General features: G+C 38.2%; 3 protein-coding genes and 1 pseudogene across 3 annotated transcripts; 3 read left to right on the top strand and 1 right to left on the bottom strand.

Annotated features, from left to right (window-relative positions):
* Nucleotides 1–16,648: 16,648 nt before the first annotated feature.
* Nucleotides 16,649–17,856, bottom strand: LOC18445696 (protein S40-4). The gene has a single exon (XM_006855829.4). The coding sequence runs from the start codon at nt 17,449–17,451 to the stop codon at nt 16,894–16,896; it is 558 nt and encodes a 185-aa protein (XP_006855891.2). The 5' UTR covers nt 17,452–17,856; the 3' UTR covers nt 16,649–16,893.
* A 10,923-nt stretch (nt 17,857–28,779) lies between these two features.
* Nucleotides 28,780–30,607, top strand: LOC148783145 (protein FAR1-RELATED SEQUENCE 5 pseudogene; annotated as a pseudogene).
* A 7,125-nt stretch (nt 30,608–37,732) lies between these two features.
* LOC18445697 (putative beta-1,3-galactosyltransferase 2) lies at nt 37,733–62,465 on the top strand. The gene is made up of 11 exons (XM_006855830.4): nt 37,733–38,093; nt 41,597–41,693; nt 41,866–41,930; nt 42,087–42,298; nt 42,418–42,481; nt 59,352–59,424; nt 59,810–59,930; nt 60,543–60,630; nt 60,711–60,836; nt 60,932–61,041; nt 61,962–62,465. Exons 1-11 carry the CDS (start codon nt 37,981–37,983, stop codon nt 62,108–62,110), a joined length of 1,218 nt encoding a protein of 405 aa, XP_006855892.2. The 5' UTR covers nt 37,733–37,980; the 3' UTR covers nt 62,111–62,465.
* Nucleotides 62,466–64,202: 1,737 nt separating this feature from the next.
* Nucleotides 64,203–66,614, top strand: LOC18445698 (CASP-like protein 2D1). The gene is made up of 3 exons (XM_011629299.3): nt 64,203–65,047; nt 65,149–65,257; nt 66,194–66,614. The coding sequence occupies exons 1-3, from the start codon at nt 64,860–64,862 to the stop codon at nt 66,485–66,487; spliced, it is 591 nt and encodes a 196-aa protein (XP_011627601.1). The 5' UTR covers nt 64,203–64,859; the 3' UTR covers nt 66,488–66,614.
* Nucleotides 66,615–67,097: the final 483 nt, after the last annotated feature.

Here is a 67,097-nt window from a genome sequence, read left to right as displayed (position 1 = left end):
TCCCTACCAGCGTTGGATAGGCTCAGTTATGCCTCATCGGTAAACCGGATGAGTCCACTTAATCCCTACCGGTGTCTCGAATATGTCCAATTGTATACTTAAATTATCTCTGAAATTCTTGTAAGCATCAGAAAGAAGTAATTTTATGTACTCAAAATTTCACTGAATTAACTTGAAGTAGCAATAGCTTTCATTGAAAAATCTATAAGCAATCAATCAAACATTTTGGCTAGTAATTTCAGAAAGATAACAGTTTTAAGAGGCATTCTTGAAATGGCATATGATAAACAATCTATTATTAATAGATGAACTCTTATGGAAATCCATAAGTGAATACATAATTCTCAACTGTTTATAGAAACATGTAAACTTTATAGCACATAATTCCAAATTTTTAACCAACTCTTTTTAAGGAAAAGTAAGGCCACTTGTACATAATACTTTCAGTATCAAAATTCACATTGATAGACAGAAATATAGTAATAAAAGTTTTTTTAAATAACTATTTTACAAGAAATTGTGATTGCTTACACATAAAACTTATAAAATAAAGATGATGGACGGAAATAACACAATTGTATCAAAACCGATTATTTTCCAGGAGAAAGTGGTCACTTACTTTTATATGTCACAAGATTTCTAAGTTGTTAATACTGCCAGAGCAAAACTGAGATTACTGACCTTCAGCTAAAGTATGAGAAAAGAGGCTAAATGAGTTTATATGGGATGAATGATTAATACAAATATGTTCATATAAGAGAAAGATAAATATTATTATCATTATGAGAAAATAATACTTCATGAAATTATTAATTATATTATTTCTATAAAAATATTATCATTTTAGAATAATGAGACTATCATAATATCATCATAAAAGTATGATAGTGAAAATATTAATAATCATCATTTATCATAAAAATTTTATAAGAGAGTGAGAGAGAGAGAGAGAGCATAATATTATTATAATAAGATAATAATAGTAACATCATTAATAAGATATTTTGAGGAAAAGAGAGATATGATTAAAAATAAGAGAGGTAGAAGACTTACGTAGGGACAGAGAAGAAGAAACCCACTTTGAATGAAGAGAGAGAAACCAATTTGGGGATTAGTTAAAGGCCAAGGATAGGTATTTATAAATGGGGAGAGTTAGTTCCCATTTGAGACATGTCCTTCATATGTCCCTTTTTATTTTATTTTATTTTTCTAAGCCACCCCATATCTTTTTGTGCTACCTCATTTTTTTTTTGTGCCACCTCTAATTTCATTCATTTTTTTTATGGCCACTTAATACCATTTGGTGCCACCTTGCACTAATGAATGTGTAATGATGGACACCTTACTCTTGTATTATTTTATTATTTATTTTAATTTCTTTTGATGCAAAATCGTATTAAATAAAAAATGTGGTCCCATGGTGTACTTTAACAGTATTAAATAAAAAATGTTGTCCCATGGTGTACTTTAACACATCATCATCATCATCATCATCATCATCATCATCATCATCATCATCATCATCATCATCATCATCATCATCATCATCATCATCATCATCAGTATTATTATTATTATTATTATTATTATTATTATTATTATTATTATTATTATTATTGGGTCATCACAAGGGCCAGTGGTGGACCAGGGCACTGAAGGAGCCTTGGTTGTTTTGGCTTTGGGGCTAACGGAATGCTCTTCCTTCCCAACCTTAGGTTCATCTGGTCGATCTTTGGCATTTCATCAGTAGTTGATACCATATGGCATTCCTGATGAGAAGAAGAGGTAGCCTCTCCTCTTGTGCCCTTCCACTGTTGCTCCAAATTAGGTTCGGGGAGCCATCAAGATTTTTTGGGCTTCGGGTTTTGGAAGTGCTCCAGTAACTCCTCAAAAGTGGGAGGGGGTTTCTTTTTCGGAGCGGCGTAGGCTAAAGCATCTCCGACACTCAAGAAATTGGCGGACTGTTCCAATGTCTTTCTCAACCGCTTTTGGTCCTTCTTACTGATGTTATAATCTTTGAGCTCGTTATTAAGAGTGTCAAAGTCTGGGCACTCAAGAGAGAGTTATGTGAGGGAGGGGATGAGAGAAGAAGGGTATGAAGAATCAGGGATAGAGGAAGAAGAATTAGAGTTTTTAGGGTCATCGTTCAAATTGGATTAAACCAGGTAGCTTTTGGGGTCATCCCCTGTATTGGACTCGAAGAGGCTTTTAACGTCTTCACTCTCATTGGACGTAATCATGGATCTTTTAACGTCATAACCCTTAGTGGACTTTTGCAATGGATCTTTAAGGTCATCTCCCTACATGAACCATTGAGGGGTTCTTTTAAAGTCGGCATCCTTATCAGACGGGGGAGGCGTAGCATGTGAGGATGTTGTTTCAAAGTGGATCTCTTGGCTTGCCTTTGAGTTCACCACCTGGCTACCTTCAAGTGACAGGACATGTTGGAGGAGGAAATCATGTAGAGTTGGGAGAGGTGGAACTGGAGGAAGGAACTCTGGTTTGACCGAGGATTGAGGTACCCTCCTTCTTCAACATGCGGACCTCGGAGCTCGCTTGCCTTTCCCCTTCTTGTTAACGGGGACGGGCTTATGTGGCCATGTGGTATTGGTGCCATATTAGCTTGGCAACCCACTTCTCTTTTGAGCACTTTCATCCTTCCCCACCCTTGATAGATTTGTCATGGCTGGGACGTCAAGGGCTCGTCTGAATCATCTGGATCGGACAATTCATGAGAGCATCCACCGCACGGTGACTTGGCTTTGCTAACTTCTTGAGTTTCTGGTTCCGAGATTGGGTCGAGCTCATCATCGGAGAGTGATGGTAAAGATAGGAAGAACTCGCTTTTGGTAATGAGATTCGTTGCTATGGTCATAAATGCATGACATTCGAAGATGTCGTGTCCTCTATGCTAGTGTTATATGCACTAGAGATCTTTGCATCCTAGGATAATGCACCTTGGTTCCTCAGGGGGAGGGGGTAGATCATCTCTTTCATCATCATGACTTCGCACAAGACTAATATACCTACGGGGGATGGATCTCTCAAGTGGAGACTTTGGGATTGGTCGTCCTCAATTATAATTGTGTGAGATGCTTTAGCTACCTCGAATACCTTCTTGAGTGCATTCATGTGGATCTGACCCTTCTAGATCAGAGTCTCAATGTGATCCTTAAGGATGAAGCACTCCTTGATTGGGTGACTCACCATGCGGTGGTAGCCACATTACTTCTTGTTGTTGGTAAGGCTAACTTCATCTGGCCTCCTTGCCACGGGGAGGGTGATCATACCCTATTTTAATAGCATATCAACGATGGTCGGGAACCACTCCTTGTTGAAGCTATACTTCTTGCTCTTCCTTTCTTCAAAAATGTCATTTTGATAAAGATCGGGGGCAGGGGCACCTGGCTGTACGCTTGAGGCTACTGGGGTGCTTGTTAAGGTTCTCTTGGGGGCTTGGATTACAATATGCCGCGGGACATATCCAGGGTTTGGAGGGGAGCCAGCTTAGTAGGCGGCCTTGGATTGTTTGGTGCAGCAATGACTGAAGCGCTAACCACATATATATCTACAGATTGCCCAGAGGCCCAGGGCGGCTATTGCCAGAGTTCTGGTTTGTTCCTCCATTCGAAGGATGTGCATCACCATGATGTTTGAAAAAACTTTCAATGCGTACAGTCTTTGAGATCATCTCGGAGAAGGTACGTGGGTTCGAGGCTTCAACATGTAGAGAGATTTCCAGTCGTATGTTGTGAACACAGGTCTTAATTACATCTAACTCGAGCATGGGGTTACTTTGATACACAACCAAATCCCTCCATCTTTGAATGAACTTGTCCACTGGTTCATTCGTCCCTTGATTCATGATAAGGAGCACTATGGCCTACACCTCTCGCTCAACCTCATAGAAGCATTGTAGAACTGGTGCTCCATTTTGTCCCAGGAGTGGACAGAGTTTGGTGGCAATCGGACATACCATTTGAAGGCTGGTCCATCCAAGGTTTCTACGAAATGCCGGAGTAGCAGCCTACTATATGATACTGACTCTTGACATACAGACATGAAGTGTGCCACATGTTGTTGAGGGGAGCCAATACCATTGAAGACAAGCAATCTGCCCTTTTGATAAGTGGCTGGGCCGGGTATGGCTTATGATACGAAGCCATTTAGGATGCCCTAGGGATCTGCAGGCTCCGGATGGTGTGGTTGACCATGGCCTGTATATCTTGTTGGGTGAACGTGGGGGAAATGGTATGGTGAATAGGATTGGTCAAGAGAGGACGGGTTTGTGTTGCTGGAGGAGGTGGCAGCCTATGCTCCTCGACCATAGAAGGGGGTGCTAGAGGTGAGGTGATCATAAGGTGACATGAATTCACCTTGAGTCTGTCACTCTCAATCTCTTTGAGCTGATCTATGATGGATCGGAGGGTCTCATTGATTTGGGCGATTAGATCTTTGGGCAAGGGGTCTTAGGGAGGATCCTCAGTTTGATCGACCACCACAAAATCAGCTCTCTCTTCAGGGAGGGGTGCCTTAGGGATGGTGTGGGTTCGATATCGCTTAATGGGCCGGTCAAGGAGGCTAGTCGAAAGAGTCTGAGGATGTCTCGACTGATTATGCGTCTATCTGAGGGCAAGTGTCACCATTGGTTTGCGACGTGCTCGGGGGGTGAGGCTCATCTTCAGTGACCTCAATGACCATGCATTGGACCACCTCCTTCCTTTTGGCACCAGCGCCACTCGCAGCGGATAGAAGGGGTTTTTCTTTAAGAGGTCAGGAATCTTGGCTGTAGGAGGCGTTTCAACCTTCTTCTTTGGGTGAATCCACACACTCTTCTTGTGTCGGATTCGTAAGTTCCAGTAGACCCTCTCCTAGAATTGGAACTGAGAGGGGACTTGAGGCTGTTTGCCTTCCTTAAGCAAGTCAAGGCCACCTCCATGAGCTGAGGGAGAGTGTGGTGACCTGGGGGAGGAGGTTTCAAGGCCGCCTTGGAGGGTCCTTGATTGATAGGGAGAGATTGAGTATGGCCCGGCTTTCTTGAGCAAAGGGAACTTACCTCGAGCTCATCCTTTAGGGTGAGCAGGTGCATGAGAGTTCTGGGGAGTGGTGAGAAGGGTACTCGCTGCGAAGGTTTGTATACCAGGTTGTTAAGGGTTTTGGAGGGGGAGGACGGATGTGAGCAGGAGAGGGTTCGTACCATTAGCCCTTCTGTCAGGAGCTCGGTGCAGTGGTTGTCTTTCTTGCATGTGTATGGTCAGAAGGGGTGCTTCGGGTGGATTTGGAGCCGATCCGGCTTGAAGATGAGGGTCCAGCCTTAGTGGTGTTGGCCTTACCTTACAGTGTGTATGGAGAGGTGGCTTTGTGACCTCCACCCATAGTGTGCATATGTATGTGCGGTCGTGACTGATGAGGGGCCCATCGGTCTTCTGTTTTTCAAGTTTTGGCTTTTGAGCCACCCGAGCAAAGTGATTATGCAATATGGTGGGTGGGGTGACCTATGGGCCAACCTTCAGTGTAGGAAGAGGCTCGGTGCATGGGGGTGAGTCAGGGTCACCTTAAGGTTGCCCTGAGAAGAGGGACCGACTGGTGGGCTGCTAGTGAGTGTGTGCGAGGGAGAGCCCTATGGCCTCCCCTTTGTGTTGAACCGGCAATCGGGTTGCCAGCTTGTGGTGAGTGAGTGGGTGGGGTCGCCTTGCGGCGCCCCACTTGTGAAGGCCCGGTGGACAAACCGTCAATATGATGTGTGAGTGGGGCGATGGCACACAAGGTGCCAACACACTCATGTGGGATATGGGGGTAAGCCTTTTGGCTGCCCACAGAGGCAATGGTAGGCCAACTGCTGATTGCGAGAGGGACTAGGGTGGCATTGTGGCTGCCCCGAGCAGTAGGGCTGGTGGGCTTGCCACCAATCACAAGGTGAGTGTTAGAGGGGGTGGCCTTTGTGCCACCAATGCAAGCAACACTAGAGGCAGGGCCACTGGTGTGAGAAGGGCGGGAGTGAGGGACTTTCGGGTCCCTCCTCACCTAGGTCTGGGATGGAGCTCAGGAGCGTGCAGTTTGGTTTGCATGGGAAAGGAAAACTAGAAGAGAGGTCTTGCGAACCCTATTCCCAAAGGGCAGGTTTCCAGGTATGGGGATCATGAAATCCCCAACCTGAAAGTAGGAGTTAGATAACTCCGATTCCATCTCAGAAAGTGTGGGACTAAGTGCACAATGTGTGGTCAAGATAACCAGTTCGACTTTGGGGTGAATGGGGATTTATTAACTCCGGCCTATCCTTGAAAAGTGGTCGCGGTGGGTATGGAAGGAGGGATGAGAGTCGTGGTAATGATTGGTTGAGAGAGAGAGAGAGGGGATTAAGAAAGACAGATTAAAGAAGAGAGAGAGAGATAGAAAAAGAGAAGAGATAAAAAAAATAAGAAAAAGAAGGGCAGTTGTGAAGAAGGTTAAAACGGGTCATTCGGTAATTCGACAGGCGCACCGCGCTCCCCCCCCCCAATCGCAACCTCCCCTAGGAGGCATCGATGGTGACCTAGGGAGGGCATCAAACTGAAGCTCGTGTGCCTCAGAGGATGCTTTGAGGATTGAATACCGTGGTGCACTCCCAAGAAAGATGACCCTCAGTAGAGCCCCTAATGATTAGACGCATGCAAGAGAAGAGTAATAAGAAGAAGGGAGGTGAACTCCTCCGAAAGCCCCTCTTTTGGTGATTACCCTGAAGGGACCTTAACCAAGAGTGACCCTCAAGAGAAATGACAAAATGGAAGATGAGAAGAAAAAAAGATAAGAAAACTCCTCCGAGAGCTTCTCTTTTGGTAATTACCCCGAAGAGACCTTAACCAGGAGTGACCCCCATGAGAAGTGATGAAATGAAAGAGGGGAAGAAAAGAAGAGAAGAAAAGAGAAGAAAAGGGAAAGAGGGAGGAGAGTAAAGAAACCAAGAATAAAGAAAGTTTAAGAATTTAGAGGGGGAGTTGAGAGTTTAAGAGAGGATTTAAGATTAAAGAGATTGAAAAGGGGTTGAAAGATAGGAAGTTCAAGAGAATTTAAGAGAGTGTCTGGAGCTTGGAGGTGAGAGAGAGAGCTTAAAGAGTTTAAGAGCTTTTGAGAGTTTGATTTTAGATAGTTAAGGAATTTGAAATAGAGAGAGATTTGGGGTTTAGAGGAATTTGGGGTTTTAGAGAACTTGAGGTTTAAAGAGAGCTTAGAAAGTTTAGTGAGTTAAGAGAGTTTAAAAGAGCTTGAAAGATAAAGGAGGAGTTTAGAGTACAAAATTTTGAGAGAGAAAGAGAGAGAGCGAGAGAGAGAATTTGCAAGGGAGGAATTTTTGAGAGATTGGAGGGTTGAGAACTGGAGCGATTTTGAGTGTCTGGAGAGCTTTAGAAATTTGACAGTAAAAGTTTGAAGTATTCAAAAGTTTAGAGGATTAAAACTTAAAGGATTTGAGATTGTTGAGAGAATTTGAGAGATTTTTTATTGCTTAGAGAATTTATAGTTTGAGAAAATTGAGGAAGTTGAAGGTTTGAAAGAGATTAGAGAGAGTTTGAGAGTGTTGAGGGTTAAAAAAAAGGGGTTCGAGAGAGTTCAAGGGAGTTTTGGGGTGAGAGTGCTCGTAAAGAGGGTTTGAGAGAGTCGAGGGAATTGAGATAAGATTGGACCTTGGTCGGCGGCCTTTGTCCTTAATATTTAAGGAGAGAGGGAGATAGAGGATAGGAAAGGGAGAGACGGACTGCGGTTACTATCGGTCTGGATGAGACAAGAAAAGGGGGGACGAAAGAGAGAGAGAAGAGATGGACCGGCAATGACTGCCTGTCCAGACGAGGGGGCGGAAGGGGAATGAGAGAGAGAGAGAGAGAGAGAGAGACAAGAGACAGACTGACGATTGCTGCCGGTCCAGACAAGAAGGAGGAGGAGCATGAGAGAGAGAAAGAGGGAGAAAGAGAAGAGACAGATCAGCAGAGACTGTCGATCCAAAAAAGAGGAGAGAAGAGGGGAAGAAGAAGGGAGACAAGACAGAGAGAGATGGACTAGTTGTCAATCCAGTCAAGAAGAAGGAGGGGAACGAGAGAGAGAAAAGGCAGACCGACGATTGCTGCTAGTCCAGACAAGAAGAAGGAAGTGGACAAGAGAGAGAGAGAGAGAGAAGAGAGTGATGGACCGGCAATGACTATCGATATAAAAGAGAGAAGGAGAGAAGAGGGGAAGAAGAAGAGAGACGAGAGAGAGGAGACGGACCGACAGTGACTGCCATTCCAGACAAGAAGAAGGAGGGGAACGAGAGCGAGAGAGAGAGAAGAGGCACACCGATAGTTGCTGTTGGTTTAGGCGAGAAGAAGGAGCGAGGGAGAGAGAGGGAGTGAGGGAGAAAGGAGAAATAAAAGAAGGGGAGAAAAAGAGTGGGGCAGCGGCTAGCTCGCTGCCCTTTGAGGTGGAGAGAGATGAGAGAGGGGGTGAGAGAGAGAAAGAGAGTGGGGCAGCGGCTAGCCCGCTGCCCTTTGGGGGGATGAGAGATGATATAGTAGGAGGGACGAAAAGAAGAAAGAAAGAAGGTATGGGGTAGCAGCTAAGCCGTGTCTCAACTAGATAGTGGGGCATCAGCTAGCCCATTGTCCTAACTAAAGAGGGAGGGTGAGAATATGAGAGAGAGAGAGAGAGAGATAAAAGAGAGTGGGGCAGCGGCTACCTCACTATCGTGACTCGAAAGAGAGAGAGACATAAGAGAGAGAGGCGTGAGAGAGAGAAGGGAAAGAGAAAGAAAAAGAAAAAGAGAAGGACAAGAAGAAAGAAGGAGGAGGAGAAGAAAGAAAAAGAAGGAAGAAGGAAGAAGAAGAAGAAGGAGAAAGAAGAAAAAAGTATGTTGGACCGGTTACCGAAGTGGCTGAGGTGAAGGCTCGAATCCACCCGTTGGGTGTGCTTCCCCCGGGTCCCTTGAAGGTGAAGGTGCTTGAGAAAAGGACTAGCACCCTTGGGTGAAGGCTAAGTTTAAGGTTGGGTTGGGACCTTGGGTTCGAACGAGTATGGGTTGTGATGGACCTAGGCTAAGTGTATGGTTAGGCTAAGTTGGGGTTGATGGGCTAGGGTATATGGTTAGCTTGGATTAGGTGGGTTAGGGTGGTCTAAGGACTATAGCTTGAGTAGTCTGTGAACTAGTGAAAACTAGGTGGTAAGGTGGTATGGAGTATGGGTAGAAAGGACTATGGTTTAAGAAATGATAAGTGGTAGAGTGTATAGAGGATAGGTAGGTATGGTGTATGGATTATGAATGAGTATAGTGTAGAGACTAAGGATACGTGTGAACTATGGGTGGTGTAAGCTATGGTCTAAGTATGAACTATGGTCTAGGTGTGGACTAGGGATTAAGATTGGGAAGGTGTGGACTATGGTCTAAGTTTGGGTAGGGTGATCCAAGGGTATTCTTGGGTAAAATATTTCTCTCTCCTCTCTCTTGGGGTAGGAAAGAAGGCACATACACAAAGAAAGAGCTAGCACAAAGCTTTTCTTAATGAAATTTTACTCTCTTTGCACCTTAAGTTATAAATGGAATGTAAAGAACTTCTATAGTAATTGCCCCAAATATGGGTGGATGAAGAAAACTAACCAAAATAGCTAGAAAATACATATTTTTGTAATAAAAAGTGAATTTCGTTTTTGGGAAAAAATGATCTTTTTGCCCCTCACAACTTCCATCGAAATGATTAAATAGTCCCCAAAAAGGGGTCTCATGGTTTGCTTGTCATTCGGGGCTTTTTTGGGCGCTATCTGGCGAGCTTTCGAGTGATCAAGCATCGGAAAAATGGTTTTCATGCCAAGGGGATCGTTTTGGTATGCATTATTAAGATTGAGTCGGAGTTTTGAGGGTGTTCTCGAAATCCGGCCAAACCCATAAACTTGCGATCTTGAACCTTCCATCTTGCTTGTTCTTCATCATTTCAGGCTATTTTCTTCATCATAAATCGAAGGGAAGTTCATTGCAGTCATTTTGCAATAAAAATCTCATCATTTGGATGCTAAACGATCACTTTCAAAATTGGGGAGGTGGCCGAAAATGTCCCTTCTTGTAAGCCTCAATATAACACCTTCTCAACTTCCATTTTGAGTAAATAAGTACTCAAATCGAAGCTCTCTGAGCTACAATCGTAACAGACTCAGCTTTTAGGCTGTAGGAATCTGAAATCTCAAGATATAAGCCTTGGAGCGAGGAGATATGCGGCTGCAAATTTCCGCATTTTCATGGTTTTTGGTAACTTTTTCTCTAGGATTTCTACCAAACATGGAGGAAAATGGAGCGTGCCACCTGCCGAATCGTAGAGCTCGGTGAGGGGAACAACATGCTCAAATTTGTTATCGATTCGGTTTAAGACATGGGAGATCCAAGCTTCCAAAATATCCTGTTTTTAGAAAAACGCAGTTGATCTCTAAAGTAGAGTTCCATCTATGGTGTGACCGTATCATGTTAGAAACTTGCCCTTTTTAGCAAGTACGACTTAGGAAGGTCAGACTGGGATGAAACATGGCACAGTGATTGTTCCCGAGCTTTTGAATGTATTAGCGATGGTCCCATAGTCATTGGAGATCTCCAGGATAGAGTTCCAGTTATGGTACACCGTAGCATAATAGAAGTACAGGCTGAAAATAGACTTTGTACCTGTTTCTTCCATTTATATCTAAATTGACCAAAACTTGGAGGGGATCCTTAGATCATCATGGGGACCCATATGCTCAATTTGGGAGTGAAATAGTGTATCTATCATGGCTTTCAAGACTAATGCTTATTTGGTCAAGGTTTCTGTAGTCCACAAGCATTTTTGATACCTATGAGTCTAGGTTACCACCGGCTTCTCCATTATTCGTACTAGAGATACAAGCATGTCAAAAATACCCTACAACATCCATAATTTCATAATAATATAAACAAGTTAGAAATAAATAAAATGTAATAAAAAATGAAAAAAAATAAGACAAGTATCATACACGAGCCATTTTGGCTAGTTTTTAAACTAGGTCATAGTGAAGCTTTGCGATTTTTTTAATATAAAGATATTAAAACTAGGTCATAGTTTTCAAAGGGATTGTATACAATGAGACCGTTTATCTTTGGTACGAAGAAGTCACAATTACTTATTGTCATAAAGTAATTCAATGTGAAATTTGATAGCTTTGGTGTGTCATAAAGTTTAAGAAAATTTCTTTTGAACTTTGAGCTTGTTCAATAAAATAAATGCAGTCATCCAATTTCATATCCAATAACCATTGATTGTGACCACCTTATTCAAATATATTTAATCTCATTGTATACTTGTCCCTTTCGAAATAACAACCCAAGCATGGAAGAGATAAAAAGATAAAACACCCGTCATTTGTACAAATATTAAACCCAAGAGCACCCATTACTCTGTTCCAAACCATATGTTGAAGAAAGGTTTTAGAAAACAAATAGGTGACCCATAACGTCCTTCTGAAAGACCGAGTTGGATGGGCTGATCATGGTTCAGGTCGGAGAATTGGCCGGATCGGCCAATTGGGCCTTAAAAAAATTTCAAACACTCACTAAAATTTCTTTAAAATCTAATATTTTAAGTTCTTTTTCAAAAAATAATAATATTGAATTATAGTTTTTCATTACGTTTACAAAAAAATATATATAAATACTAAGAGCCTGTGTCTCTTGTTTGAGTGTTTGTTGTCCATTAATTTCACTTCACAATCAATAATTCATGTTCTGTCTCAGTTATCTAAATGGCTAAATATATATGTGACAATAAAAACCCAATTTGACATTGTAATTATTTTTCGTGTCATTTGAATCAACTCAAAAGATATAAAATATATGGATTCTTGTGACTTTAGATTTAGCCATGTATATTGTGCTCCCTTGGGAATAGTTTAGTTCTACTCCCACAGTCAGACAACCTCTTTGGGATGATTTTTCAATCTGAAATTTCGAAAATCACATAAAAATCAATAGATGATTATTCTAAAGAAAGAATGAAATTTGAATTTTCTAATGCTTAGATCTCATGTTTTAAAAACTAGATGGTTTCTATTAATCTTGAGATATTATCATTTTCAAGTGTGAATTAGGAAATTTTTTTATGATTATAATCTATGAGTTGAGGCTATATCGCAAGAATTTGAGATTTTAAAAGTAGCCCTAAGTGGGATTCACTTGAGTGAGTAAATGGACAATATGCTTCAAAGGGCGTATGATATCTTTTGGCTTCAAAAGTGAAATGAAAAATAAATCATGATTTTTATACACTAAAGTGAACTTAATAGCAATTAATGCCCCTTCTCTCCCTCTTTACGATGCCCCAACTCTCTCTCTCTCTCTCTCTCTCTCTCTCTCTCTCGTATTATCCATTTCTCTTCCCCTCTGTCCTATTGCCGTCATTTTAGTCCCACATCAGACCTTTTACAAAGGCTCAAGTGAGTAAGGACTATAAAAAAGCACGCAAAGAGTGAGAGGTTGGTTCTCAGGACACGTCGACCAGCGCTTCCTCTATAAGAGAGGTGTGGGCCTTCCCAAAAGGCTGCCTTTACATCCACAAAAATTAAATGAAGAGTCAAAAATTAATGCCGGGTGATGGTCCACCACTTCTCATTAACAAAATGCAAAATTAATTAATTAAATTAAATTTTATTCTGAAAAATGGCCAATTGTAGTAACATCCACTTTCCTAACCATTAGCTAAATGAGTGCAATATCGTGAAACACACCTGCAACTTGTTTGATATCATCTGCATACTGAATAATTGCACGTTACCAAGCATCCAGTTATTTTCAGTAGATCTCTCACTTCCGACAACTCCTTCAAAAGTTTTAATTTCAGATATGTGGGCTCCAAGCTACACTTCACACGTAATGGATGGGTGAGCTTTTGGGCGCTAGGTCTGGTCTATTGAGCTTTAGAAGATGAGGCCATGAGCCCACTTGGCTTGGAGAAGGTGAAGTCGATTAGCCATCTTTCCTTGCTGTACTGTGGCCTTTTGTGCCCAACCTTTCCAATTTTGGTGGACATGGCCGGAATCTGTCCAAGTGCTGGTGATTCAAATCTTGCCTCACTCCCCCTACCTGGCCCATCTTATGCAAGACTTCAGTACTGTCAACCTGTCGCTCATCTGAATCAAGATGACCGATTGCACCTTCTACAAGAGCAAATCAGACTTGACCCTGATCTTAGGTATTGAGAGTACTGATCACACCTTCCATAAGAGCAATTCAGACTTAAATGTGATCTTAGGTAAATTGAAAACCACGATCATTTCAGGGGTGAAATACAGAAAAGAATTATATGTATTTTGAGTAGCAGATCTTGAATCCAAAGTCATGGAGATGGCCCTCTCTCAATCCCCACATTCGGCTCTGTAAGTTCTACTTTAATTGTAGATCTTGAATTAACCCAGGTAAGGCTGGTATGGGGGTCTCCTTAAGAATGCCCACAGAGGACAGATATCTTGCTCCGACCCTATTGGAATCTAAATAGACATGGAGGCCAAGGCTAGGGTGCCCCTCAAAGAAGCACATATAATCCTAAGAAGAACTAGTGGATTCCACATCAAAGACATGAATCCAAGAATCATAATAGAGAGATCCCCAGAAATTCCTTGGCTGGTGCTCCTAATGACGAGCTTTAGTGCTCTAAGTGACAAGCTTGCCATTAGAAGCTATGCTGCACTATTGAGAAATTGGGGATTTCCTGAACTTGGCTGAACACTCTCGAAGTTGTAGCGAGACACCCTGGGAGGGAGAAGAACTATCGGCACTGACAATCATGATGGACAAGAAACATAGAGATTAGAGGATGTCTTCCCCTAATTCTCAGTCTTGCACAGGAAAGCACAGTTGCAGAATGTACAGAATGTACATAAACATTGCAATAGAAATGGGTAGATCAGTTCTAACCACAAAAAATAATACAAAGCTAACCATAGTGCAAAAGATAAAAAAATGCCAGCCACTTTTCACACTCTATCTAGTAGGATTACCCCACACCATGGAAACTTGGTTTATACTTTCAAAGATGCCGTTTTAATCAGTATTTGAAAATTGCAATATCACATGAGTCAGCCAGAGACATAGGGTCCCCATGAGGTCTCCAAACCAGGTAACCAACCTGAGTTAAAATGAACAGGAGGGCCCACTAGAGTGAACCTGAGTCACCAGGGAATCAGGGATCAAGGAACCCCAGGTGCGGAGGGCTCCGAACGGTGGAATCACCCCAAGTTAAAGTGAACTGGCTGGTGCTTGCACTGGACTAAAGGCGATTCCCAAGTCCCGTGGAATTGCCAAGTTGATTTTCCCCCTCCTAGAAACTTCTTCAACTTGAGCCTCATTTCATCAAATTGGGCTCATTTGGGGGCTATTTCAGTCCCAAATTTGAGCCAATAGAAGATCTTCCAAAATTTCGCATCTCTCTAATTTGTTCATTTAGGAGGGACTCGCAGACAGACTCATGAGGGCGATTCACCCCAAGCCAAAACCAGGTCGGTGCCCAGATTCTGGGTTTTCAAACACTGGTTCTAGTTCACAACAGAGACCAAACTGCATTTATCTGCATTGGTGTATAAAAAACCTGGCCACCCACCAAGTCCCAGTGAAACTGGTGAACTACAGATCGGTTTGACCAGTTGGGCCATGCTGAGCTCGCAAAAAAGATTGAAAAAATATTCAGAAAATTTTGGAACAAAAAAATATGAGTTGATTTGTGAAAAAAAGGAAGAAAAACTAATTAATTTGTTACATATTTTGACTAAATTGTCCATAGAGGTGAGAATACTGAGAATCACATTCATGTCTGAGTACACCATCCAGTCATTTCACATTCTAAAATGCAATCTGAAAAAAAAGGAAGGCAAAAACACCAAAACCTACACTCTACTTAAAAAATATACAATAACAATAGAATCTTAACCCTAGTCAAAAAAGAAATTAACATAATATTTTAAAATTTTTTGGATTTTCTCATAATTATTCAGGAAAACCTTAAACGGAGACCAAAAAACTAAAACAAATACCAATATTATCAAAAGAACAACTAAACCCTACCTAAGAGAGGCTAGGGAAAAAAATGTATCATAATATTCATATAAATTCAGATTTTCTCAAACATTTTCAAGGAAGCCATAAGCTGACACAAAAATTTAAATAAATACAAAAATTATTTAAACACTATCTAAAACCCCATCCAATAAAACCTAGAACATTAATAATAATAATAATAATAATCTAAATTTGTAGTTTACAAAAAGTTCTAATTTTCTGATTTTTAGGGAATAAAATGAATGCAAATATTATTAAAGATTATCCGAAGCCTACTTAAGATAACCTATAACCGAAAACCAAAAAAACATGTTTCTGAAAATTTTTGATTTCCTTAAAATTTTTGAGGCCCTATATTGAAGCATAAATTAAATTATTAAAATTTATCTAAATACTAGCTAAGACAACCAAAAAAAAATTCTTCAAAAAAAATAATTTTTGAGAAACAAAAAAGTAAAAAATAGAAAATACATAAGAACAAGTATTCAGATAAGAAAAATAATTTCCAATTCTATGATGTATGAGTCAAAATTAAAATCAAAATAACCATTGCAAAGATAAATGACGGAAAAAAAAGGCAAAAAGATACCAACAATTGATTTCGATATTTTTGGTATTTTATAAATTGATATGAAAAATCTGTTAGGAATTGTCTATATCGATATGGTGGAAAATATTGGGATTAATTTTGAATGAGTTTGATGAAAAAGAGAGAGAGATATCAAAGATTATCTATTTCAGATTAAAAAAATGACGAAATTTGGGACCTTAATTTCTTTAATTTTGCATTTGAATGAAACAAATTGGGGATCGATAGAGTGCTCAAAGACGAACAAAGTCATATATGTTTCAACAAAATTAGTTAATAATTTGTGAAGGACTTTGTAGATTGGCCGATTAGGGTTTTTGGGTAAAAAAATGATGATCATCAAATAAATCTCTCTCAAAGCAAAAATCAAACAAATATTATTTTCATATATGCACAAAGCAATTGATTGATGCTAAAATTAATCGAAAAAGGGCTTAGATGCATAATCAAGAAAAAAATTTCTAAAATGGGGCCAAAAAAAAAAAGAATTTTTCAAAATTATGTTCCTTGAATGAGGGGTACAGTGGAACTCACCCGACTCCGGGTCTCGGACTCGTATCCCTCAGGTTACAGTTACAGATCTTAATCAAACCGGTAATTTCCTAAACACTGATTTGCATAAACTCCAACACGCATGCTAACAAAGCACAACAAAGAGATCCAATCCCACAAAACCGAGTTTCAAATATGCGATTCTAATCCATATCCCAGAAGGTGTTAATCAAAGGTATAAACTCAAATGCACATGGTAAAATAAACTAAAAAATTCACAAGGATTTGATAGGAGATTCAGGCTTCATAAAAAAGAGAGTCAATTGAATTTCAGAATAAAAAATATAATCCTCTTACAAACCCCACGAGCATTTTCTTCTCCCTCACAGCCACAGAAGAAACAGAGTATATTTCAGAGAGAGAAAAACAAAAAACACAAGCTCAAATCCATGTACACGACTGATAGAAACAGAGTATAACTCAGAGAGAGAAAAACAAGAACACAAACTCAAATACAGCTACACGACTGAGAAGCAACGAAGTTTAGTTAATTCTATTGAGAAGGAACCAATGTTCTCCAAATAATACACATTCTCTGTTTCTCTCTCCACCCTGGTGATCAAAATCTCGGGCTTCAAAAGCCAGAATTCAGCAAAAAACAAAACCACATTGCCATTACAAAAAAAGAAGAGGAAGAAACCATGAAGAGATACTGCTAAACCATATCCATGGATAATCAGTACTATTGATAAAAAAATATAAAGCTCAGTAGCTACTCAAGGAAACCAGTTCGAGTGAGAACCGCATTCCTAACCTTGCTGAGATCCCTACCTTTTAGCGTTCTTCCAAACCCTTCACAAACAGAGAAAGAAGAGATCTGGTTTCTTGCCAGCTTCTTGGCTATGATCTCATGAGGGGGTATCCTGTCATCATCGTCATCATCTTCGTCTTCGTGGCCATGGCCATCTTGGGCTCGCTCATCGTCGTCATCCTCCCCATCATCGCCATTATTGTCATCCATGCGATTGCACTTGAATCCCCTGTTCCTGTAAATCTTCGACCAGTCAGGTATGTTTACAGGCGCCGATTGTTGTTGCACCACGATTCTTTGTTCTAAGGCAACGCCACTGCTGCTTCTCGGTATCATTCTAAAAGCAGAGGAAATGCGCCTTGAAGGAGGAACAGGTGACTTTTTCTGTGTAAATTGGGGACTGCCATTACTATTCTCCTTGAAAACAGCCCACATATCCTCTTCCTCAAAATCCTCACCTGTAATTGATTTCATACCTCTTGTATCGGCAACATACATGTACCCATTCGCCATGATCATCGACCAGAAAACCCTAATTCACTCGCTAAGGAACACCCTGAAACTAATACCCCTGATATATATATATATATATATATATATATATATATATATATATATATATAGATATAGATATATATATATATGCAGAGAGCACCTGCAAACAAGGAAAGAACGAAACGCTATATGTTAACCCTAGATGAAACTTATCCAGAGAGACAGAGAGAGGGGGTTTGCCCTGGTTTGGTGCTTAAATTCGAGGGTTTGATGGAGTTAATGAGTGCCTCAGTGACCGGTGATTGGATGGGGCCGGAGCATGAGAGAAATGAAAGACTGCTCTGACCTCTGTGGTTTAGGAAGAGAGAGATTGTGTTGAAAAGACCTGGACTCGTCCGTACTTTCCTGTGCGATTGTGTGTCCTTTACATGGGTGGGTTTTCTATGAGTCGGCCGACCCATATGTGCACTTGCGGCTTCCCTCTAAAGTTTGTCTATCGGTCGGGGTTATGGTGAGTGAGCCGACTTATCTATTAACAAGCGAGCCCTCTTTTATCGAACGTTCATCTCTAAGATAGATGTCAAAAAAAACGTATATTCATAGGACGCGGTTATGGTGAGTCATCGGATTCAATTATTAATATGTGGTCCATTTTCTATCTAATGTCATGTCAAAAAATGTTATATTTACTAAATGTTAAGATGGACAGTGAAGAAAGGAATTCAAAAAACAAAATTTATAATTTTTAGATAAGAAAATTTTCAAATTTAGATAATTTTTATGGTTGAGATTATCGAACCTTAAAATATTGAATAAAAGATACCTCTTTAAAATATATTTTGTAAGATGACCGCCTAGAAATAGTACGAGCCGAATCATTAAACACTTTTTTTTTATGTGAAAGATAGATTTTTATCCGAAATTTTAGGTATGGATGGAGGTTTCATGAGTCCGCCGACTCATATGTACACATGTTGCCCCCTCTAAAACGTATCGATTTTTTTATTCAAAATTTTTAAGGGTTGATCATCTAACGCAAGTAAACATAAATAAATTAACTTTAAAAATGTGTTTTTTTTTGAGATATTACTTGCAGCGTCCATACTTGATTTGACATTGTACGTTTACACAGCGTCCATCTTTAGAATAGGCGTTGCGGAGTCAGCAGGCTCTTGCACCCACTGGACTCCTGGAACAATTGTTTTTAAAAGATTCATCATTTGTCAAGCTGATCAGAAATATAAAAAATACAATTAAATTTTAAAATATACCTATTTAAGATGTATTTGACAGTATTGATTTGACCCTGTATACTTTTCACAACATCCGTATTAAAAGATGGACGTTTTATGTGTGCTTTACGCTTATAAAAACACCTTTCCTTCCGATATTCTTCAGCTATTTTCCACCCGATCGTGCGGTAGAAAGGAGTCTCCCCTCTCGCTCTCTCTCTCTCTCTATCTCTATCAAGAATAAGAGTGTCACGGTAAAGATTTGCATGAATGGGGACTGAGATACGTGCTTCCGCTTCGTTTACCCGTGTTCCTGTCTCTCTCACTGATATCTACAAAGGGATTGAATATAGGGAGGGCTTTCTATGTGACGCCCCCCTGTGTATGTGTATGTGTATGTGATTCTTAGTCTTAGTCATCATATCTAAGTAGATGGTGAGATGGCTTGAGTTATGATTTCACATGCTAACACTTAATGATAAGATATTGATCGATGGCTCATAACTTCTGTTTTTTTTATTTATTATACAAATACTTTTGAAACTAAATTTGGGACATGCATAGATCTAACAAGGGTGCACATGATAAAAATATTAATAAAAAATTACTAAAATATTTTTGAAAAATTTTAAGGGTATTTTTGTCATTTATTTTTACATAAAATATTTAGTTTTTATTTTTTCCAAGTTTACCCTAATTTTTTGATGGGATGCCCAAAATTTTATCAAAAATATTTTGTAGAAAAAAATAAAACAGTGTTTGACACTACATCTCAATATTCATTTATTTTTACAAACTAATGAGAGTACCTAATGCATCACTCTTAATTTCTTTTAAAAACTAAAAAAACACTAGTTTTAAATATTTATAATGATTTTTTGAAAAATATTTGAGACAAAACTTGTCGATTCAACCAATTCTCCTATCTGACACACCAATCCACCGATCTGATACGGGTATGGGTGATGACGATTCATGTCACCAATCCGCTTTTTTAAACCTTGATATAAAGCCATCCCAAATAAAAATCAAAATTACAGACACCACAAGCACTATCTCTCTATTATTTGCCGCTCGTCTTATTTCTCTCTCTCATGCACTCTCTCCCCTAAACCTCTTTCTCATTTGATTGAGATGAGAACAGTCAATAGTTAGAGAGAAAGAAGAGAGAGATAGATTTAGAGAGAGAGTGGCAAAGTTAATATTGGTTTTCATTGCATCCCCATATTCCTATTACAGAAAGAGAGAAAGGAAAGAAGTTTAGAGAGAGTGTGTGCTTTAGAGAGAGAAGAGAGATTTTTTTTCTCTCGAAAACATTGAATTGATTTATAGCTAAAGTGGCATTCCCCTAAGAACTCTCAAAGCTCCCTTTAATTTTAGCAAAAGCTCCGTATCCCTCTGATTTTGTATTCAAGCGAACTCTCTCATGTTATATTTGCTTAAGAGGGTGAAATTTAGAAAAATACTTCAATCGTCAATTAAGCCTGAATAATATGGTGAAGGAGTAAGCAGTAAAGAAAGTGTTTATTTGTTCATTTATCCATGTGTTTTGAGAGAGAATGTAAAGGCCCCATATTTTGCCCTGTAAAGAGAGAAACAAAGGTTTTGCCCTCTCGAGAGAGATGATGATAGCTACTTTTTTGGCATAGGGCATTGCATATATGGTTTTGGGCCCAAGAAGTTATCCCATTAAACCTATTTTTGAAAAACCCTAGAATATATCTCTTCGTACTCTAAATTTGGTGACCTATGTCGCAGATTTTTCCAAAAGGCTTTGTATAAAGGGCTTAAATGGTTTGAGTCTCTGTATCTCCTGGTTCTTTGAGAATTGGGGCTTCTAGGGTTGAAGTTTGGGTTGTGTGGACGATCATCAAGCTTGGGCAAAGCCTAAAGGAGTAGGGGTTGGCCCTTTGAATCCTCATCGTCAAGCCATTGGGCTTGATCGTCAGAGAGGAGCAAAGAATGGGACATAATGAAATCATCAGCAAGAATCAACCCACCATTGTTTCATAATAGAGAAGAACGCCATTGGGAGGGCATGAGAGAGAGAGATAATTAGTGGAGAGGGCGCGAAAGAGACTGGGTTGAAGAGAGACAGCGGGGGAAATGAGACGAATGTTAAATATGGGAGAGAAAGAGGACCGTGGTGTCTGTAATTTGTTTGGGACCTCTTTGTGTCATGAAAAAGGATTAAATTGGTTTAAGGGGTTATGATAAAACTTTTTAGAAAATTTTATACTACAAGATACATTTCAAATGTAAGGGGTTACTAGGAAACTATACATCAAATTAAGGTGTAAGGAGATATTTTTTCATAATAATAATAATAATAATAACAGCAACAACAATAATAATAATAAGGGATTTGTGCATAGGTGGAAGTAGGGTACAATTTATTTTCTTTTGCCATCTCAATAGGAGAGACATGTTGTTAAATCCAAGATTAGCATTATTTGATGACTTATTTACAGAATTTCATTTCTCTTTTTTTTTTCTAAAAAATAAAAAATTAACAGGAATGATGAAATTCGCCCTCAAGTGCTTGTCGATTTCCTTTCTGGTTTTGGATTCCACATGGGTTTTCAATCTCTACACCCTTTGGCTAATCGGCATGGCCCTTTCACAAACATTAAGGTGATGCTCGACTAGAGCAGGGTCCAATCCAGGCATGTCATTGTATGACCACGTAAAGATATCATGGTACTTCTTAAGAAAAGTTATCATATCTTCATGTTCCTCGGGTGAAAAGGAAGTCCCAATCTTTGTTATCTTTGGGTCCTCCTTTGTGCCCAGGTTAACATCCATCGTCTCTTCGACAATAGCTACTGAGTTTCCATCGAATCTTTGCTCGAATAGCTCAACTTGGGCTTTGAGCTCTTTCGACTCAAGATCACTTTCGGCTTCTACCCCCTACCGACCTGCGAAGGAATGGTTCGACTCATTATTATTGATTAGGTGTTCTCTTGTCGGGTTCTCTTGGTTTGTTCAACCTTTTATGTTTTCAATTATCTCTTCTTCAATGAAATCCAGGTTTTTATTGGATTCATTAAAGTTTTTAACAGTTTTGGAGATGATGCCACGTGCAAGGCCGGATGGAGGAGCACAAGTGCAGGGCATCATCTCCAACAAATGTCGATGCCGCCTACTTGTTTTTTGGCACTGAAATTTGGTGGTGTTGTTTGAAGCCTTCCAGCAAGTTGGCTAATAGATGAGCAAAAGGCCAATTCTACCCCTGGCCTTCTTTTGGGGCTATGGGTGTGTGGCCATGATTAGGGCCACATACTGCCCAGGTCTAGCCAAGGAAATGGTCTTCAATTCGAGGGTGATCATACACTCGTGTGCGATCTTCAAAATGCATATCTTCCGAAAAACATGTGGAGTCTTGAGAATCATGCGGGAGTGTGGAATTTGATGGGCCTTGATACGAAAGCTGTGAGGCTTCACAAGGCGAGGGAGTAGCATCCTCCATTTGTATTTCTAGACGAGAGGGGCCAGGAGAGTCGAGGTGCTGAACAGCTCCAGAGACAAATCTTTGTGGGCATGGAGGACCATGATCGCTCTCGAGGTGGGCATATGAGCACCCTAATCCCCTCGGTCATTCTTCTCCAGTTTGGAGTCTGACACCTTTGCTATAGCAGCTACTATACCTTCTTGGAGCAAGAGAATGTGCCATGTCCGATATGGAACCCCTAGAGCAAGAGAATGTGACAGGCCTCGGGTAACATGTATCCATAATGTTCCTAGCAAACGCGTAGTTGCCTGAAGAATGGTGTATCTCAGAATGTTTTGAGAGCAGCGATGCCATCCTAGAGGTTTATTGTAACCTATTGAGCTCCATCATATGAGAAGAGAGGGACCTCACGGGACCCACCCTAGTCGATTGCCCAGGAATGATTTATCTCCAAGAGATTAATAGTAGGGGGTTGATCTGAAGTGACTGTGACTACCCCTTAAACTGTAGGAAACTTGAGGCTTTGATGGAAGGTTGAAGCCACAACTAGGTTTTCATCCAGCAATGGCTGCCCTTAGTCCCATCATAGGCGGTGATGGTGAGCTAAGAGGGTTCGAGTGAAATTAGATTTATACCCAACTTCTCAATTATCCTTAATAGACTTATGTTGAGGGCCGCTCTGTTATCGACGAGCACCCAGGGAATCCCAAGGCTCACTATATGAACGGTTATATAGAGGGGTTGATTGTGGAACCGGTTAAAACTGGACATGATGTTGTCGCTACTAAAGGTGATAGGCATGGAACTGTGATCATTCCTCTGATTTCTTCCTATTGTGTGTTGGGACAAACGTGTGCTTTTCCAAGCATGCTCTCCACTTGCCGCCAATGAATAAGTACTCCTATGCAGATCTAAGATGAATATGGAGGCGAGGATCCTATCCAAACGTGTTAGTAGATCATAAGTAGCAGGTTATGTTTTAGAGGTTGTTCCGCCCTTAATTGGTTGGGCAGGAGGCACATAGATACATGTGGCACGCTGAGGCATATGGACTGAATTCCCTAACCTCTCTTGGAGAGTGTTAGCTTTGAGCCATGTGGGTTTGAAGTGGCGACCTTGCCTTGTGAGGCAACTTACTACCCCGTCGATAAGGACCAGAGAAGCTTCAGCTTCATCCAACATAATTACCTTCACGAGAGCTCCTTCCAATTGAATGGCCTTTTGGGAAGATTCACCGCATTCAATATAAATAATATCAACATCAGCGGTGTCTGGTCCATTAGTTTGCTCATTGGAGTGCATCTCAAGATTTGGACGCTACAGTGGGAGTTCCCATGGGGTTGATTCCTTAGGAATCCCAAGTAATACTCCTATTGAGTCGTTGCTCCGAAAGATTAGTGATGGAGGGTCTTCAAGTATGGCACTTCATGGACCGTCATAATCAAGGCCTTCCCCTTAGTGTCGCTTGTTAGGGCCAGGGTAACTGAGGTAGGTTGCGTGCTGGACTAGGGATTGTTATTTGGCAGTGGGTCAGTGTATATCCGGATCTTTTGATCGGCCTCCTTAACGGGACCTTCGGGTTTTGTCACATTGATTCCTCCGTTCCCAATCAGATTTTGAACCTGATGCATCTAGGAGCTGCATTGTTGTGTGGTGTGACCGTGATGTCAGTGTTAGTCACACCGCATGGATTTATCCTAGACTTCGTACGGAAGCATCCATTGTGGGGGAAGCGTTAATTTCCCCTTATTCAAAAGGAGACAAGGAATGTCCACCATAGGCTATTTCAATAACGTGAAGTATCTTGCTGGTTCGACAGGTTAATTAAATGGTTTATTTTTGTTGTCGCCCTTGGGTTGGTTGTATTGACCTTATTGGCTTTGCTCAGGGTTTGAATTTTTATTTTTGGTGTTTGCCTGGTAGGCGGTAACCTAGTTCACCTCTCCAGCTTGTTGTGCCTTGCCCATGTTACTTTTCTTATGTGGCTTGGCGATCTTCTGATTTTTGGCCAGTATAGTACCAGTCGTGAGGCCTTTGGTTCTCTCATAGAGTGCAATCCTCTCTGACATTATACTGAAAGTCAGAGGGGTGCCACCATGACTAAAGAATGTCTTATATTTGTGGCTTGCATTCTCGAGGGTTAGATCAATTCTAGTGTGGTCAGAAAGTGGACATCAGGGACCCTTGCGGCCATGCCGTTGAACCTATCCACGAGTTCCAAGAATGGCCCATCCATCCTTATTTAATTGTTGCCAACTCTCTGAGTGAGATCGGGCACGACCCATTAGCATGATAGCATGAAACAAACTTTTGGAACATCTCCCAACAGGATGCATCTGGATAGTCTCTCACAAAATTATTATACCAAGTGAGGGCATCTCCTACGAGATTGTGGGCCAATAGGGCCTTCAGAATGGTCGGCCTATCATGCAAAATAGGAACGACGAGTAGGTAGCTGGGGACGTGTAATTGTGGGTCGCCTTTATAAAAAATTCCAGCGAGACAAAGCCGGGTAGTAGATTAGTCAGGCTGTCTAGATATGATTACGTGAGTGTGGGGTCGTAGATTCTCAATCGCCTTAACGCAACTTGGAGGGATTTGACTAGTCCCTTGAGGGCTTGGTATTTCAGATCAGCCTGCGTGGTTTGAACTGATGGGTTGCTCCTAAAAGTCGGTGGCTGCATTGCCGCGTAGATGGGTGTGGGTGGACTTGATGGTAGCCTGGCGCCCCGAGGATAGGTGACATAGGCGGGGTCCCCATGCGTTGAGTGGGATAAGGGTGCGGTTGTGGCTAGTAATACGGGTGATTTTGATATGGACGGTTGAAAGTGGGTTGACTAGGAACTGCTCAGGAGTCAGGGTAAACCCGGTTCATCTGGGGGAGCCCTGGATTAGGTTGGGCTAAAATGTTTGCCACATGTCCCAAACTTTGGTTGCCTAGGGCTTGGAGGATAGTGTGAACTATGGCTGGGTCCGTAGCATTAACTCTGAGAGGGTTGCTTATGGCCGATGGGATTGGCTCTGAAAGGGGGTTGGTTGGTTTTGAGAGGGGGTTGGTTGGTTCACCCTTTTTGGCCTCTTTGTTTTTCTCATCCGCTTTCTCTAAACTTTAGACTAATTTCTTCATTTTTGAGTCTTGTACGGTATTTACAATATAACTTTTGAAGTAATCCCTTTTTTTTACGAAATTATAACAAAACAAGCTTGAGGTTTCTTGAAAACAATAGCAACTCCATCGATTTTTTAGGCTTTGTTCATGGTTTTCACTAGGCTTCTTGCTAGACATTGCTATAGGTTATCTGATCATATTATTATGTCTATAGGGATTTGATTTTTATAATCTATTGATACTTCTTTTTTTCTTTTAGGACCTTTGACGCCAAATTGGCCTAAACTGGTCCAAGTTGCATATCTGAATTGCTTAGACATTCGAGTCCTCATTTCGGGCTATAAAACCCTATTCTATAAGGAAAAGTATCCCGTCCACATGGAAGGGTGCACATGGACCCTTCCCATGGTCGAGATTTCACATGGCCGCATCCAATGGCCAAAAATTCATTTTATATTTTATATTTTATTTTTATTTCGAAAAATATTTATCTGAACTTCAGGGTGCAAGTTTTTTTCTAAAAAAATGAAGTAAAAATGATCCAAAAATATATTAAATACAGAAATAACCAAAACACCCATATATTTATTTTGATAAACAATATATATTCGAAATACTTTTTATTCTATTTATAAAAACAATGTTCAAACCAAAATTTTATATTAGTATTATCTTTAAATAAACTATAAAAAAATAGAAAATAAAGTTTATTTTAGTATCGAAGCTAGCTCAATATGAACTATTAAAATGGTGCTAAGCAATGTTATTAAATTCGGTTTGCTTCGCCCTAAGTCGGCGAAGCCTTCGGTTTTACGCACTCAACCGAAATGAAGAGAAGAATGTTTCACAATTAAATTCTAGGACACTGAAATTTTGTGTGTTTTGGTAGAAAAATGCATAATGTCGACAATTGTCAACTAAAAAGCTGAAAGCTTTGGTGGATTGGACGTTGTAAATATTGCATAATTTTAGGAAAATTACAAAAAACCCCCAAGACCATACTTTCTATGCCACTTACCCCCAACCTAAGTTATTCTCTCACTTTTTTTCAAAAAACACACTTTCTATGCAAATACCCCCTAAGGGAACAAGTTCATTTTTTTTAGACTGAAATGCGCTTCCTGTACACAGAAATCAATTTGGCCAGATTTGATATTGACTTTTGGAGCTCATTGTTGGAGAAAACCATTGCAGTGCCGGAGCGCATGATCCGCTCCCGGAGTGCACATACACAGTGCGAGAGCGTTGTGACTCCAGGTTACACTGCCAGAGCGCACTTACGTAGTGTTGGAGCACATGATCCACTGCCGGAGTGCACATAGACAGTGCTGGAGCGCTATAACTCCAGAGTGTTGCACTGCCAGAGTGCACTTACATAGTGTCGGAGCACATCATCTACTACTAGAGCGCACATACACAGTGCCAGAGCACTGTGACTCTAGATTCCACTGTCGGAGCGCACTTACACAGTGTCGGAGCTCATGATCCACTGCCGGAGCGCACATAGACAGTACCGAAGCACCGTGACTCCAGAATGTTGTGTTGTCGGAGCGCACTTACGCAATGCTGCTGCCAAAGCGCACAAACACAGTACCGGAGCGCGAAGACTCTAGATTCCACTGTCGGAGCACACTTACACAATGCCGGAGCACATGATCCACTATCAGAGCGCATATAGGCAGTGTCAGAGTGTTGTGACTCTAGAGTGTTACATTGCGGAGAGCACTTACATAGTGTCAGAGCACACTTACACAGAGGAGAGAGAGGCGTGGGTAAGGTAAAAATAAGGGAGGGTACTTTAGGTATTTTTTTATTTGGTTGGAGGGTGTATTTTTGGGAAAAAAAGTGAGAAAAACAGTTAGGTTGCGAGTCAGTTGCATAAAAAGTATAGTCTTGGGGTTTTTTGTAATTTTTCCATAATTTTAATGATGGTACTGGTCTTTTATCATTTGTTGTAAGAATCATACTGAAGTTCGAAAGGGTATGAGTTGGAATTTAGACGAAACAAATTTGAATGTTTCGTTGAGGTTTTCCCATAAGGCCAACCGACATTAAGTCCATTAATTTCAAAGTCAGTCGATATTATATTTTGATTTCTTCTTTATAAGAAATTTATTTATTATTAAAAAATATATTTTTAAATTTTTTAAATTATAAAAATAACTATTTTAAAATTTAAAAAAAACCGAAATCTTCTCCCGAATTAACCGAAATTGCTTTCGGACCAAACCGAATAAACGAACCTAACAACATTGGTGCGGAATGCGGATACAATACCAACACAGCTTGTAAAGCGTATGCGAGAAATGATCTGATGCAACGGTTGCATTACAGTAGAATGAGAAGGTGAGTTGGCTAAATTTTAGCCCTTGGACTCTTGAGCAATCCAACGGCTGAGATTAAAACCTACTTTATATCACTTTCAAAACCCAAAATCCATCGCCTCAATCTCTTGTGCTTCTCTCCTTGCTACTCCCCCTCTCTCGTCCTCTCCCACCACTCTCTCTCTACCAGCAAGCCTTCTTCTTCCTTCACTCCCCTCACTCTCCTCCTCTCGTCTTCCCCTCATGTTCCTCACTCCTCTATCTTTCTCTCCCCATCATCTCCCCTGATCCTCTCTTTCTCTCTTCTTCCCTCTCCAAGTTTTCTCTCTTTTCTTTCCTCACTCATTTTCTTCTTCTATCTCTCTCATTGCTCCCAAAAAAAGAGGAAGATCACCAACAAACTCAGAAGTTCCAAATAGCCAAATCAATATGGCTCAAGAACCCAAACAAATCAGGGTTTTTGGTGTAGAAGGTGCATTTGACTCCAAATAGCTAAATCAGGTCTTTTGGTGTCGAAGGTGGCTCAAGAACCCCAAGCAAATCTGGGCTTTTGGTGTAGAACGTGCATTTGGCTTCAAATAACCAAATTAGGGCTTTTGGTGTAGAAGGTGCAATTTTTCCGCAGTTTTCTTGTATTTTTGCTATTCTTGAATTAATAAATAATGAAGATGGTATGGAATTTGTTCTTTAATTTCATTTATTTATGTAGAGATGGCTATTTACGTGATTTCTCGAAATTTCTCCTATTTTTTTGTTTTTGGGTAATTTGCTTTGTAGAAAGGAAATTCTTTGTGATCACAATTAATACCATTAACAAAAGCTCTGTGGTGAATTTTTTCTATTCTTTTAGAAAACTATCGTGCAGCCTCAGTTCCAACAAGTTATCTTGCTGATCTGCCCAATTTTCAGTGATTTTGGTGACCAAATCTGGTTGAGATGGTTTTTTAGTGGATTTGAGTTATTTTTATCGGTGATGGTCCTTAACTTAAATGATCTTTTTTGCTCATGATTTTCTTAGAATCAGCAATTATAAATTATATTTTTAATTAGAATCAGCAATTATAAATTACATCTTTTTAGAATCAGCAATTATAAATTACATCTTTTTTGCTCATGATTTTTTTGCTCATGATTTTCTTAGAATCAGCAATTATACATTTTTAAAATTGAGTGTTTTGGCTCCACTTCCACTAGTTTGAGGGGTTTCTAGGTCAGACCTTTGGTTTCTCAGTGAATATGGCTCATATTTTGCTCCATGGAGCCCTCCATGTAACTATATATGAGGCAGAGTCTCTATCAGACCCTCACAGAGCTATAGGAGGTGCCCCAAAGTTTATCAAACAGGTAAGGAGAGAACCTTTTTTATCACAAAATGGTGCACACTAATTTATTGGAAAAGGGAGGAAACGTGAACTTGATAGAATGGTTTTTTGATAGTGTATTATTGTAGTATTTATTGGTTTTATTGAAGATGTAACTTTCTTTGTTTGCTTTTTTCTTGATATTCTCTTTTTTTTATTGGTGGGAATGCTTGAAATTAAATGGTGCTGAGAAAAGATCGAGGTATTCTAAAGGATCTAAACATGCCCATTAAGGACTCAAAATGAAGATGAACAAATCATTGAAAAGCTCAAAAAGGAGAATAAAAAGGGATTTTACTTAGAAAATCTATAGAAGTTTGCAAAAAAGTCATTTTGCATGGTTATGTTTTGTTACTCAAAAGTATTGAAAAGGTGGAGAGAGAGAGAGAGAGAGAGAGAGGTATCTGGTTTCTTGAGCTGGGATTTGCTTTCCTTTGGTTCATGGTTCTTAGTGCTTGTGCTTTATACTTTGGGTGTTATGGTGCTTGTGATGGACTGGTTTTCTGCATAAAGATTTCACATTGCCCTTCACTTTGATATTTGATGTGCTACACAAGTTATTTTTGCATATATCTTTTCATGAATATTGACAAAGATCAGAGTCATGCCCTCACCGATGATGTTGTCAGTTATAGTGAAAGCTTCTCATTATATCAATGATGATGTTAGAATATTTGAATGAGTGAAATTTGGATCTCAGGAATTTGCGAAGGAGTTCTATAATGATTATGCTAAGAGGGTAGGTTTTAATATGCGTGCAAGTACCCTTTATTTACGCATGATGGAATTGCAAATGCTAGAAGATTTGTTTGTTCAAAACAAGGATTTTGAGAGAAGAAATACATGGACAATGAAAATAGAGTTAAAAGAACATGTGCAATTACTCGAGAAGGGTGTAAAGCAATGATGATGGTGAAGAAAATTGATAGTGGAGAATGGGTCATTAGGAAGTTTGTGAAAGATCACAACCATTTGCTAGCGAAGCCCGGAGAGGTTCAATATCTACGATCACATAAGAAGATGCCCAACACGGCACAACATATTATAGACACATACACCAGTGCTGGATTACGTTCACACCTTATAATGTCTGTGCTTAGCCAAGAAGCGGGTGGAAGTCACAATCTTGCATTCATTGATCGCCATTGTCGAAATCACATTGTAGAGAGATTTGAAAAAGGAGATATTCAACTTGTCCTTGAATACTTTAGAAATATGCAATTTGAGAAACCTACATTTTTCTATGCGATGCAAGTAGATGAGAATGGACATTTGACTAAAATATTTTGGGCTGATGATAAAGGATGAACTATCAATTTTTTGGGGATGTTGTTGTGTTTGACACAACTTATTTGACAAACAAGTATCGAATGCCTTTTGCACCATTTACAAGAATAAACCACCATCGTCAATCTGTGTTATTTGGTTGTGCTTTACTAGTTGATGAAAGTGAAGAGTCATTTGTTTGGCTATTTAAGGCGCTTCAAGCAATGTCTAGCCATCATCCAACTTCAATAATCACTAATTAAGATCTTTCCATGGGAGCAGCCATCAGACGAGTATTTCGAAATACTTGCCATCGCTTTTGCTTGTGGCACATTTTGAAGAAAGTACTAAAGAAGTTGTCTCGTGTATATGCAGAACATGGAAAAAGTTTTAGTGATGCTTTTCACAAATGGATCCATAACTTTGAGACAATATAGGAGTTTGAATCACGTTGGCAAACAATCATTGATCACTACAATTTAAGAGAGAATAAATGGTAAATCAGAATGTATGGCATTCATGAGCAATGGGTTTCAGCATTCATGCGTAACACCTTTTTTGCAAAGATGTCTACAACCCAACAAAGTGAGAGTGAATTCATTTTTTGATGGCTATATAAATGCAAGAAGCACTATAAAAGAACTTGTTGAGAATTATGCACTTGCATTAGATAGTCAGTTTAGAAAGGACAGAGATGTGAACTTTGAAACAGTTCACAAACATTAGGTTTTGAAGACTTATTTTCCAATGGAGATAGAAGCAGCATGCATTTATACCAAAGCAATGTTTGACAAATTCTAAGAGGATTTGTGTTACCGTATTGAGTATGTTGTGATAGAAGTAGAGAATGATGGGGAAATCATTGTATTTAAAGTCTCAAAAAATGATGAAGAGAAAAGGGTATTCATTGTTACAGTAAATGTACCTGACATCAAAGCAACTTGTAGTTGCCAACGGTTTGAGTTCGCTGGATTACTTTGTAGACACATTTTAATTGTTCTCAGAATGAAAAATATTTTTAAAATCCCACCTTGTTACATCTTGAAGTGATGGACAAAAAATGCCAAGGAAGGGTGTACAATATATGAACATGGTCATACAATGCAAGTTGATTTGCATGAATCCTTGACTGTGCGATACAATGAATTGGGTAGAAGGGCGATAAACTTTGCCGAGAATGAAGCTATGTATAAAGAAACATTTCAAGAAGTAATGCGTGTTCTTGATGAGGGCTTGAAGAGAGTTGCAATTATCAAAGAAAATATTGATAAAATACGTCAACAAGGCAGCCAAAAAGATTCACAAGTTTTGCAATTAAACGTTAATGTAAGTGAAGATGTGAATTTAATAAACAATAAGAGAGTGCTTGACCCCCTACCAATGAAGACGAAAGGGAAGCCTCCTAAGCATCGGTTGAAATCCTTCTTCGATAATATACAAAAAAATGATAGGAAATGTACCATGTGTAAAGGTAATGGTCATGATAAGAGGAATTGCCCAACTTTGAGGAGTATTCTAAATACTGAAGAATACAAATCAAAAGGTTATTAAATTGACCCATTTTTTAAATCCATCATTTTTAATTGTTAATGAATTTGTTATTAATTCCTCCCCCCCAGCATTTTGTTTGTAATAGATTCAGGTGACAATCATTCTCTTCATGTTTGAAGAGTATTGTAGAAGTTGCATTAGTAATTACCGGTAATTAATGTTTATTATATAGTTAACTATTCTTATAAATTAGTTTTGTGATCTCAAGTGTAAAATCGAATTGCATGATGTAGGAAGTTGCTCTTTTGGTGATATATTGGTCTCATGAAAGTCAGCTTATCAAGAAGAATTGAGGGATCTCTCATTAGCACTACTTCTTGTTCTCAGGAAATTGCTCTTTTGATGGAACTTGTGATCTCTCATTAGCACCACTTTTTGTAAAGAATGCTACCTCAAGCATCATTTCTTTATACATGTTCCCCTTTTACAAGGGGTACTTTAGTTTATATAGAATGTTGCCTCAAGCACCATTTTTTTTATATGCGGCCCTTTTTCATGGGGCATCCAACAAATATAATTTTGGACTAAATAGAATACAATCCAAGGTTTAATGTATTAAATAGTTTCTCTATAGTTGGTGGTAAACTTTTTGTTAGTCAGTTACATTGAATCAATAGATGAGAAGCTTTCCATTTACTTTGAGTTGTCACTCAATACAGTCAGATGATATGCGATCCATTAAATTTACGATAAGATCTCTCTCTCTCTATATATATATTGTGTAGAGCATCATCCTGTTTTATGTTTAGAACAATCTTTTCTCTCTCTCTCTCTCTCTCTCTATCCCTCTCTCTCTCTCTCTCTTTGTTCATGTTGTGCAAAGCATCATCCTGTTTTATGTTTAGAACAAACACCCCAATTTCTTCGAACCATAAGCTAAATCAGACTTTTATTTTAATCAATGAACTTACACTTCATGAAATGACAATTTTATTTTAATCAAAGCCATAAAGTACACAGATAGAGAGAGAGACAGAGACAACGAGAGAGAGAGAGAGAGAGAGAGAGAGAGAGAGAGAGAGAGAGAGAGAGAGAGAGAGAGAGAGAGAGAGAGAGTGGTTCATTATAGAAGCCATGTGAAATTGAAACTTGGATTATCACATGTAGGGACCAGACAATTGTATGAATGAAATTCAAGTTGTAAAGAACAAAATAATCCAAATAAAAATATTTTGATAAGAAACTTCTTTACAATGAAGTACTGAAACATAATTAGGCTGATTGCCGCTAATTTGGATGAAATACAATAAAATAAAGGGCAAATTGTCTAGTCATTTCTCTCAAATGCTGCAAATGTAGATTTTCAACACGTGCTTCTTAGAATCCTCCAAGAGAGAAGCTTGTGTACCTGTGCCCTCTTTCCTTTTCAACACATGCTTCCTAGAAACCCCTTACAAAACCTTGCTCTAATATTGACAAAATTCCATAAGAGACTTACTTGATGGATTGGTTTGGAAGAGAACCGACCAACTCATGTTAGGCAACACGGCATCAACAAGCACTATCTTTTAATGGTGGGTGAACGCCGTAGAGATTTGTAGGTCCTGCCTCTATAAAAGAATGTGTAGGGTACACTAGAGAATTTAGGGCTTCTTATTCCTCTTGACCAGTTTCGATCTTTTATAATATCGAAATATTGCAATTTCACATGGATTTTGGCGCCTCCACCTATAGGCTTACGATTTTCATCACAAATTTCAGCCCATGTATCGACTTCATCACCATTGGCGCCTCCACCTATTTTGAGTGCAGAAATAAAATCAAGACAAAAAATGATCTAACTATGTACAGGAGTAACAACTATCATAACATGTACAGAAAATACCGAAAGTGATGTCCATTGCAAATATAGTGGCATTTTTACCTAACTTAAATTACAAGTTGAATCGAGTATGATTATCCCAGAAACACCATGGGACGACATGTAGAGAGAATGAAAGGAAAGAGGGAAACCAAGTAAACTAATATCACACAAATCTCAACAAACAATTCACTCTTTCCCATAGGTAACTTCTTATCTTTCGATCAATATATGTTGTTTACTCATGAACAAAAAGCAAAAGCAACTGCACAACCTAGAACTAAAATCAAATACTAGGCAGTCATTAACATAGAAATGGAGCTAATAGCAATAATCTCTATTTTGAACGGCCATGACGCATCAATTATACAGAGAAAAGGGAAACTTGGAACATCACTTAGAAAACTTTATGCCACTAACAAATGCATAAAGTTAGTGGTAAGGTTTTCAATTTTACAACTCTTGCAGAAAGCATTTAAATTATCATGCAGTTGTCTTTCGACGATGATCTGAACACCACAAATTGACAAAAATAAACATAAATTTATGTGATCAACAAAAGGTGTCACCATAAATTAAATCAACAGCAAGACATACTAAGAGGCGTCATGCAAACCTGCGGACCTGAGCATATTATTCCATGCGGGTCAAGCTCTTTATAAAGTGCATGATTCAGGGACTTTGCTACACCCTTAAAGCTATTAGCAGTGTTGACAAGATAGTTGCAAAAGGCAGGCAACAAGGACCATAAACGATACACAAGTGCTTCTGCAGTCCTTGATGCAACAATGCGACCTTCATTCTCAAGCTGCAAAAGGTGAAATATATGATGGTACCAAATGTCATAAAATGAAATCAAATCAAATGAATTTGGTTAACTCCATTACGAAAACTGCCTACCACTTGAGCCCTCTGCTTCAAGGATGTGACCAAACCCAAAATATGGGATGTAAAAAAACTTAAGCGGACACCAACTATATGTTGTTTTAGAATTGGAATCAACCAAACATTAGCCAGGGATAAATCCTCAACATCTAAATTAAGAGGCAAAAGACTCAAGAAATTCTAAGGTCCCATTGCGGCAGTTGCAGAACCAACGCAATTTTGCAGCTGAGTGTACCAGCAATATCAACATCAGTAAAAGCAAAAGCAAAAGCAAAAGTACTAAGGACACTCCAATTGATAGAAATATACAAGGGGAACATGCCAATAAAAGTTGAGAGGGTTGGTAGCCAGGGATAAATCCTCTCAACTTTTATTACTGATTTGATCAAATTAAGCATTTTCCTGAAGGCCTAATCCTTATGGAAATTGGATGAACAATTCTAAGAAATAAAAAAATGATTTTCAGTTCAGCAATAAGATTCTATGAATTCTAAGTCTCTCTTTCGCTGTGATACCAGAGGAGGCTATAATAGTGCATCACTTGACTGGATATGTCATGGGGTATTATGACCAAAGCCTTAATTTAGTCCGCAGCACTAATTCTGAGAGGGCTGCTTATGGTCGGTGGGTTGGCTTTGAGAGGGGGTTGGTTGGTTTTGAGAGGGGGTTGATTGGTTCACCCTTTTTGGCCTCTTAGTTTTTTTCATCCACTTTTTCTAAAATTTGGACTGATTTCTTCATTTTTGAGTATTGTACAGTATTTATAATATAACTTTTGAAGTAAAACCCTTTATTCACGAAATTATAAGAAAAAGAGCTTGAGGTTTCTTGAAAACAAAAGCAAATCCATTGATTTTGAGGCTTTGTTCATGATTTTGACAAGGCTTCTTGCTAGACATTGCTATAGGTTATCTGATCATATTATTATGTCTATAGTGATTTGATTTTCATAATCTATTGATACTTCTTTTGTTCTTTTAGGACCTTTGAGCCAGATTGGCCCAAACTGGTCCGAGTATATCCGAATTGCTTTGGCATTCGAGTCCTCATTCCAAGTTATAAAACCCTATTTGTTAAGGAAAAGTATCCCGTCCACATGGAAGGGTGCACATGGACCCTTCCAATAATCAAGATGTCACATGGCCACATCCAATGGCCAAAAATTCATCTCATACTTTATTTTTTATTTTTTATTTTTATTTAGGAAAATATTTAGCTGAACTTTAGGTGTAAAGTTTTTTTCTGAAAGGAATAAAATAAAAATGATCCAAAAATATATTAAATACAAAACTAACCAAAATACCCCTATATTTATTTTGATAAACAATATATATTTGAAATACTTTTTATTCTATTTATAAAAACAACGTTCAAACCAAAATATTATATTAGTATTATCTTTAAATAAAAAATCAAAACATAGAAAATAAAGTTTATTTTAGCATCGAAGCTAGCTCAATATGAACAATTAAAAGGGTGCTAAGCAATGTTATTAAATTCGGTTCGCTTCGCCCTAAGCAGGCGAAGCCTTCGGTTTTACGCACTCAACCGAAATGAAGAGAAGAATGTTTCACAATTAAATTCCAGGACACTAAAATTTTGTGTGTTTTGGTAGAAAAATACATAATGTTGACAAGTGTCAACTAAAAAGGTGAAAGCTTTGGTGGATTAGACGTTGTAAATATTGCAGAATTTTAGGAAAAATTACAAAAAACCCGAAGACCATACTTTCTATTCAACTTACCCCCAACTTAAGTTTTTCTCTCACTTTTTTCCAATAAATACACTTTCTATGAAAGTACCCCCTAGGGAAAATGTTCATTTTCTTTAGATAGAAATGCCCTTCTCGTACACAGAAATCAATTTGGCTAGATTTGATGTTCACTTTCAGGGCTCATTGTCGGAGCGAACCACTGCAATGGCGGAGCGAATGATCCACTGTCGGAGCGCACATACACAGTGCGGGAGCATTGTGATTCCAGATTACACTGCCGGAGCGCAGTTACACAGTGTCGGAGCGCATATAAACAATGCCGGAGAGTTGTAATTTCAGAGTGTTGCACTGCTGGAGTGCACTTACACAGTGTCAGAGCGCATCGTCTACTGCCGAAGTGCACATACACAGTGCCAGAGTGCTGTGACTCCAAATTCCACTGTTGGAGTGCTCTTACACTGTGTTAGAGCTCATGATCCACTGCCAGAGCGTACATAGACAGTGCCGAAGCATTGTGACTCTAGAGTGTTGTACTGCCGGAGTGCACTTACGCTGTTCTGGAGTGCACATCTATTGCCAAAGCGCACATACACAGTGCCAAAGCACTGTGACTCTAGAATCCACTGTCGGAGCGCACTTACACAGTGTCGAAGCACATGATTCATTGCCAGAGTGCAAATAGACAGTGCTGGAGCGCTGTGACTCCAAAGTGTTGCATTACAGGAGCTCATTTATACAGTGCCCGCGCACACTTACGCAGAGGAGAGAGAGGCATGGGCAAGGTAAAAATAAGGGAGGGTAGTTTAGGTATTTTTTATTTGGTTGGAGGGTGTATTTTTGGGAAAAAAGTGAGAAAAAAAATTAGGTTAGGAGTAAGTTGCATCAAAAATATAATTTTGGGGTTTTTTTATAATTTTCCCATAATTTTAAAGATGATACTAGTCTTCAACTATTTGTTGTAAGAATCATACTGAAGTTTGGAAGGGTATGAGTTGGAATTTAGATGAAACTGATTTAAATGTTTCGTTGAGGTTCTCTCATAAGGCTAACCGACATTAAGTCCATTAATTTCAAAGTTAGTCAATATTATATTTTGATTTTTTTTTAATTATAAGAAATTTATTTATTATTAAAAATTTTATTTTTATTTTTAATTTTTTAAAATTATAAAAATAACTATTTTAAAATTTTAAAACTCCGAAACCTACTTCCCAACTAACCAAAATTGTTTGAGACCAAACCCAATAAACGAATCTAACAACACATTGGTGCAATGCGGATACGATATCAACACGCGCATATGTCTACAAATAAATGCAGCGTTTCAGGTAAATGTCCACATGAAATTCCACGCGTATGAAACTTGTACCTTGTCAGGAAGAGGACAAGAAAAATGCCGGGTAATTTTTGAGATTTAGGAGCCGTCGTTACATGGATCGGTAGATTTTGATTTGGTCTTGGGATCTGAAAATTATATTACTTACCCAAAACATTAACTAAAAAATTAATCTGAAGAAAAGCAGGAAAAGGAAAAGCAACGAATGGAGATAGAGAGGAAAGAAGACAACCATGAGAGAGAATAAGAAGACTACAATAAAGACCTAATAGAGAGAGAGAACAGTTGATGGGTCTTCTTCTGCAGCACCAAAACCCACCCTCCTTTATTATTCTTCTGAATATTAAATTATAGGAATTGAAATTCCATCTTCCCCTGCGGTTTTACTCTTATTTTTTCACCTTTCCTTCTTTCCGTGGGAAATGAGAAGAGTGTGAAGGGATTTTTCATTTGGTAAATGAGGTTGTGGTGGTGGTTTTGATGAGAGAGAAAGGGAGGGAGGGAGGAGAGTTAGAGAGAGAGAATGTCTTGGAAGAGCAGAGGAGGGGATGTTTCTCACAGGAGCTCAGTTTCTAGAAGATGGACTTTTTTCTTGTGTCTTGCTAGTTTCTGTGCAGGTTTACTCTTCACCAACAGGTACTACTTTCTATCTTCAGGTTTAGATTGATATGTTTTGTGCCCATTTTAGTTCAGCTCTTAAATTGGGCTGTTTTTCCTGTGGTTTTTCTTTTTCAGTGTCTGATTTCTCTTTGATAGTTTCCCAAATTCTGTTCTGCTTACAAAAAATCGAAAAGGTCTGGATTCTAGATCACAAGCATGGATCTGAATTGGGTTTCTATTGTGTGAGCTTAGCCTCTCCTCTAATTTGGCAATATGTGTTCAAAAATGATAAGAGAAGAACGGGGATGGCTGTGGCATGAGATAATTATGTTTTCTCCTTGAAGAAAACTGGTGATGTTTATAGTGTCCTAGATCCTGCTTGAATTCCTTTTGTTATGCTTCTGGCAATTGTCAACCTTCCACATGCATTTGAGTAGATCACAATGGGGGACCTTGGAATATGTCTGTCTTGCTCCTTGGCTTGGAAATCTCTTCAGATGGGTTTCCAGCAATATACCATCTTTCAATATCTGATGAAAAAATAAAATTGCTATGCTTTCATTTGTTTGGAATTGAGCCTGTTAATATCAATTGACCGCTTATTAATTTATTTGGTATCCCAATTCGTCAAACTTTGGAATTCATTTTTTGATCAGGGAGATTTTCTCTTAGAATTGATGGAGATATCATATATTCATTAGAAGCAAATGATTTCGTACAGGAGCCCTGTTCTCATCTGTATTATCAACATTACCATTGAAAAATCTTCATTTTTTGTTCGAAGGGATTACGTCAAAAATTCTCTCTTGTTTCTAGCCTTGGTGGGACATTGTAAGACATGGTTGTTGCCTGCCTTTTTAGCCATCTCACAGCTGTTTAGTTTATTATGGATTATCATATTTGCAACTCAGATCTTAGATAACAACCTTACATGCCAGAATAGATACAATCACCATTATCTTAGATTCGAGGGGTGCTGAAGAAGGATAGGGTCTCTTGAATCGAAGCAGTGGCTTAAATTTGGTCCCAGAAGATATATGCTATGCACATTTCATTATTTTCCATTGATGAAAGGGATTGTATACAAAGAGACCATTTATTTTTTGTACATGGAGGTCACAATCATTCTTGTCCCTTAAATTTCAAAATGGGTGGTTGTAAGAGTGTTATTGAATAGACATAAAGTTCCAAAAAAAAATCTCAGACTTTGTGACTCACCCCTTCAATTTAACATCTAATGAATGAGAAATTGTGACCTCTATGTACAAAAGATAAATGGTCTCTTTGTAGACAATTCCTTGACAAAATGGTTTTTATTTGGGAGCTCTGGTTGATGTCAATAGTCCTTGCTTGAGGAGGGTTGCTGGTAGATATGACAAAAAATTTGAAAACTATGGTATTGCTCTCAGGGTTTCTATAAAATGGAAAACCTCTTTCCTGGAACATGGGCTTTAGAATTCAGGACTTCCCTTCTTTGACATTGAACTTCATATAAAAGTTTTGGTGATGTTCAACAATTTCAATGAAGGCTCGTTGTTTTTATATTGTTTGAGTCTCTTGTTACAAATGATGGATTTGTTCCTAGTTAAGAGTTGTTTGAACGTGTCGCTAAGTTGAACCTCTGAACCATTCACACTGAATATACGTTAAGTAAATTTTGCAAGAACACTTCATGCTTTTTCAAATATTTCTATATTGTTATTGCCTTTGTATCTTTTTTTCTTGCGGATATGTCAGCATGTTAGAGGCATTAGGTGCAAACTCATCATTTTACGTGTTTTTTTTGTATTTATTTGCTCTATATATTTGTAATTTGACTTCTTTCCAATATTGAACAGTATAACTGTAAACACCAGGTGTGATGGTCATGGTCTAGTACATTGCTTTAGTAATCTCCTTTGAGGACCTTGTGAATGTAATGAAGAATAACCATTTTCCCCACCTTTGGTAGGTTTTGTGAATGGGCTAAAATATGTCTTATGAAATATGAGGTGGTGCCTTTAATTGGAACTTTTCGAAATATTTTTTATCTTAGGATGGATGTGTTTTCCAGTTCCCACCCTGACTGCTTCCTAGAAGGACTGACTAGGAACTGTTTTAGGTTTTCTAAGAAGTCAAACAGGTGAATTAATTTATAGGGTCCCAAAGTGGCATTGTCTACGGCATAGTCTTAATCCTCTGCTAATGTTACCATTAGTGTCTAAAGAGGGTGCCGGATGCTCCGATACTTGCATGAGATGTGCTCCTATACTTGTGTGAGATGTGCCATCAGTCGCCACTGCTTCCACAAACATGGTCAAATACCTTGGTATTGCTGTAATTTCTGAAGGAAAGGCTGAAGCCGGCGATCTTATCTTTAGTGTCCAAAGAATTAGTCACAGTTATGACCATGACTTTAAGACATTCACACATTATATGTGAATTTAAATACACACATAAATATGTATAATTCATGTATCAAATATGAATGCCAATGCAAGCTACAGGAGGGGGAAAGCAAACGTACTGCGTATATGGCCACAAAGTGATAGTTGCAGTTAGGAAATTAGTATGATATATGCAGCATAAATATGTGTAAAATATTTAATTTTGTCTGTACTTAACTGATGGCATTTTTTCTTTCTTCTTATTGACATAAGAATATGACTTGTAGATTATTGTGGATGATGGAAAGAAGCTTCCCCTGTTCCTTCCTGTGAATAGCTTTCCCCTAGGTCTCATATCCCATTTTGAATGAGACCTACACAATTTAGTTTATATTCGGTTCATAGTTTGTTAAGAAGAGAGTGATTTTAGGAGGAGCATTCATAGATGCATGGAGCTTGGTTGGGGGGTGTCGGTCCCCCCTCGGAAGCTCTTTCCTTTGATCCCAGAATCAGAGCTCGAGTGGAGCTTGCTCCCTGTCATCATGGGATCTTGATCCTTGATTGAAAGGGTGATCTCTTAACTAGAAGAGATCTCGATCCCTGACTAAAAGGGATCTTGAATCTATGGAAGGGCGATCACGACCCCACTAAAAATAGGACCTATTCCTGCCCCTCCGATATGCCCTTGCCCTTGACCATTCATCAGATGCATCAACTCTTGTAGGTGATGATACAGCTGCCTCTTCCATTAACCAACCACATCTCCCATAGTCCCCTCTTCTACCAGCTAGCCACGCCTACTTGCACCTGAATCAGGCTTCTCGTCTTCAGCCATGGGTAGATTCCAAGCTTCCCCCCTTGTACCCTTTCCCACTCCCAACAACTATGGGTTAAATTGCTATCAAATCCTCAGGAACCATTCCTTGTCTTGAGGCAAAACAAACAAAGATTTCGATCTCACACATCTTCAATTAGTAGGAAGTGACTTTCTTAATCTTAAAGGTCATAATCTTTATTATTCTGGTCTTCAGAACGTTGCATGTTTAACAAAAGGAACTGTTCAAAACAATTATGATGTAGCCCTCTGCATACTTAATCCTTATAATATATATTAATAGGTGGCTCATGTATATACAACAGATCTCATGTTAATTGGTTTCTATTCATGAGCAGGATGTGGAGTATGCCTGAAGCCAAAGATGTAAGTAGGTCCCATGAGAATGAACAAGAAAAGTTAAACCTGTTTTCAGAAGGATGTGACCCAAAAAGTGTAAGTGACTATGTTTCTTTGGTTTGTACTTAATGCTCTTAATATAGTGGATGCAAATTGATATTAACACAAACTGCTATTGTACCTCCAACACATATTCTGTCAACTCTTTATGGTTTGTTGTTCTAACAAACTAAGAATTGTTCTCGGACTGTCCTTTTTCTTGTTTCAGAATGTTGTAAAGCAAGAACCTAAAGACATTCTGGGGGAAGTCTCGAAGACTCATCATGCTATACAGTATGTTTGTTTATCCACTTGGATCTCTGAAAGTTTTGAATTGAACTAATTGGTTCATTGAAATGGAAATCTTGTCCTGTAGTTAGCCATCAAATACAAGCTTACTTTTTTTTTTGGGGTAATTTATACAGCCTTACTTAATTCTTTTCATCACAGAACTCTGGATAAAACAATTTCAAATCTTGAGATGGAACTAGCTGCTGCAAGGGCTGCACAGGAGTCTATTTTGAAGGGCTCTCCTGTGTCAGGAAGCCCCAAGGTCACAGTGTCCACCGGTAAACGCAAATATTTAATGGTTATAGGAATTAACACTGCTTTTAGTAGCCGTAAACGAAGAGATTCTGTCCGTGCAACTTGGATGCCACAAGGTTTCGTTCTCCATTTACTGTTAACTTCCTTTTCCTTTTCTATAGCAATTTTTTTCCCTTATATTCGATGCTTATTCCATGGTGATTTCACACTTTCTTGCCAAAATATGCATCTACAGGCGAGAAAAGAAAGAGACTAGAGGAAGAGAAAGGCATCATCATGCGTTTTGTCATTGGTCACAGGTGAGTGTTCCCTGTGATAGAGTTCGTATGGGATATGTGCTGGTGTCAGTGTGTGTGTTGTGTACTGTGTATTTATGTATGCATGTGTGTTTATACGTGTGTGATGATATATAAGTATATGTAAGTATGTGTTTATTTATGTATCTATTTGTGTATGTCTCAACTAGAGGTTTCCTTTGAAAATTGATAGGTAGTTGAAAACTATTGTGATGTCTTGAGATGAGGATTCTGTTTTTCAGAGTTTGAGTACTTCTCAGTATAAACTGTTCTTATTCTCTGAATATCTTGGTTTCAGATCTATTAGACAAATCTGACGCATTAAATGTGGTTGCAAATCTGAAACTATAATGTGCCCAATTCACTGCATGATATCTGAAAGGAGTTCGAGACAGGACTCTTTGACATTATTACCATCACTGAGCTTGTGGTTGGACGAATATGCACTCATATAGAATGGGAACCTTAAGCATCTTATCTATGTGGCCAGGATACTCCAATTTTATGGATCATTTGGAGTTTCATGTACAATTATTTGTTTTCACAATCGCATATAAGTTATAGATTTTAAATTTCCTGCAAAGTTTTTGGTTTTCTATCACGCTGGCTTGTTTAGTTGAAGAAATATTACGCAAGTCAGAATGTGTGTAAGAAAGGTTCAACTTGGTGTTACATCCCTCAATATGAGCATGTTTGGTAGAAAATGACTTTCGATCTTGTTGCACTTACCATAAGATGCCTTGTTGCAAGTCTGAGCATTCAGGTAAATACCACAGCTGTTGGAAAAACCTGAGATTCCGAAACGTTTTAGGAATTGGAATCGTAAAATTGCGGCTGGCAAGAAGATTCGTGTTTAGCGTAGATGAGGATGTTGAGATGGATGAGTGGCAAGACAAGAAGGGATAGAATTCGAAATGAATACACTTAGAAAACTTTAGGTGTGGCACCAATAAGCGATAAGATGAGAGAGAGTAGACTTAAGTGGGCTGGGAGGTGCGAGTTAGTTCAAGGGGAGGCTCAAAACGGGCAAGGGTAGGCCCAAAAGGACATGGTTGGAAGTAGTGAAAAAAGATATGGAGACTTATGGCCTCACTGAGGGTATGACCCTTAATAGAGCAGAATGACAGACTAGAATTCGTGTAATCGACCCCAATTAATTGAAAAAAGGTTTTGACGATGATGATATGATGCATCTTTAAAGAAAGCCAGATGGTATGTATATGAGAGAATAATCACCAAGAAACAACTCAAAGAATAATCACCAGTGTATCATGACACACCATTTGATTCCCAATTACAACATTGTGGTTGCCAAATCTAGTATTTGTATCATATGTGCCAATTTGAATATAAATATAAAGAAAATCTATATTTGTAAAATATTTGAATTTGAGGATTTGGAGGGGTTCTTTGCCCAAAATCTAGGTTTAGCACACAATGGGGCAAGGCTTTAGGAACACTCCCTAAACAAAAAAAATTAAAGACAATGAGAATATGTGTGCTTTGTCCAACTCAAAGCAAATAAGACGAAATTATCAAAAAAAAATAAACCAATACAAAATGTTCTTGATATTGAATTAACTATGGCGACTAAACCAGATGGACTTCAACAACTGGAGTTCTAGACCAAATTTCTGATTTCTCTAAAAAAAGATAAAGGAACTTAAATTACCCCAAATACATATTAAAATTTGATCGAAATGAACACAAATCAGTGCCGTCCTCTTTGATTTTCATTTACTGTGAATCTTTTGAGAACCATAGGCTTTCAATGCAAAATTTATACATGGTCCTCATTTATTACGGCAATGCCGCGAGATATTTTTGTGGAGGATTCAACTATCTTCAATTTGAACCAAAATACAGATGATTTGAATCGAAATTGAAGCTGCAACCGAAGAAAGGAAGGATTTTTTCAAAAACATGAAAAAACCATATGTTTTTAACACCAAATAAAAGTAAAAACTTATAGATGTGTTATTCAATTCAATACATTGTTTTTATAGGCGATTTTGAATAGTTTCCATCAAATAATATCTGAAAAATCTGAAACGGTGGATAAAAAAAGATGCAAAAATGTGAAAAAGCTCAAGGATAATTGGGCTCCCCGTTGGAATCAGCGATTCCAGGGGAACACAGGCAGTTCCCGATATATTGTAGGAACAAAATTGCTCAGGGCGATTCCCAACCTGGATCGGTGATTTCTTAAGATTTCATAATGTTACTACACAACCGTTGCATGAAATCACTTCTTATATATCTATATATATATATATATATATATATATATATATATATATATATATATATATATATATAGAGAGAGAGAGAGAGAGAGAGAGAGAGAGAGAGAGAGAGAGAGAGAGAGAGAGGTGGAGAGTTTATTTTAAAAAAGTATCAAATGACGAACACAGTGGGAACATAGCGGTAGAAGGAACTGGTTGTACAAATGAGGGTGGAGGTCATAGATACATTCATAAGATTAGGATATCGAAAGTGAAAGAAGCTTTGAAAAGGACGAAGATAGGAAAGACTTTAGGACTAGATGGTATCCCGTAGAGGTTTGGAAGTTCATGAGGGAGATTGGCATTGACATGTTGATGAAGCTGTTCAATAAGATGTTGAGAACAACGATAATGCCAGACGATTGGAGGAAAAATATTGTGGTACTTATTTATAAGAATAAAAGAGACATACAGAATTGTGCGAACTATCGAGGGATCAAGCTTATGAGCTATACTATGATGCTCTAGGAGAGAGTGATTGAGCAATGACTAAAACATGAAATGCGTGTATCTGAAAACCAATTTGGTATTATGCTTGGAAAGTCAACAATTGAGACTATTTTTCTACATAGACAACTGATGCAAGGAGAAATTGAATCTACCTTTTTCCTGAACCTTAAACAAATTAAATCAACAATAATAGAGAAAGAACATAGCTGTAAATCAAGCCAAGAGAAGAAAAACTTCCTTCCTTCATGAAATAAAATTTTTTCCATTAACATATCTTTTCAAATATGACATCCAACGTTTTAGAAGTTTATGAAAGTCTAATTTAACTTGAGATCCAAGTAAACATTTATGACTCTAAAATACCCCTAAAACAATACTATAATTCTAAAAATAACCCTGTGAACAGTAATACATGAATAGTAGCATGTGAACAGTAGCTATGAATAGCAATTCATGAACGGTAAGTATGAATAGTACATGAATAGTTTTTGTGAATAATAACTGAAAATAAAAGCAAAAACCCTAGAATCTCTAAAAAACTAAAAAACCTTAGAAAAAACCCTAAAAACTAAAACTATACTATACATCCTGGAAATTGAATAAAATAAAAAAAATAAGAAGAATTTTCCCTCTAGCATTCTCCCTTTGTTGGAGAAAATTCGTCATCGAGTTTTGAATTGTGCCAAGATGAATTCAACTTCAAAAACATCTTTTTCAACCTTCTTTTTCTTTATTGGCTAAATATTTTTCGTGGTAAAGATAATTCTTCAAGAAACAATTCTTTATATGTATATTGAGGAATCAATGCAAATTCATCAATATGGATATCATTGAAAATTGTGTGGGAAACTTCAAACTCAATTTTTTGTCCTCGAAAGGCTTTCTCTATATCTATTTCATTATTTTTTGAAACCAGGGCCACAATTTGCAGATCCTCAGTCGATTGCGATTGCACTTCCACTACGCTACTATGATTCTAATGCCCTAATTCTCCTAACTGTTCCACCTTTTTGATATCCTTAAGATCTTTATCTTTTTCTCCGTCAAATATTGGTTCACCCACATAATCTTGATCATCATCATAGATTGGACCTTTTACAAGATCTTGTTCATTATTTACATATGTATGGACAATTGGTGGCAGATCCCAATCTACATCATGCTGATTTTAGATACGACCTACGTCAAGATCAACCTTGTTCTCCTGCAAATCATATAGATCAACTAAATCCCATGATTTATTCTCTTGAATATGAGGCTCCTAACACGGAGCGCATGCATAGAACGAATGGTTGAAGGCAGCTTCATCATTCTGCTCCAACTTTGAGTCGGACTCTGATTCGCACAATCTCCATAAAAACCCTCACAATTTGGATCTATCCCTGTAGATTTCTCTTTGCTTAGGGCACATCGTTGCTGGCCCCGCTTGCACAGCAATAGCTCTGTAACGCTCTCCGTCAAGTTGTTGATTTCCTTGCGCAGTTGGAGAGCATCCCTATGGCTAAGACCTCCACAACCAGCCATCGCAATCTCTAACCGTCCTCGAACCATGCTCTGATACCACTTGATTCAGGGAGAAAATATGGGAAATTGAATCCACCCCTTTCTTGTAGCTTAAACAAGCTAAATTAATGAGGAAAGAACATGATTGTAAATCAAGCCAAGAGAAGAATTTTCTTCTTTCATGAAATAAAATTTACTCCAATAACATATCCCTCCAAATATGACATCCAACTTTTTATAAACCTATGAAACCCTAATTTAACTTGAGATCCAAGTAAACATTTAAGACTCTAAAATACCCCTAAAATAATACTATAATTTCAAAAGTACTCTTGTGAACAGTAACACGTGATAATAATGTGTGAACAATAACTATTCGTGAACAATAACTGTGAATAGTACCATGAATAGAATTTGTGAATAATAAATAAAAATAAAAATCTTAGAATCCCTAAAAAACTAAACATCCCCATAAATAAACCCTAAAACTAAAACTACAATATACATCCTTGAAATTGAATAAAAATTAAAAAAATAAGAAAAAATTTTCCTCCATCTGCAATTGATTGATAAGTTTAGGGCGAAGGGAAAAGACCTCCACATGGTCTTTATTGATCTAGAGAAAATTTATGATAGACTACCTCGAGATTTGATTTGGTGAGTGTTGGAAAAGAAAGGAGTCTCTAGACACTACATCGACTTGGTGAGAGATATGTACGATGGTGCATTAACACTATAGTACGAATAAGTAGTATAGAGACGAGTTTTCAGTGACAATAGATTTGCATCAAGGGTCAGCATTGAGTTCGTATGTCTTAGTCTAAGTTATGGACGACTTAACTTGGCACCTACAGGATGAGGAACCGTGGTGCATGTTGCTCGTAGATAACATAGTTTTGATTGATGAGACCTGAGATGATGTCAACACAAAGTTAGAACTTTGCAGGGATGCTTTAGAATCGAAAGGTTTTAAAATTAGCCTGATTAAGACAAAGTATATGAAATGCAAGTTTAGTAATAATAGGAGTAGAGACGAGGAAGTAGTTAAGATTGACAGTCAGGAAGTACAAAAAAGATCGCACTTTCGATATCTTGGGTCAATAATCCAGGAAAATAGAGAGATTGAGGAAGATGACCTGGGTGGGCTAAGTGGAGATATGGAACTGGAATTTTATGTGTTTGCCATATACTAATGAAACTGAAGGGCAAGTTCTATAGGACAACTGTGAGACTAGCTTTACTCTATAGGGCTAAATGTTGGGTGGACCAAAAACAATATACTCATAGAATAAATGTAGCGCAGATGAGGATTTTGAGATGGATGGGTGGCGAGACAAAAATGGATAGAATTCGAAATGAGTCCATTACGGAGAATTTAAGTGTGGCACCAATAGGCGATAAGATGAGAGAGATTAGACTTAGGTGGGCTGGCCATGTGTGGCGCCAACCAAGTACAACACTTGTTAGGAGATGCGAGTTAGTTCAAGTGAAAGGACTTAAAAGGGTAAGGGATAAGCCCAAAAGGACCTAGATGGAAGTAGTTCGGAAAGATATGGGGACTTATGGCCTCACTGAGGGTATGACCTTTAATAGAGCAGAATGACGAACCAACATTCGTGTAGCCAACCCCAATTAATTGGGAAAAGGCTATGATGTTGATGATATATATGTGTGCGTGTGTGTGTGTGTGTGGTGAAAAGTTTGCATAAAGTTACAACGTTACTTGTAGAAATGAGGTTGCAATAATCTACACTTCAATTTTATTTGGACGGCGTAGATTGAATACTATCTTAAAAGATATGCCATGTATTGACATTGTCTTAAAAGACATGTGGATCCTACACCATGAAAATAAAATGGACGGTGTAGAGTATCAAAACCTTATTTCTACAAATAAGGTTGCAACCTTATATAAATCGCACCTTATATATATATATGTGTGTGTGTGTGTGTGTGTGTGTGTGTGTGTGTGCGTGCGTGCGTGAGTGTGTGCGTGCTTGCGTGTGTGTGTGTGTGGGAAGAGACTACAAAACGCCTATGGGCGAAAATGAACAGTATTTTCGTCCATAGGCTCGACGCCATCCGATTTTTTCTGATGGCGTGGATTAAAGACCGCCATGAACGTAGCATGTCCGTGGCGGTCCGTCACGGATATAGCATGTCTGTGACGGGAATTTTTTCACGCAAATTTGACGCAAAAAATATACAAGGACCACCGCGGCCCCCGCAGGTCTGTGACGGGGACGAAACACTGTAGCAATTCGCCTATAGGCGTTTTTAAGATTTTTCCATATATATATATATGTATATGTATGTATGCATGTGTATATATGTGCTATATATGGGACTGCATATTATAAGGCCATTCATTTTTGGTACAAGGAGGTCACAGTCATTTTAGCCTTTGGATCTGAATTCCAGCAGATGGAAATGTTCCAACATTTGAGAAATTTATTTTGGACATTCTGCCCAATCAATGACACATCTCCAACCGGTCTGTTTCACATCTAATGGTCAATAATGGTTATAATCTCCTTATACCAAAAGTAAATGGTCTTATTGTACATGTTCTATATCTAAATGATCTTATTGCATATGTCCTATATACATTTATATATAATCAAATTTTCAGGCTTCTATGTGTTATTGTGTTTTGCTATTTCAAATTCATACGTGAATTGGTTTGAAACTTGAAATTGAAATGCCAAATTTTATAAGCTTGAAAGTTGCCCCAAATCCATACAAAGTTGCGCTTCATTACTCGCGAAATGCCAATGTGCCAAACGTCCAAAATTAGTAATCTACATCAACATTAGACGCTAGCAACACAAAGTCAACACATGAATCACAAGTTAATTCATAAACAAAAAGGTCAAATACATAAACGAAAAAAAAATCGCAACATAACTCAAAATACATAAACCAACAAGACTCAAAGCATGATGTCAGAGCTGATGAACTCAAATTGGCTATTGACTTTCATCATTATTCCCAACAGCATCTCCCACCACCATTAGATGCATCCTTGATGATGATGCCATACCATCATCATCAGAGGCATCCTGATCCTCCACATATTCCATTTCATCTCTAGTCTCCTTTAAGTCCACTTCTACCTCGTCATCCTCATGTCTCACTCTCCTCAATCTCAATCTCAATCTCAACCTCTTCCTTCGAGATTGAGATCTATATCTAGTGTTTCGTACAGGGCTATGTGGTGTCCCAGAAGCCTCACGAACTAGGCTCTTGTCAAGCCTTCTCTAGGGAATACCTTATCATGCCCAACATCAACCGACCACTCACTACTATCATCTATATTTGCAACAAGAAGGGCCTCCATTTCATTGCTCTCCTGATGCAACAAGAAGGGCCTCCTCTGCCTTATTGCCTAGTTTGTTCCAAGAGGCCCCATTGAGAATCTATGCTTTTACAGGTCCATTGACACTTTGTCTTGGGCATTGGGATTAGGACTGAGTTTAATGTTGCATTATCCATGAACTCACTCTTGTTGTATATCTCATGATCAGTGTAGGAATGAGCAGGGTTGAAATACCTTGCTAATAGGGGCCTCTCAAGCTGTGAGTTTCATTCTCTTCTATAATATTTAAAAGGAGCATATTTAGCTTCATCAATACCAATTTTTTCTTGATTTCATCCTTTACAACCTTCATTGCTTTATAAATGTGATCTGTCGCCAGTTCCTTCTCGCTATCCATCAACCGCAATACTTTCACGAATGATTGAAAAGCACTTATGGCAAACTGAACCCTACTTCAAAAGCGAGAGTCCAAAACAATGCTGACCTCTTATTTCCTATCTGCCCTCTGGGCTCACTTGCTAAGTGTAGGGGGAATAGATGCATATGGAGAATACATGGGATTGATGAGGGGCTATATGTATGTGGGGTTATGATTGAAATTCACTTATGAGAATAGTCTTTTTAATTATTACATCCTAGAATTCCTTGAACCTTTCTGCATGGCCTATAAATACAAACTGTGGGATAGATGGAGGAGGGTGGGAGGGCTCTAGTCATGCATGCCCCATAGATCATGTCAAGCCTGGTAATGTAGTTCTTGTCCCATACTAGGGGACCTAACTCAAAAGAGAGGGACTGTGCTCAATGCCTTTTCAGGGAGGGAGGGCTCTTGTCATTCATACCCCTGTAGATCATGTCAGGCTTGGTAATGTACCTCTTGTTTCATACTAGGGGACCCAATTCAAAAGAGGGGAAGTGATTGAAATGCTAGTGCTTGATGCCTTTCCTCTGTTCTCTGATCTTGCATGTTCTGTACTAGGGGACCCAATCCAAAGGAGAGGTTTTGGTTGGAAGGCTAGTTGTCGGTTCCTTTCCTTTGTCCTTGGTAAGTTTTGCTGTTCTTCACGGACGATTGGGGAATGCTGATTGATGTTATTTTGGCTAGAGATGGGTTGGTGGTATGGCTATGCTGTTTGCTCTGGGATTGATTCCTTGTATGGCTATGCTGTTGGCCCTGGGACTAATAAGGGCAAACCACGTCTCATTGCTATTGCTTCCATCGAGCTTGGATACATGTTATCTGTTCCATCTATCTCTTGATCCTTAGTCAGTTGTGGATTGGCAATTTGTCAGATTTCCTTTAGTTTTCTGGGATTTGCTCGTAATAGAAGTTTCCTAGAAAAACATCAGCAAAACCTTTCTTGAAAAGCTTTGGGGGTTTCCGGCAGGAAGTTAGAGCTTATTTCCAGAAAAGTGATAGAGACTCATGGGATAGCATCCGTCCCCCTGGTTGCAAAATGGTTAATGAAGAGGAAGATACATAGCATATTTTAGCTTAGTAGTGATGCATAGTTACCTTGTCTATATATGTTACTGGATTCCTGTGTCTCTATGATCACGATGTCTGAATTCTGAAATGGATCCCACTGGAAGCATGGCTCCAAGCAATCTACTAGTATTTTTGAAGACATCTACAAAAGGTGAAATCACCCCCCATGTTGATGTTTTAGTACTTCAAGAGAATTGTCAACGAAAGACAGCATTTCACTGTCTATAATTATGAGACGTGCGTGTGTTTTGTGTGCCCGCACACAGGCATACATGTGTGTTGGGGGGCGGGGTGCTGCACTTACTCCCCATGAGTGTTCCTTTTCTTAAGTGAGGAAGCTAGTTATCACATGTTTAGATATCTTTGATTGTGTGCCCTGATATCTGTAATATCTGTTGAGACTTGCACATTTTTTGGGTTGTAGTGTGTTGTAAGAAACATAAAAGCTTTTAAAGTAGGTGCTTGATGTATTGTTTTAACTTTCTAGAAAAGGAAAATTCTGATAGTTTAGAAGAACTAGTAATATGGCAGAAGGATCTTTTGAGGTGCCTTATTACTAACTGTAGATATGTTGGCCTTGGTATTGATGTAGAACAGAGAGAAAAGAGAGAGAAATAGCTCAAAATCAGTTAGAAAACAAGGGAACTTAACTGTGATTCAAAGACAATGGGTGGGTTGAAGCTAACAAAGCCTAGCTTCAATTGCTTGTATGAGAGTCCAAAGACACCCCAAATAGGAGCTAAATTCCTGATTATCCGAGATTTACAGCAAGGGCATTTCTTTCCAGCAGGGTAAGGTCTTCCCTTTTAATAGATTTGGCTTGGCTTCCAAGTCAAAGCTCTTGTAGCTTTCCTAGGAACATTACATGGACTGTACCCCTTCCCAAGTTATGTGAAATTCAAATTCAAATTCAAACTTTTCCCTCCTAATTTTTCCCACGCCTAAAATTTAAAAGACGCCCCCGACTTTTCTGCAAATTTCAAAAAAGTCCATTACACAGAAAAATCCCCAAAATACCCGTGCAAAAAAAGTAAAAAATAAAATAAAATGTAGTTCAAAAGAAATCAAAACTTTCTTTTATTTTTGGATGCCTCCGATGGCATGACATCATGGTGAAAAATGAATTTTGTATTTGGAAATAGAGAGGAGTACCTCTTACCCTTCTTTAATAAAATGCTTCCCTTATTCCTTTGCTTGAATAGCATGCTATCTATAAACCTAAAGCAACATGAAATTCTATAGACCAGGGTTTTAAAAATCGCAAGTCGCAATGGACTCGCCCTAGTCGACACGGGAATCGGGCACCCCGTGGACTCGCTCGAGTCGACATGGAAATCGGGCACCCCGTTTCGATTCTTCTGCAAAACCGGGAATCGCCTGATCTTAGAGGAGAATTGGCGATTTTGAACAGTGAATCGCCCCTATTACGTCATAAATCGCGATTCCAGCCGCTTAGTGACATCACAGGGCCGTTTAGTGACGCCATAGGCCGAGTCCTTGCCTGAGGACATGTTGGTAATTTTTTTCAAAATATCATTTCAGGTTACCCTTTCTTTCCATCACGCTGGCATTGAGGCTTTTGTAAAGGTATTTATATCTTATAGACTTTCTCCAATTCTTTGATGTGGGACTTGCACTAAGCGATATTATATTGAAAATTCATACAATATAGGTAAATATTGTACAAAACTCTTCAGCAGCGCGCGAAGCGCTGCCGTGGTTAGCAGCAGAGGTTTTATGCTTGGCGTCCCAAGTTTGAATCCAGTTGGGACGCCATTGTGCAAAATTCACTTTTTGTCTTCATGAAAAAATTTTAAAAAAATAATATCATAAATATTTTTTTTAAAAAATATCATTTAAAAAAAAAAAATAGGTTTTTACTTTTGTCTTAAAAAAAAAACTAAAATTTGTCTTCATAAAAAGAAAAGAAAAGAAAAAAAAGATAGGTTTTTACTTTTGTCTTAAAAAAAAAACTAAAATGAAGAAAATAATATGATAAAAGAAATAAAAAAAAAAAAAAGTAATACAACAAGCAAAAAAAAAAAGGTAATATAACACCTCCTTTTTTTTCTTGTTTAAAAAAAAAGAAGTAATACAACAAATATCATATTTTCTCGTAAAAAAAAAATACAAGTATTTCTTGTCAAAAAAAATAAAATATATTTCTTAATACAACAAATATTTTTTAATACAAACTAGGAATAACTGATCTAGTTATAATTTTTATTTTAATAATATGGTAAGCTTTAACATAAATTAGGAATATTAATTTTAAGATATGATTCATACACATTTGAAATATTTCTCTGTCTCTAACAATCTCTTATATTAAATTTATTCTAGAATTCTAAAAAATTATATTTTTAAAAATTTGAAGTGTTATTTGGAAAATTGATGTGCATTCGAATAATTTATATATTGATAATCAGATATTTTATTTATTTATTTATTTGCATTATAAATCTTGTAATGTATTATTTTTCTTACAGTTGTCAATAATACATTTTAAATTAAATGATATTATAAAATATTTTAAATTTGCAATTATTTATATAATAAAATATAAACCAACAATTTTCATTGCAATATATAATATTATAGTTAGATAGGTTGTAATAATTTTGGATTATAGTTAATTAGGTTGTAATAATTTGGTTTTTTTTTGTTTTAGTGGATTAGGTTTTTCCGCCAATTCGAGAGTTTAGTGGCCATTTTTTATCGATTTAATTCATTATTTATTGTAGTCTACGTATGATTATATACCTTATCCATGGTAATTCTATGTTTTTTGTTTTATGTGATGCAAATTTAATGGTTAACATAAGTTCATACAGGAAAAGAACATCTTAGTTATTCAAAAATTGATTGAAAATGAAAGTTAATAATGTAATACCCGTATTTCTTATTGGATTATTAAAAAATAACATTTATAATGAATTTTCATAATTGTTTTGGATTTTTTTTAAGGCTTAATAGGACCTATTCGGTCGATTCCCAATCTGGATTGCCGATTCACCGATCCGGATAGGTTTTTGAGGTGCCCGATCCGGGGCACCGATCCGTTTTTTAAACCACTGCTATAGACTGTTGTCTCTCTTATGACCTCTTTTATATATTTAGGAACTAAAACACTAGGACCTTGATCGAATAGCATGTTATCTAGGCACCTAAAGTGGACCATGAATATTTTCCATTTTAATGTCCGGTTGAAGTATTCCATGTCATGACATGATATATTAATACAGTAAATTTTACTCCTAAAAACAAAAAAAGGTATTCCATGGCTTATGTCTGACACCATGCATAATATTACAATGATGCCTGTTTGAAATGTATGGTTTCTTCTAGGCATGTTCCTCATGTCCTCTTTAATTTACTTCAGTCAGTATAGTCAGCATTTTTAACTACATGGTTCTAGAAGTTAGAAGCCATTAACCTATTTTACTTATTTTTTTCAGTAGGTAAAAATAGTCAAATCTAATCTAAATACTCCCTGTTGAGTTTTGGTTAGGAGGGTCTTCTGATTGCGATATCTTGTATTTTGTGTCTGGGAGTTGATTTTGATTTATTATTGGTCTCAAGGTAAATTGGGTATGGCATTGTTCCCTTGCAGTTGCTTCCTTAGTCTGACACCCCATTCTCAGGCCAGTCAGAGGAGTGGAAACATTAGCAGGAGATGGTTTTAATTGAAATTTAATGAGAGAGAAAAGGGGTTCAAATTGGCCTCTTAAGCTGCATTTGCTTCTTCTTCTTTAGATTGATGCTCTGCCCTCAATTCCAGCAAGTGCAAGAGAGGAGTTTGAGGAGAGAGGGTGGAAATGGAAAGAGAGCTCAATAGGATGTTGAGAGAGCTAAAAGGAGTAGAGAGAGAGATCATGGGAGAAGAGAGAGAGGGAGGGCAAAAATGAATATTTTTTTTTTTTTTTGTTGGGGTTTTGTTTTTTTTCGTTTGTGGGGGGGCTTGGGGCGGAAGATCTTTCGCCAATGAAAGATGGGAGTTTCAGTGTCCTGCTGAACCCAAAATGTTGGAATCTGCAGAAAACCCACCCCTCCCCCAAGAGCTCCCACTTACTCAATTTTTGGGGAGAGTCTAATCCGCCAGTCACTTTAGCCAATCCTTGTTATCAAATGGGCAATTACCATACAATTCGGGGATAGCCCATCACTGGACATGGCTATCCCCGAAGAGTCATTATTGTTATCAATTTTCATTGTGTGTGCTCTTGGCAATTGGAAATGAGGTCTCGGGATTTTGGCAATTGGCATATGTAGAAACGGGATGGACAGGTGTATGTGTTCTCAATATGTTGAAATAATCTCAGAGGAAAAAGAGAAATGGTTTTTATTCTTGAAGAAAAATCATAAGGAGATTTTTAGCATTTCTAATATTCTACAGGAAAGTATCACTTGGCACCTTAGTAGTATTTATATTATATAAAAATGATGAACGCATCTGTGGAATTTTCTGTATCATTCTTAGACCATATTATTTCTTCACTTGCTTTCTGTACACTTTGTGGATAACGGAGTGACTATATGGTTGACTGACTATCTTCTACATGTTTTGCCCATCTTATGTTTGTGAACTCCGATGCATATCCAGCATGACTCTTGAGGCTGTTCTGAGTGCTACACCCCCAGTAGTGGGATGATCCTTCTTTTCGAATGAAAATGATTTCAATCAAATATTGTTACAAAAGTATCTGCAGTATATTGAAGAAAGTGTTCAGACTCAAAGCCTGTCTGAATGCTTCATAGCAAGGGTTGGTACACATGCTTTGTCAGTGACGACCTATGTGATTTTGGCTTTGTGTGTGTAAAGGCTGCCATGAGGTCCATCAACCAGCGCCTATTCCTTCCTAGGTTTAATGAAAATGCTTAGGGAATATATGAGATGGATCAGGAGCACAAGAGGAGCCTATTTTGATTTGGAATCACCAAGAAATCTGTTTTGTCGTGTGAATTCCACCCTAGTGCATCAGTTTTGCATCTTTGTCGACAACTCCATATCTGTCCGGAAAGTCGTTCATTCAAATGATATGCACAATGGTTGGACTGAATGACACTAAAAGTAATAAAAGAATATTTTGTCATTCTTTATAGATGAATATTACTGCATAAGTGGGTCAGTTGAAGTTCAATAATGTGGACTCAGTTCGGGACTGGGCCTGTTCCCGATCCTAGCTGACTTGATAGGATTCATTGAGGACTTGGTAATATCTGTGTGGCATTTTAGACAAAACTAGAAGTTATTTTGCAAACTTGGTCAATCCTTAGAAAGATGGCCATTGCCTGAACAGAGTCAAGATGGAAATTTCCAATGCCTATTCCCAAGCTGCTAAATGGTGTTGGCCTATTGAGTATAGATAAATGTAAGTGCGTTGAGGCTTGACTGGTTGCCTTGTTTACGAGGAAAAATCCTATTGGTGCTGTATTTCTCATCCTTGATACAAGCTTTTTGCTAACAATTCATCAATTCATAAAGGGCTGAATCAAATTGAACAAAATGAAGTATGAAAACCTTAATAGGAAATCATGAAAAGAAACTAAAGTATGTAGTTGGAGTGCATCATTAGTTTTGCTGCTGCTGGAACCAGAAAGACCGATCTTCTTCTTGGATAACATCGGATAGCTTGACAGCCAGCCCTTGGACCTACATGGTTGGGGACTATATCTGACTGCATGGGTGCCTGAGCCACAACTTAGGGCTTGGTAACCCTGTCATACAATAGTACTTGGTGCATTTACTCAGCAGTTGATTTGAACAAATCCCAGTGTTTCAAAAAGCACTAGGCGGCACCTAGGCGGTCAGGGGTTTCCAAGCCGCCCAGCGCCTAGGCGGGCACCCAGAACCTAGGCAGCCAAGTTAATTTTTTTTTTCTTTTTTTGGGTTTTCTCTCTCTAAAATAGTCTCTAATGGGTTTTAGGTTTCAAATGAACCTAAAACCAACAATTTTACCCTTTAGCATTAAAAAATGACCCAAAAATACCCTCAAGGAGCTGCATTTCCACCCCTGGGTGGGGTGTAGGCCTTAGGCGGCCACCTAGGTGGGTTCAGGAGGGCGCCCAGGGATATCCGCCTAGGCGCTGGGCGGTGCACTTTTTGAAACAATGACAAATCCTTGTAGATTATCTTGTAGTCCGAAAACTGAGCATCATGAGGCTTGAGTTAGTAAAGTTAGTAAAGAAATCTGAGGAACAATGAGGTCAAGATGGGACCAAACTCTCTCTTATTCTATCTGTGTGTGTGTGTGTGTGTGTGTGTGTGTCGCACGCATACACACCTCGCGCAGATCAACAGTGTGCATGTGTGTGGGGGGGGGGGAGAGAGAGAGAGAGAGAGAGCGGGAAAGCGCTTCATACAGATCAACAGAGTGTGTGTATGAGAGAGAGAGAGAGAGAGAGAGAGAGAGAGAGAGAGAGAGAGAGAGAGAGAGACCATGATAAATTAGATTTTCAATATATATAATAATCAATGATAGGAGGGTTAGAAGGTGAATGTGGCAGTTGACCCATCCCTCTCTCTGATTGTATGGAGTGGGCTCCTTGAGCTAAAGGTGGGAGGCTGGTATCTGTCCAAAAAGGAGAGGGGGATATATATCCCCTTATCCTTTTTAAGGTGTCATGTCTTCCCTAATTTTAATCATTAGTATGATGAAGATTGGTTCTAATGCATCAGAAATAGTAGTGTTGTGAAACTATCAAGGGTAGCACACAGCTGCTGATTAATAACCTGTTTTAAGGGGATTATAATGTGAACAATGCCATTTATGGAAATGGACTTGCAAAGTTAAATGTCAAATCATGGAATGGATATCATGTTCATTGCGTTGTTCGCTTCTTGAGAAGATCTCCTTTTGGAAGTGAGAATGCCTTTTCCCTCTAATTCTTTTTGTTAAGGGGATAGCTTACATGATTGGGCTTAAGCCCATAACCCACCTGGAAGGCGCTTCTTGCTGCAATATTGAGGTTGAGGGTTCAAACCTACTATTGGACCCAAAAATGGAAAATCAATGGATGAAAATTAAGATTGCCCTCAATAGTAAAGGTTGCATTTTCAGATCATTAAGTATGATTTATTTTGGTGAGTTTCCTCTCATGATGGCTTTTGAACTATATCTCGTACTTGTGGCTGAATTTGAAGTACAATCATGAGCCTTGAATGGATCTTCCCAAGATTAGTGTCCCTTCTGAACTCTCGATGTCCAATACTTTTATGAACAGCCCAAAAACTTCAAGTTATCCTGGAATTCACTTAATTCACTTTCTGTAGATGTGCCCAAAAGCCCCTTGCTTTTCTTGGTATATATTCAAAATATCCTAGATAATTAGAGAATACAGGTTAAATCTCCTGCAAAACGGGGGGGAAAACAAAAAAGAAGAACAAACCATGAACCAAAAAAAAAAAAAAAAAGGAAAAAAAAGAACATTGACCTAAAAGAAAAATAAAAGACAGTCCATCTTTGAGCACTTATACTGACAGTAGTTACTTCAGGAAAGGACAGATGATGTTGTTTCCTTCTACATTTTGCACTTCATTTGATTTTTTCATTTCATCTTATGCATGTTTATTCTTTGTCAATCGACAATGCTTTTACGTTCTACATGTCCATGCCTTTAGGTTTTCAAAGTTTATTTCCTCGTTTAGGAGTTTTTTCCCCTCCTCCCCCCCCCCCCACACCCCCACCCCCTCCTGAATTTTTTGATGTTAGTCCTCTTGGTGCATGACTCGACAGTTTCAGATTGCATATATTTGTTTATTGTTTTTCTTTGCCTTTGATTTATTGTTTATGGCTGCCTAAACTTAATTTGATGGTGAAAAACCAGTGCTACTTCGGGAGGTATTTTGGACAAAGCTATTGAAGCAGAAGATAAAAAACATGGAGACTTCCTGAGGCTGGTAAGACCGTTCACATTTGGTAACCATGCGAAAATGCACAAAGATAATCTGAATGTGTCAAATTTAGAGAGGGGATGTGATAGATTCAGTTTTCAAGTTGAGAATGGGGCCTAGGCAGTGGTGTTCAGGATGGCAGGTTCTACAATGTGACATCTAGAGTTCTGTTATCTCATGAGGAAGAAGCCTTTTGGGGGGATGAATCTGCTATTAATTTTTTTTGTTTCTTTTGTGAAGCTGTGATCCTATTTCTTTCCAAGTATTCCATTCTTTTCCTCTGTGCTGTGTGCAGTGCTTTTGCTGCATCTTCAGCACCTATTTTTTATATTTGAATTTATAAATATACCTTTGGGTCTTTCTAACTGTTATGCATGTGTACTCTGAGCAGGAGCACGTTGAAGGATACCTTGAATTATCAGCCAAAACAAAGATATATTTTGCTACTGCTGTTTCTTTATGGGATGCAGACTTTTACATTAAGGTGGATGATGATGTACATGTAAATATAGGTGAGAAAATTCTTTCATGTGTAGTTTTTGTGTCATGTACTTTGTGACAGTGAAAGTTGAAGACACTCCAGTCATCTGCTATATGATGCAATAGGAATTAGGGTTAAGAAACATTGTTTTATTTATTTTCTGTTGTGTGATTTACAAAAAGGGATTGAGCAAGATGATCTAATTTTTCCAAGAGGCTGATGTTCAAACATTGATTACTTCATTATCATCAGCTTCAAAACATTCATGTATTATTTAAATATGTCATGTACTTTGTGACAGTGAAAGTTGAAGACACTCCAGTCATCTGCTATATGATGCAATAGGAATTAGGGTTAAGAAACATTGTTTTATTTATTTTCTGTTGTGTGATTTACAAAAAGGGATTGAGCAAGATGATCTAATTTTTCCAAGAGGCTGATGTTCAGACATTGATTACTTCATTATCATCAGCTTCAAAACATTCATGTATTATTTAAATATGTTGGCATACCATATTTCACAGTAATTGGTCCACATCTTGTTATTTTCCTTGTGCTTTCAAGACAAAGGTTTTTCCAAAATCAATCTAACTACCCATACTGTCCGAGTGTTCCACATCTGAGTCTGAATTTTGTACTATAGCAACACTTGGAACGACTCTGGTGCGGCATCGGGCAAAGCCTCGGGTGTATATAGGTTGCATGAAGTCGGGTCCAGTTCTCGCCCAAAAGTAAGATCTATTATTCTTCCTTTGACAGTTATTTATGTGGAGAGTAGTTTTTTAATTTAATTTCTAATATTATGGTCTAGGGGAGTGAGGTACCATGAGCCTGAGTACTGGAAATTTGGCGAGGAGGGAAACAAGTATTTTAGACATGCTACAGGGCAATTATATGCCATCTCAAAGGACTTGGCGACATATATATCAATAAATCAGTAAGCATCAATGTACTCAGTTCTATTGAGATTATGTGTCGTGGGCTTTTTATGAAAGATGCTTAGATAAATCATACTTTGTGATTCTCTCTCAGGCATGTGCTGCACAAGTATGCGAATGAGGATGTCTCATTAGGGGCCTGGTTTATTGGGTTGGATGTTGAACACATTGATGATCGCAGGCTCTGTTGCGGAACCCCTCCAGGTAAGTGAGATTTGCTATCTATATCTTTCTGATGCGATGAGTCCAAAGTATTTTACAGGATAATGATTCTTGAAAGGAAAATGTTTATATAAGTGCGAGGCTCTAAACAATCAAATCAGGGCGTACCTAAAACATTTCACTAGAAGAGGTTGGTTTGATGCCCAAATATCCTCAAATGGATCATGTTGACCTCAACATGCATGGATATGACAAAAAAAAATGGATTTCAAGTTTTGGAAATGGTGCATCTTGTAATGCATTTTTGGACCGTCAATTTTCAAGATTTTCAAGTTTTCATAGATTTGCTCGATCTACTCTATTTTTGAAGCTGTAAATTTTATAATTAGAGATAAAAATATATTTTAAGGTTATCACAAAGGTTTCCAGTGTTGAAAACACATTTCTCGACACTATTTGAAGGTGCGCCTTACTTTGATTGTTTAGAGCCTCAGCCTTATACAAACCGCACCCTGAAATGTGATTTGACCAAACAAATGCCGGAAGAAAATGGATCCTCTTCTTTTTTCACGTATGAAAAGAACATGTTTTTTCTTAGATTCTGGTTAAAAGCATCTTGCACATCTGCTGATATGGCCTGTCCTATCATTACTTTTAAGCATCTTTTGCCTTTGGCAAGCAAATAGCATTTTGTTTTATTACGTGTAAGGATTTTTTTCTGTCAGCTCAAGAATGACTGGTGTATAGTAAAGAATCAGGGTGCTTTTGCCTATGAAGTGAACCCCTTTCAAATGAGAACTACAGCCTCGGTTTTCCATGATTGACATAAATTTTGTATTTTAATGAGACTAAAATTTCAGTAATGAGCAGTCAATGTGGATTCGACAAGGATTATCTAGGATGTGTTTGTGTTCCTGGCTTACCTTGCGAGAAGGAATTGATGACATAAGTACATTGTGCAGATTGTGAGTGGAAGGCACAAGCTGGCAATATATGTGTTGCATCGTTCGACTGGAGTTGCAGTGGAATATGCAAATCAGCTGAGAGAATCAAAGAAGTACACCAGCGCTGTGGGGAAGGGGAACATGCTCTGTGGAGTGCGGTGTTCTGATTTCTTTAGTGAGAGAAAGAGTCAAAAGGTAAAATGAAAATTGTATCTCTTGAAAGGGGCAAAGGGGAAAAGGTTTTGAGGGGAAAGAAGGCATAGTGTATTGAGTTTTGGTGTGGCTTGGGAGAGGTGTAAATTATTTGTACAAGTAGGGGGAGGGAGAGGCGGGGACCTTTTCTGTATCATGAAATGGGTCCCCTTGAGGAAAATTCAGAGCAAATGACCATAACCCATTCTTTTCTTGCTTGGATGCCATTTTTCTTGAGTAATTGTAATGGCTACGAGCTTTCTAATAAGTTCCGATATTTGGTAGTTTGCCTGCTTGTTTTAGTAATGTAGTGGGCTTTGAAACTTGTAATTTTCTTCCTCTTGTTCCGTCTTTTCTGTAAATTTCTTCTTTTTGTTCCATCTTTTCTGATTAGTATGGTGCTCTCTCTCTCTCTCTCTCTCTCTCTCTCTGAGCATTCATTTTGTGATGGTCAGAGTAAATGTCAATAGATGATATTTGTATTTTATTAGTAAAGGCTGGACTCTCTCTCTTTCTCTCTCCTCCACTGAACATCTTTTGTGCAAACCTCAATGATGGGAGGGGGGAGGTGAGGGGGAAGCTAACCACCCCACTACTGCAATTGATAAAGAAAATAGGGAAAAAAAAAGAAAGTAAGTTATAACATAATCCAGTTCCAACTAATTATATGAACCTAGAAAACGCTCAATATAGATTTTGTTTTAAATTTATTGGCCACTGTATGTTTAGAAGTGCGCCCTTTCTGGAGGATAGAATCAATGAAGGCTTAGAATAAATTTGAAGCACTGAAAGTTGTCCCTTCATCATTCCAAAGGGATAAAAAGGAGAGATAGTGGTGGACACCGGCCACAAAGCTCCATTATCCTCATGATGCAAAGGAGCAAACCTTTTGCAGTCCGTCATAAGCTCGCATCATTAAATCAACCACACTTCTCCTTTCCACGCCTCTCTTTACCTACCCTTCTCACCTCATCCCATCGAAAGTCTTTCAGCATAATTAGAGGTTTTTTTTAACTATTTAGAGTCGTTACACAAATCATGGTTTGCCGTTCTACTCTATCAATAGTTATAAGTCTTTATCTTTTTTCATTAATTCTAACAATGTCCTTTAGAGTCCACCACTCCTCTTTTTGAGTTTTCTACTTGAATTAACTTAACCTCCTAACATGTGTTGTATTGGATTTGCAATACACATGGTTAGTCCACTTAAATATACTTTTTTTCATTAATTATTGGAGTCATACCTAAGTTCTCTTGAATGTATTCATTTCAAATGTTGTCTCTTGTCTTGCCACTCATTTATATCAATATCCTCATTTCAACTACACTCGTCTTATAAGTATGTTGTTTATTGATCCCTAACATTCTATCCCATAAAGCAAAGTTAGTTTCACAACTGTCCCTAACATTCTGCCCCATAAAGCCAGGCTAGTTTCACAACTGTCCGATAGAACTCGCCCTTCAGCTTCATTGGTATGTGGTGAACTCATAAAACTCCAGTTACACATCTCCACTTTACCTACCCAACTCTAATTCTATGTGCGACATCTTCCACAATCTCTTTACGTTGAAAGTGCACTCTTTTTTACGTTTTTTGGCTGTCAATCTTAACTACTTCGTCTTTACTCCTATCATTATTAAATTTGCATTTTCATATATTTTGTTTCAGTCTGACTAATTTTAAAACCTTTAGATTCTAGAGTATCCCTCCAAAGTTCTAATTGTGTTAACACCATTTTGGGTTTCATCAATCAAAACTATGTCGTCTGCGGACAATATGCACCACATTACTTCATCTCATAGGTGTCTGTGTCTAGTTAAGTCACCCATAACTAAGATAAAGAGATATAGGAAAAGACCATTCACATCTCAAAACTAGAAATTAGAATAGATTGAAAAATGAAAACCATTTTAGTTTTGAACATTAGATATCTACTAGCTTACCCCATATATATATATATATATATATATATATATATATATATATATATATATATTATCTTCATCCTTATCTCTCAGGCATTTATATAAATGAATGGATGGGATGGCTTCAGCGATAATGTCAAAAGTAAGCCACTAGCCATTTGATCTAAATATGACATCTCAAAGTATTTTAGTTTTACTTTTTTTTAACAAATAATATGAATATAAATTTGGAGGGTGTCATCATCTCAATGGTATTCCTAAAAAAAATTTAAAAATAAAATAACCAAAATAATCTTAAAACTTCGAGAAATATTTCAGTTATTTTATTTTATCAGAAATGTTCTTTATAATTTTCATATACGTGAGTTTTAAGAGATGATTGGACGCCGGAAATTTGGTTTCAATATCATTTATACAAAAAGTATAAAACGGTGTTTGGGTGTGATATTGCTGTTGAAGTCATCTCAGCCGTTCATTAAGGCAAAGAAGACTTGGAGAAGAAGTAGGTGAAATATATTTTGATAGGGATGCGATGCATCGCTACTTATCCATACGGCTTCAATTTAGCAACTGAAAGCAGACTCACACCATTTCCTTTCTGCTGTGCACTTGCTCTTTGGAAACCACGCTTCCCTTTTAAGGGAAACAAACATTTCTAGTGTCTGATATAACCAATTCACCATTTTCGCCATTGCCAACTCCAATCCCTTTTTCGTCTCTCTTCAACGACGCTCTTCTTCTCTGCAAAAGCCATTAAGTTATTACGATTCAGTCAGTGTCGTTTCTAGAGAGAGAGAGATGAGGAATGGTTCAGAAGGAAAATCTCCTGCTTTAGAATTGCATTTCCTCACTCCAAAATTGGTGGATATCTCACTAAGACTCTTGGTGATACCTTTGTGCGTTGCTTCTCTATGGGTAATGGTGGACAACAGGCAGGATAATCCCGACTATGGGAAACTCGATTTCAGAAGCTTCACAGGTTTAACGTGAGTACCCAACCATTCTGGTTCTGTTTTTTCATCTTTTCTGTATTTTATTTTTCCTTTCCTTGGTTTCCCTCAATTCGACTGCTCAAGGTTATGTCCAGGTATTTGGTTTGCATCAATGCTATATCAGCTGGTTATACACTCCTTGCTTCGCTCTTCTCATGGCTCGAGGGCTTGACCAGACTATGGGTGCTCTTCATGTCTGACCAGGTCCTCTCTCTCTACCAATTAAAATGGAAGAATATCTCTCTACCAGTGTGGGAAACTACAAATCGCCCACGGGATCGGTCCATGGCTGAGCTAAGTATCTTGGGCCGAGTTCCGAGTTACTCGGTAAAGTCATGCGATTTCTGGCCGAGTCAAACAGTGTTAAAAATAAAAAAATACAAAAAAATCTCAACAAATATGTTTAAAATAAAATTAACCAAAACACTGGGCTAAAAAAATAATGAAAAATTGGATTTAAAAAAAAAAAAATTTGTGATGGGGTATATAAGAAGAAAAAAGTTTAACAAAAGTGGCAAACTTGAAATGTAGATTTAAGGTCTTTGAAAATAAAGGTTGTTTTGATGTTAGAAAAACATCTAATTGATCACCTCGACGTCGAGAAGTATAGATATGGATAAGAATAGAGATTTCAAGAGCTAAAAATAGTACATATTGCAACTCGACCGTTCATTTTCGAGACTTTCATGCGTTTATAGATCTACTTGATTTGAATATTTTTTAGAGTATAAGGTTTTATAATTAGAGATAAAAATAGATTCTCACACCATCCTAATAAATTTTTACACTAAAATTGCATCTCAGGACAAAGTTCATAAGTACACCTTGATTTGATTGTTTAAGGTTACAACATTATACAAATTACATCTTTTTAAAAATAACTCAACAAATAGGTATTCATGGCCAAAACACTATCCAATGTTTTGCAAAAAATACGGAAAACATAAAAAATATATTATTGATAATTTTTTTATTTTTCACAATTTAATATTTTTTTTAAATTTTTTTTAAGATCTCCAATTTGAACCAATTTGAAGTGGCTCATCCAGTTTTTCCACGCTGCTCTCTACCAAGTTACCTGTTGGAACATGGAAGCATATGAATTCTCATGAATTGCTATCATTGTTGGGGGTGGTGCAGGTAATGGCTTACATGATGGTTACATCAGGGGCGGTAGTTGCAGAGATACTGTACTTAGCCTACAATGGCGACAAGAGTGTAACATGGAGCGAAGCATGCGATTCTTATGGCATGTTTTGTAGGAAAGCAAAGGTTTCTTTGGTCCTCCATTTCTTGGCATTGCTCTGCTTGGTTGTGATCTCTGTCATCTCAGCCTACAGGCTCTTCTCCATGTTTGGACCGCCTTCTCTCTCTAAACCAGGAGAGAGAGAGGGAGAGAGAGAGGGAGAGGGAGAGGGAGAAGAGGTTGGTTAATGAGACTAGGGGACCTTTCCTTCTGCATGAAATAGAGTTGTGTGTGGTGGGGAAGATACATGTATGTATTGCAAGATAAAATGTCAAGGATATAATTATTATATATATACAAGGTAGGTTCTTATTATTAAGGGTGCGTTTATATAGAGCCGACACTCTAAAGAAATGCGGGTTCAATATGGAAATCTTTGATTAGAGTTAAAATATATTTTTATTTTTAATTATAAAATTTAAAGCTTTAAACATAGTGTAGATCGAACAGATCTATAAAAACTTGAATAACTTAAAAATTAATGGTCCAAAAATGCGTAACCAGATGCACTATTTCCAAAACTTGAAATCCATTTTTTTTTCTCAAGTCACATGCATCTTGATGTCGAGATGATCAATTTGATGATATTTGGGTATCAAAACAACCTCTTTTAGTGAATTTTTTGAAGTAGGTTCTAATTTGATTGTTTAGATCCTAAGCTCTATATAAATTTTTCCCAATTATTAATATTATTATTATTATTTTGTTTTTTTGGGAAATATTACGGTAGGATCTTATTAGGTTACATAGGGTAAACCCCAAGATAATATCTTCTGAGAAAACCTATTGTCATAAACT

This window comes from Amborella trichopoda, chromosome 2 (genome assembly GCF_054954075.1).
Source record: "Amborella trichopoda isolate Santa Cruz 75 chromosome 2, AtrichopodaSantaCruz75HAP2 v2.0, whole genome shotgun sequence".
NCBI classification, from domain to species: Eukaryota; Viridiplantae; Streptophyta; class Magnoliopsida; order Amborellales; family Amborellaceae; genus Amborella; species Amborella trichopoda.
This window is presented reverse-complemented; position numbering and strand designations above follow the sequence as displayed.

What these genes read in the sequence shown, in the direction of transcription:
- LOC18445696 (XM_006855829.4), bottom strand. Translation starts at nt 17,451, where the DNA reads ATGATCATGGCGAATGGGTACATGTATGTTGCCGATACAAGAGGTATG.
- LOC18445697 (XM_006855830.4), top strand. Translation starts at nt 37,981, where the DNA reads ATGTCTTGGAAGAGCAGAGGAGGGGATGTTTCTCACAGGAGCTCAGTT. An exon ending in AAGACTCATCATGCTATACA is followed by an intron (nt 41,931 to 42,086) that starts GTATGTTTGTTT and finishes TTTTCATCACAG; the next exon opens with AACTCTGGATAAAACAATTT. An exon ending in ACATATATATCAATAAATCA is followed by an intron (nt 60,837 to 60,931) that starts GTAAGCATCAAT and finishes ATTCTCTCTCAG; the next exon opens with GCATGTGCTGCACAAGTATG.
- LOC18445698 (XM_011629299.3), top strand. Translation starts at nt 64,860, where the DNA reads ATGAGGAATGGTTCAGAAGGAAAATCTCCTGCTTTAGAATTGCATTTC. An exon ending in AGAAGCTTCACAGGTTTAAC is followed by an intron (nt 65,048 to 65,148) that starts GTGAGTACCCAA and finishes GGTTATGTCCAG; the next exon opens with GTATTTGGTTTGCATCAATG. An exon ending in TGCTCTTCATGTCTGACCAG is followed by an intron (nt 65,258 to 66,193) that starts GTCCTCTCTCTC and finishes GGGGTGGTGCAG; the next exon opens with GTAATGGCTTACATGATGGT.